This window comes from Crotalus tigris, unplaced genomic scaffold (assembly GCF_016545835.1).
Source record: "Crotalus tigris isolate CLP2741 ecotype Arizona unplaced genomic scaffold, ASM1654583v1 scf7180000018737.1251358, whole genome shotgun sequence".
NCBI lineage: Eukaryota > Metazoa > Chordata > Lepidosauria > Squamata > Viperidae > Crotalus > Crotalus tigris.
Genome location: NW_024097176.1, coordinates 322574 through 394662, shown reverse-complemented (window position 1 = coordinate 394662; position 72089 = coordinate 322574). Strand labels below are relative to the sequence as shown.

Genomic DNA, 72089 nt, shown 5'->3' with positions numbered 1-72089 from the left:
CTCTCTCTCTCTCTCTCTCTCTCTCTCTCTCTCTCTCTCTCTCTCTGAGGGGAGAAAAGCTTCTCTTCAGCTCTGAACTATGTTATCATCGTTATTAAGGAACTTTAAAAGGAGTGAGAAACAGAAGACATCGCTGGAATTGCAGGCTGATTGTGATTGATGTGTTCCTATTAGCTCCTCAGTGTTATCTCTCTGGATGGCAAGAACAGCCAGTGGCTTGTAACACAACAGATTACCTGCGTTCTCAGCCCCAGACAGATGTTTAAATAAAATATAGTCCCTTTTAGCAAGAAGCTCATTTTCTCATTGAGCCTCCCAGCCTATTTCATGTCGGCTCCGATTCGCTGTGGCTCTCCTCAGTAAACATGTCTTATCATTAATAATGCTTTACAAGCCCACTTTCAGAAAGAGACTCTCTCTCTCTTTGAGTGTTTATGTGTGTGCATACGTGTGCATCGGCTGTGTGCCTGTGGGTCCCCCGGCTGCATTTTGATACCACTTTGGGAATCCAAGGTGCTTCTGTTCAGAATTTCACCTGCCTTGCCAAAAATGATTGATTGCTCTGTGCAGGCTGGGTGTCCAGCTCTACCCAACAAATGACTTTGGCCCCTAACAGCAGGCCTTGGCCAGATAGAAATCAATATTTCACCATTAAAATCTATCAGAGAAGAGTTAAGGCACCATCTGTCCCTGCCGCCTTTCCATGGTCTGTGAACATTAAATCCGACACTTGTAGTACATGAGTAATCAATATATAGTAGTTCACAGATCATTTGTGGTCCCCTTTTAGCAGTGATGGATGCTTGGAATAGTAGTGATTCATTTTGTCACACCATTAAACAAGATTCTGTCTAGTTCCTTCCTGATTTCATTTAGAGGATCATTCTTCACAGTTCATATGAGAGGAACGGTTTTACCAATCTGCCTCTATTTCAATAAGTCACTTTATAGAGATTTTGTGTCCCACAGACTGTAAAAATTCTGGAGAGATAGTACAAACATACCTCTAAAACTATTCACTGCATGACATATGCATAAAGTGTGAAACATTGAATGTAAATATGTTTACCTCTTTATCTACAAATATTGGTTTTAACTCTCTTGGCTCTGAGAGAGGCTGAAGAAATACATGGAACAGAACAAGGGGGATATTTCAAAGTTGGAAATAGCAAGGTGATTAAAATAATGATTAAGGTAATTGTCAGCTCAATTACATGGATTTATGGATGGCCTTTTCTAAATCACTGGAAGCACTTCAAATTCGTTTGTGTGTGTGTTGTTTTGTGCTTTTCCGAAATAAATATTAATGGGTTTTCATGGAGTATTTGGTCTGAGCAATCACACATACATAAAATCACATTTATTTATATATGAAACTGTTTCGGCCTTCCTAGCCATAGGGCTGGAGGCAAAATGTATTATGAAAAGTACCCTTAACAGGAGTGAACGATCAGATGAAACAAAATGGATATTACAGCTTTACCTGGCTGGTCTTTAAATCCAGAGATCTGGAGAAATCTTCTTTTCAATGCTTAGGAAAAAGGAAAGCAGAGATAAACAGTAACATGCAAATCTGTTCTCTAGATTTGATCAAACATAAATAATTAGCATGGAACAGTCCTAGTGTAACTACTACATCAATTCATGTGCATATAAGAACGGCATTTTTAAAACTGCTCACCATTTGATGATCAAAGATACTTATGATTATGGGATGAATGGATTAATGGATGGATAGAAAGATACAATTATTATCAATTTTTAATTATTAAATTCATTTGCCACCCATCTCATGATTCAAGGTGACTCTGAGAATGATAATCACACTGAATGCAATGGAGATTTTACACCAGCAAAAGTCATTTAAAAACAGCCATCAAAGCTGACAAGCAGCCAGAGCATAGAACAAGTCAAAGGAGTAGAGCAAGATCAGAAGATGTGGAGAGACCTGGCCCATAGAATCCCCAAGAGTTGGACAGGACTGAATGGATAACATCATCATCATCATCATCATCATCATCATCATCATCTTTAAACTATATTGATTGCAGAGTTATTTATCTAGCTTAAGTAAGGCTTTTGTGATGGCATTTAAAGACTTTGGAAGGCATGTATCCATTTCATCAATTTTATGTACCAAGTTCCAGACCAGCATGAACGCCTCCCTCTCTCTCTGTCTCATAGAACAACCCACAGTGAAAATCTGCCCGCGCAACAGCATGCACACTTGGATTAGCTTACTCTGTGGATATAAGTAGGTATAGGATATAATTCTTTCTCTTTGTCCAGTAATAGAACAAGTTACAGCAAAGGAGTATCTCATAAACAAGTGACATAATTATCTTCCAGATTGTTATTTCCAAGCTAATGTCACATATAAAAGATTCTGACTTTGTCACAATGCACTAACTAAAACAGTGGTTCTCAACCTGTGGGTCGGGACCCCATTTGGGGTCGAACGATCATTTCACAGGGGTTGCCAAACAACGCAGTCCGCCATTTTTTTCCCCTTTTCCTTAGCTGTGCTACTCCCTTTTATTCTATTGGCTTTCAAAAGCCAATAGGAATTGTCCAGGCTGTCTCTGCCCTGCTGAGCCCGCCAAAAGTCCCATTCTGCAAACGGTGCTGCACCAGTTGAGTAGTCCTCGACTTATGACCGGTTGGGGGTCGCGGCATTAAAAAGGTTGAGAACCACTGAACTAAACCATAATGTTTACTTTTAACATAGTACATTATATGAACTTTGTCTGATTTATTTAATAAACTGTGTAGCTTAGCATGTATGAACCCCACGTACCGGTTCTACATCTGGCAATCTTTTTTCCATGTATTCTGAAGAAATGAGTCATACACAGCCTTGATTCCATGGTAAGGTCATTTTAAGCATTCTTCCCTGTTTGCAGTAGAGATACGACTCCATGTCTGTATAGTGTTGATGAAAATGCAGCTGCATTTTGAAATGTTTCCATTTGTTGTTTACATGTGCTTTTAAAAAAAATGATTCAAGCCCTATTTATAACAAATTTGCCATATATATGTAGGGCAGGGAGCTGAAGGCTGCATTAGGCCATGGGACAGACATTATGAAAAATAAGCAGAGACATAGTCAAAAAGCAGCCAGCGATTTCCTTTCTTTAAATGTCTCTTCAAATGCATTTGAATATAATTGCTACAACTGTTTGCTTCTTTCGCAAGGGTATGATGCATGAAACCTTGAAGTCTCTGTTGCACATACTTGATATATGACATATGGTGCCTGCTAGGGGCCATGTCCTATTCTTTTAGGAAGGTGCTTATTTCTAGTACATGTCCACATGCAGAAAGAACATGCAGATAGTCCTTAACTTACAACCACAATTGAGCCCAAAACGTATGTTGCTAAGCAAAACGTTTAAGTGAGTTTTGCCCTATTTTACCACCTTTCTTGCCACAGTTGTTAAGTGAATCTGGCTTCCCCGTTGACTTTGCTTATCAGAAGTCACAAAAGAGGATCACATGACCCCGGGACGCTGCAACCATCATAAATACAAGTCAGTTGTTAAGTGACTGAATTTGGGTCACACGTACCAGGGGATGCTGCAATGGTCATAAATATGAAAAATGGTCATGTCATTTTTTTTCAGTGCAGTCATTTTTTTCAGTGCTGTTGTAACTTTGAACTAAAGTTACACTAAATAAACGGCCTGCCTGTAGTTTTAACCAGGTAGTTAAACTTAACAGAAACGACAATTGTCCTCCTAAATATGATAATTGTGGAGACTGTGGAGACAGTGTTCCTTCTAGCCCAGAGGTCGGCAACCTTGGCTCTTTTATGACTCGTGGACTATGCTGACTCAGGAATTCTGGGAGTTGAAGTCCATGAGTCATAAAAGAGCCAAGGTTGCCTACCCCTGTTCTAGCCTATGAAGTTACACCCAAACAAATACATTCAAGAAGGTATCTATGGAGATTCTCAATCATCCAGATCATGGTTGTCCCAAAGTTGCTTTTCCAAAAGGCAACTGGACTTTCTTGGGTTGTTTTCCCCTTTGAAAATGTTTTGCTTCTCATCCAAGAAGCTTCTTCAGAACTGAAGAAGCAAAACGTTTTCAAAGGAAAAAACAACAAGAGAAAGTCCAGTTACCTTTTGGCAAAGCAACTTTGGGACATTCAACAAGATGAAGGGTCCCTGGAGGAATGAGGCATATAAAGTAAATAATTACTTCCAAACATCCTTAGAGCTCTTAGATGAGACATTCTACCTGATTTTGGCCTAATAATTTTCTATAGATATTTATTCTCGGTTATTTCCTGAGAGAAAGATGATGTATCTATATATGGTTGTTCTTGGGTAGCTTTTTTTTTTCTGCATTCTATTATACTGGCCCCCAGTTTCCTGATTTCTGCACTCCTTGTCAGTTTTTCAACTCGATCTGTCAGCACACTCAAGTGCTTCTTGTTGCATTATCCACTTGCTTTATACTCATCTGCTGCCTTTCTTCAAATCATCCGGTACTGTTTCTCCTTGATGGGATTATATAGGTCATATTTCATACATTCAGCTGAAGTCCTTCTTTCCCAGCCCTTCATGCATTTGGTAAAACATACGTTTTATATCTCTTTCTTATTTGCCAAGAAGAGAAAAAGCCTGACATGAGTGTTTAACAAATATATCGCTGGGAAATGGGATTTCTGGGAAATGCTTTAGATGTACCACAATGCTTACTGGAGTTATTTCTGGAGAGAGTTAATATATTTATGTTAAGAACACACTTGATATCTTGTTTAATCTATACTTTCCTCTGCCTGGTTCTGTCCAAATGATACAGACCACAAATTTCATCACACAGGCAGTCTAATATCACCAGGAGGATTCAAATTGCATCTTCCAAGTTACAGTGAAAAAGGTTAGTCTACTTAGAAAAAGTATTATGGGCTACTTGAATAAGAAACAGACTATTTCTTAAGCCACTCTTTTATTATGTCAACTATTTTTTTTATTGCAAAGGAAAGGAACAAAACACCATTCTGTTTTAGGCAAAACATTCCTTTAACTCTCAGAGTTTAAAATACAATTAGTTTATTCTTTTTATCATTCAAATTGTTATATCCTGCTTTACTACACAAAAGCATTCAAAGCAGCTTTACAGGATTTTGTTCTAATACAAGATTGATCTGACATTATCAAATTATCATGATTAAAAAGATAGTCTATGTGTGTCTAAAACATAATATCAATTATATGCAATTGGTATATAGCAAATTGAAAAGTGAGAGTGGAAGGAGGTAATAGATAGATGGGACAACAAAAATGAAAAGAAAGCAAAAATATTTTAAGATAAAAATGGGACTGGATATATAGTCCACTAGCCATTCTTATTCAGATAGTTTTCTGATGAGCTCTGAATAATACGCTAATTAACCAAACCATTACAGAATATTAATTATAGTCTGCCTTCTTTCTTTAACTTCTTTTAAAAAATATTGTTCCACCAATATCCAGATGTTTAGGAACAAGTACTTGAGAAAGAAATGATATTTCCCTGCTTTTTACACAAAAGCTTGGGTGATGCCAACATTCTTTTCCATCACATTAAGATTTTTCTTGGGCATTTAAAGATACATATGATAATCTATCATTTTAACTCTAGTAATTTATCTTGTCTCTTGCATATTATTTTGTTGTTGTTTTTTCTGATTTTAAAATTTTCTTTCTATTGTTTTGTTTGTATATTGATAACTGGACAAAGTCTAGGAAAGATATTTTCTGGACATCTCATTCATACAAATGATAATGAAGATACTCAAGAATGTTTGTCCTAGTCTTCAAATCCAAGGGAAATTGTGACCCTCTGGCCTGGTGGCATAACTTCTTGGTTACCAGGAGTGATGTATAAATCTTTTAGTATTGTGGGATGTCTCTCTCTCACACACACACACCCCCGAGAAGGAAATATTTTGGGGAATATTAAAAAGGCAGAATATTATATTTCCCCAAAGGATCTTAAAGGTATAAAAGCAGGCCCAGTTTTTCTTAATAGCCCCAAGCAGGCCAGCTCTGTAGAAATGCAGATTTGATAATCCCATTCAGAAAGACTGAGGCCCCGTTCATGAGGAAATACTAGCAGGAAGGAGCCCATTCAAGACAAAATATTTTGAAATCCCTTGCAGCAAAACTGATAACTAACAACAGCAGAGTGATAGATTTAGAACCAGCAACCCCTCACCCCAAAATCCAACACAGAATATAGCCATTAGCCGCAGCCCCGGAGAAGCAAAAAATGACCTTTAGGACATAATAGGATTAACCCACCACCATCAAAATGCTAAAAGGACACATTCAAAAGCTCAGGTCAAAGTTCATGTCACAGGAACAGGAACAATTCCAAACACCAAAGCCCAGGAAGGTATAAAAACCCACCACTCCCAGATCCATGTGATCAGCTGCCCCAGAACCACATTTCTGTCTGGTTCTGCAACTAAATAAACAAGAACCTTCTTTCTAAAGTAGCTTCCGTTTTGTTTATTCCTGGCTTGGGCTGAGCCCTGGTGAAGATTTTTCTTCCAACAATATATACATTTATCAGGAACACAAACCAGCTGGCTGAGAACTGCAATGTTACTAAAGAGATTGCAAAATATGTCATTTCCCCCTTCCTGCTAAATGAGGATATTATTTGTAACTTTAATATACATCATTGAAATTTGATTTAGAATTGTTTCAGCAAGATGTCATTTCTGGACTGCATGCATCCCCAATGCAACATACATTTCAACATTTTTATTTCCTCACTACATTCAGGAAGCCTGGTTACATTTTCTTTCCCTCACTTCCAGCAAGATTATTCTTTGCTTGTCTCTTTCTCCTTCTTTTCCCTCCCTCCCTCCCTCCCTCCCTTCCTCCTCCTCCTCCCCCTTGAAAGACTGCCCACTGTGACCTTGTCTCCCAGCTTCTAGCTAGCATTTTACTCCATTCAACTTGAGGAACAGACCTCAAATGCAATTCTTTTCAGTTCCTTTACTTTTTTCTGGTATCTAGTTAACTCCAAGGAAACCATTCTGCCATTATCTTATCACACATTATCACTTTCCTGCAGTTAATTTCCAGCTCAGTTGTAGCTCAGGAGAAATCAATAAAAAAAATGTTTCACACTGTTTTGACGGGAAAAGTGGGTTACCGTTGGCAGGAATTTTTTTTTTAACCTCATTGTATCTCTCAGCTCCTTGGATCCCTCCATGATCAAGAGGAGGTCCTTCACCTCCTTTCCACCATTTATTTAAAATATGCAGAAAGGTAGTTTTGCAACTTCCCCCTACCAAGTGGAAAGACACATTGTCCAAATTAGGGGGAAAATACTTTCTGGACAAGCAAAAGAATAAGGATAAGAAGTGAGATAGGGCATTAACTGATTGGCAGATGTTGTGTACCATTATTAGCATTGGCAGCAATTGGGACAGTGGAAACTTGATTCTGAGACTTTGGAGATGAAAACAGTGGCCATATAGAAGTTCTTTCAGGACCTTAAGCAATTACTGAGTACAAAAGGCCATCTCCAATGCAGCTGAATTTGCAGAGAATACAAAATAACAGTTGGAAGGGACCTTGGAGGTCTTCTAATTCAATCTCCTGCCCAAGCAGGTGGCCCTATGCCATTCCAGACAAATGGCTTTTCAATGTCTTCTTAAAAACCTCTAGTGCTGGAGTACCTACAATTTCTGAAGGCAAGCCGTTCCACTGATTAATTGTTCTCACTATAAGGAAATTTCTCCTTAGTTCTAGGTTGGATCGCTCTTTGATAAGTTTCCATCCATTACTTCTTGTCCTGCCCTCAGATGCTTTGGAGAATAAGTTGTCCTCCTCTTCTTAAATATAGAAAAACTGCTATCATATCATCCCTAGTCCTTCTCTTCATAAAACTAGACATACCCAGTTCCTGCAACCATTCATTATATGTTTTAGCCTCTGAGACTCTCATATAACTGGGCAGTTTGTCTTCAGCTTACAAGATTCCCAATTATATGAGAAAGCATGCATCTTGACTTGTCCATGTATAAGGTTTCCTAGTCCAGGTATCACTGTGAACATGTGGATATTTAATATGAAGAGTGTACCTATTTTTAATACATGATACAACTGTAGGGGATGACCAGGCTGAGTCTGAGGGAGGGGTCAAATGCATCATAAGTCATGAGTCCCTGTGCATTCACAAAAGATCTAAGTCCAGCCCACCTTGAATTCCTCTGTTATCTTCCATTCATTTCTTTTGACCTTTAGTTGGCCAGATTCTTGTAGAAAGCTTAAGCTTGCAATAAATCTTTATACTTATTTGAACTGCCAGAATCTCCTGATTTCCCCAGCGCTTGACAACAAACTTCTGAGTTTAACCTTTCTTCAGAAGTCTAATGTTTAATCTGTGAAGAGAATTATCTGAGAAGATTGTCAGAGAGGGAGATGAGCATATTTCAATTGCTTGGTTTATTAACATTTATAGCTCTTAAAACATAGTCCCCAAATGCATTGGGAATGACATAATATATTCTTTCTCTACATAACCATCCTACAGATTCTGGTTTGAAAATGGAAGAGTACTAGAAAGGCCTTCTGAATCAGGCCGAGACCCAATTAAATTAGTTTTCTTTTTCCAATGGTGACTATCGTGATATTTCCAAAAATCAGAGCAGCATTAAAAGTGAGCCACATAACTTTTCAAAAATGTCTCCAGCTATGAATATTTAGAGATGGAGGCTCCATCCATCATACCTAATAACTATCAATATATCAGGGCTTTTAGAGTATTAGAGGGTCTTTTTCCCCACTTTAAAAGTTGCAGGTAAAACTCCAAAGAAAGTGCAAAATGAGGAGACAAATGGTACAGTCAAGGGTTCTTTTAGTAAAAGTAAAATCCATAGATGTAAAAAAACAAAAAAACAAAAAAACTCAGAAAAGATGTTGGAGAAGATATGCAGAGACCACCAGCTCAGTCTGGGAAAACAAGAAAACAACATAAAACTCTCTTGACTGTCTTTGATAGAAGAGGGAGGGAAGAAGAAACACACCAGGCCTTAAAGATACTATTATAATAGAGCCTGATATTGACAGCCTGAATCAATAATATTTTAAATTTTAATTATTTTATCCTTGTATTTAATTGTTTTTTTATAAGGCTTTTATATTTTTATGTGTTTTTGTATATTACCCTGCATCCCTCTATCAGGGACATAGGCAGTTCCGAAATGAAATGGAAATGAAATGAAATAAAGTAAAATAAACAAATACATCTAAATAGACTTCTACCATTTCTTTTAGTTCTTTTGCCTGACCTGGATTACTTCAAAGGGCTGTGAGTAGTCTACAAGTAGTTTACAATACTTCATTTCGTGACCGTTCAAAGTTATAACGGCCCTGAAAAAAGTGACTTATGAGCATTTTTTAATTTAAGATCATTGCAGCATCCCCATGGTCACGATCCAAATTCAGACACATGGCAACTGAGTAGTATTTATGACAGTTGCCCTGTCCTGGTGTCGTGTGATCACTTTCTGTGACCTTCTGACAAGCAAAGTCAATGGGGAAGCCAGATTCACTTAACAACCATGTTACTAATGTAACAACTGCAGGGATTCCCTTAACAACTGTGTCAAGAAGGGTTGTAAAATGGAGCAAAACTCACTTAACAACTGTCTCACTTAGCAACAGAAATTTTGGGCTCAATTGTACTTAAAAAAATGTGTACTTAAAAAAATGTGCTCAATAGAGGGAAAAAGTGTCTTCGGCATTTGCTGATGTGAGTTTCTTGTTATGAAATGACTAGTATATACCAAGTATACAAAAATGAAAAGTTAGGGTTGTAATTTCATTACTTTTATTCTACTATGCTAAAAACGAGTTGAAAGTTAACACTTTTTCTTTCCACAAACTTTTCTTTTCTCCATTTTCCCTTCCCCATTTGCCTATTACCTTTATTTCCATTTGTATTTTATATCCTGATGATTTTTAATAAAAATTACTCTCAGCCCTTTCTCAAATACAGTATATATATTTGAAAAATGGCTGAGAGTAAGATTGGGCTCTCAATAGTAAAAGACAGTGTATTATCAATCCCACTCCTTTCTTCTTTTTTAATAGCTTGACAAGGAATCTCACATTCAGACAATCTATGAATCCTGGGGGGAAAAAAAGGTAGCAAAGAAGTCCACAAAACTGTAATTTGTGGCTACCATCTAGTGGTCATTCAGATTTTTGCAGCATACTTATGATCCTCCACTCATTTAGCTTCAGGCACTTTGCAATTTATTTTTCGGGTATTCCTAGCAGCTGTGTTTGGCTCCCAAACAGTATCGCCTGCCAGCAACTCCCTTGTTGTAAATCTTATTCCAAACACAAAGCTCTGTGGATGATGTTTGGGGGGGGGAGAGTTATAAGGGAACAAGACTAATCAGGATTTCACCATGAATGCAAATACATCCAATTAACAGCTATTAAAGAAGAGTTTTATGGCACCATGCACAATGAAGGCCATTATATCTACTGGAAATTAATCTTAATTATTTGTACCTGTGTACATACATGCAGAGGGAAGCAACTCACATTAATCCATATTAAACGTAATACATTGTTGGTGTATTATCTATTCAGAGGCTGAATTGACTGCTGGGCCTTGCATATGTATTGACAACACTAAGCCAAGTAATTGAAGTGCAGCATGTTCCAAAGACAATTTGTTCTGGGCGTAATAAATCAACAGTTAGAATCTTTTACATAATTAAAAACAAAAGCAAAAAAGAAAGAGAGAGCAAGCAGCAATCTCTTTTCAGAAAGCTGAGAGGAGAAACAGATGTTATAGAAGTTCATGTTACAGTTTTTAAGGAGGTTCACTGCGTGCATAATTCTGTGCTTCTCAATGGTTTTTAATTGCAGTAATTAGGACGCCTAAAACATTGCAGTGCTGTACCATGTGGCTAATATTGGCTGTTTGGGATAGCCTGGATTATAGGATTATCACTCAGCAGTTGCAGAGATTTAGTTATGTTGTCTGCTGGCTAAAAAACTGTGGTGTGCACACAAGCACAAAGACACACGCTTACTTTAGAGGCTCATCCAAGGATCAAGCACATGTGCTGATAGATGCTCAGGATTTAAAAACTGGGATGAATCAGAGGAAATTATTCCAACTGCTCCATACTTCTGTTGTACCAGTCAGGGACGTTCATACCAGGCAGCAAATGTGGTGCTTAGATAAGGTGACCAACCATCCTTCTTTAGGGAGGACAGTCCTCCTTTTTTAAGTTCTGCCTCCCTCGAAAAGTGTCCTCCTACATGTCCTCCTTTTTGATATTTGAAGACTAACCTGCAGGGCTTTTTTTCTCATAGAACGCTCAGAACGCCATTCCAGCACCTTTTTTTATGGTTTTTTTCTATTTTTGCATGAGCTGTGCTACTCCCTTTATTGGCTTTCGAAAGCCAATAGGAATTGCTGCTGAGCTCATCAAAACACCCAGTCGGCAAACTTTGCACATGTAAGTTGTCTGCAGCGAAGGCAAATTGGCAGGAACTTTGCACCCCTCCCTGCTATCCAACTACACCATCTCCTAGTTAGTCCCGAAGATACCTGGAGGAGACTGGAGCGGCAACGCCACGGTAACTTTCTCTTGATCTTCAGCCCTGCTAGGGCAATAATGGCTGCGGGTGCAAGAGGCAGAGGCAGCGGGGCTGCTGCAGGTGGGGGTGTGAGGAGTGGCGGTGGCCGGCTGACCCCCTTGCTGTGGGAGCCATGGGGCCTGCTCTACATAGGGCTGTGCAAGGTGGGCAGTGGTGCTGGCGGGGCGACTGCAGGTGGGCTGCCCCCTGGGGCCGGAGCCGGCACAGCTGGTGCTTTGGGAGCCGCGGGGCCCGCTCTACGTGGCTGGGCCGCAGTGCTGACGGGGCGGCTGCAGGCGGGGGTGTGGCATGTAAGCAGAATTACAATATAAAATGTTATTGTTACAAATGTTTTTATTATGCATTTATCATATTATAGTGTATTCTGTATTATTGTTGCAATGAATAAAATGTTTCTTTTATTTACGATATTTTTTTCTTCAATTTATTTGTGTCCTCCTTTTCATTGTAAAAAAGTTGGTCACCTTAGCTTAGAGCTACCAGCTCTGAGTTGCAAAAATCTACTAGTAGGTGAACACTACTAGAGTGATCTGTCTCCTACCATCTAGTGTTAATCTCAATTTTTGCAATCCAGATCTGATCAATCTTATGAATGTCAATTTTTTTAGGCCTTATTGTTTTTATAAATAACTCAAGGTGGCAAACATATCTAATATTACTTTCTCCACCTATTTTTTCCACAGCAACAATCCTGTGAGGAGGTTTGTGTCGAGAGAAAGTGACTGCCTCCAAATCAGCCACCCAGTCTGCTTGCCCTTACAAGAGTATTCAGTCTAATTTTAAAGGTAAAGTGTAGCGATTGTAGCTAATAGCCATTGATAGATCCATTCCTCAATTGTTTCACTGCTTACGAAAAGCGATCTAAACTATTGCAGGCCATGTTGTGCAGTGAAGAATTACATTCATTAGTGAATGGCTTGAACAATGAAGGCAGAGCACTGGACTGCCACAGGGTTCTAGGGCCGTCCATTGGAATGGCTCATCTCCAATGTCCTCCTTTTGACTAAGCCTCATTTCTGTGCGCTTTTCCAACAGGAGACATTAAAAAAAAACAGCAGCACAATTATTTGTATTTCTTTATTACTAGAGGATGGCAAATACGTCTGTTCATGCAAAAATAAGCAATTGAGCAAGCTGCTTTACTTTGCTGTAGAAACAGTTATGGTTGTGTGAGCAGGGGAGAATAACCCTCAGCTGGATTCAGCAGAAAATATCTCAATCTGGTTAGATTAGTTTCGACAGAAATACTACTGCAAGCAGCTTTGTGTACTTCAACCATTCCGCTTCTTCTGTTTGTGCTCTCTTTATTTTTGTCCTATAATGTCTGCAGCAAGAACTTACAAAACAATATTTTAATTAAACGTCAAGAGCAGTAATATCTAGTATTTCAAGAGAGGAGGGGTTTTATTGTTGTTCTTCTTTACTTGAAATATTTAAAATGTTTTATCATAATGGACCTAAATATTAGGATTGTCTATCACAGCAATAGCACCTAGATTTACTGTCTTATCTAAGTGGTTTACAGAGTCAGCATATTGTCCCCAACAATGTGGGTCCTCATTTTACCAAGCTTGGAAGGATGGAAGGCTGAGTCAACCTTGAGCTGTTGAGAATCGAACTGCTGGCAGTTGGCAGAATTAGCCTGCAATACTGCATTGTAACCACTGTGCCACCACAGCTCTCACGCACAATATTTAGTTAAGGCCAGACTGAATAATTTAGGAAATATTTCATTTCAGTTTCAACAAAATCAGACACTGTCCACCATGATTCAGGCTTGACTCTGAAGCAGCAGAAACTAGAAAACTGAGCATCCTATCCTGAGCATTTATTATTATAGTCACCCAAAATTAACTATAGGCGCCTTTGTATTTTAAATTTGTGTTAGCCCTTCTTCTGAGGGCATGAAACTTGTTAAATTTCAAGTGATATGGAGAGAGAGACCTTTAGAATCTGTTTGTGGGAGAAAAAGCCTGTCAGTTTTTAGACAGCTTTGTCACGGAGATGTGTGCAAATTCATATATGTTTGTCCATTTCTCCTTATTGTTTGGTGGTCAAAACTGGGAAGATAAGAGATGTTTTAATTACAACATTAGGATCTCTTAAATAGTAATAGGTTTATTAAGTATTTTAAGTAATAATATTTAAATTTTATTTGAATTTAAATAATAATCAAATAATTATTAATAATTAGCATTAGTATCTATTATTAATAGTAATAATAATTCCCTACACATGTAAATTGAAGAATTAGTTGAAACCCCTGAAGTGGTTCAGTTTGTAGTAGTTTTTAACTTTGTTGTTTTTACTTTATGCTGGTATTATATTGTGTTTTTAAATGCTAGCTACCAAGACCACCAGGGTGTGATGGGCAGCTAAATAGTTGAATAAGCATGATTAGGCTCTTACAGACTGCATACTATGAATTGCTCTCAGAATCAGCCAGATGTTCAGACTGGATTTGGCCTTTTTACCCACCTACCCAGTTCTTTCCCAGGACCTGGGAAAGGCAGATGTGTATGTCTGACAATGTTAAAGATATAGTAGCAGGAGTTAAGATGTTTCGAATAAAGCTGCTTTTTGCAACTGGCTGATTATGGCTTTCTCAATGCCAACATTGTTCGAATGATGCTCCAGTTGTTGGGACTGCACCCCAGGCACCTATGAGTATTGGTACTTCCTTTGCTTTCTTTTGCCACAATTGTTTTATTTTCATTTGCTGGTCTTTACACTTTGTGATTTTTCTCTCCAGTTCTCTCTCTTCTCTTTTGCTGTCTCCAGATCTCTTCTCTTCTGCTGATTCCAGGCACTTATTGCAGTTATAATAGCAACAACGCTACTACAACACCCGTATTTTAGACAGATGACTTTGGTGATTAATTCTTCAAGGTCAAGATTCAGATCCTAACTAAATGACTTTTTTTTAATTAAATGAAATTAGAACAATGAGAATCCACCGAATAATCCTTTCGGCCTCATCCTTTGCATACCATTAGCCATATAGATCAGTTACCATCCTAAGCAAATATTATTTTAGGAATGAGTCTCATTGACTCAATAGAAATACTAAGGACACATTTGTCTAAAAGTTCCATACATTTTTCTCAGGGTATGGGATGCCCTGAGCATTCGCAGCCTTCAAGCACTTTCTATACTGAATATCTGGGGTTTCTTCTAAAAAAAAAAAAATGTAAGAAATGATAAGATAAGAAGCTGAAGGATGAGCAATGAGCCAGCACTAGTCCTACTTTGGCTCAACATAATCCCCATCCTAATCCTCACCCAGTTCATTATGATTTAAACTACTTCTGGCCAGGTTTTCTATTAGCAGATCCTCCAAGTAGGTTTAAGATTAGATATGCTTTGAGCCTAGAGACATGCATTCAGGCTAGACTTTTGTGAAGATGGTAGGTAGCAGACAAGAAGAAGTTGATCTGTATGGAATAGGAGTGAGAAGTGAATTTTGCTGCTGGAAACGATGCCGATCATGGCAAGGCAGTGATTTTTGCTCCTCATTCTTGAATGAAAAGAAAAATACAAATAGAAGAAAATACAATCTTGTATCACTTTCAAGCTGCTTCTGAGTATATGGGGAGGAAAGGAAAAGATTACAGTGGAAAGGAACCCTGGGGAAACAATGCCTACAGTCCAAGCTTAGCCTAATCTTTGGGCTAAATGAAAACCAAATTTTTGTCAAATAAGGTTTCTCTGTCCTAATCAGGCTGCGCAAAGCATCTGGAAGGCTTTTTTTTTTTTCAAAGGTAATCCTCGACTTGCAAATATTCATTTGGTGACCGTTCAAACGTCAATGGCACTGAAAAAAGTGACCATTTTTCACACTTATGACCATTGCAGCATCTCCATGATCACAGGATCAAAGTTCAGATGCTGGCAAGTGGTTCATCTTTCTGACAATGGTGACAGTGTCCCAGGGTTACGTGAACACCTTTGCAAACTTCTGACAAGCAAAGTCAATAGGGCAGCTAGATTCAGTTACTAACTTAACAACTGCAGTGATTCACTTAACAACCGCGGCAAGAAAGATTGTAAAATGAGGCAGAACTCACTTAGCAGCTATCTCACCTAGCAACAGAAATTTAGGGCTCAATTGTGGATGTAAGTCAAGAACTCCTTATAGAAGAGGTAAAAAAAATCACTCCTTGAAACATTGATCCAGTACAAAAACCTCAAGATGACTGCTTCAAGGATTTTCCCAGTTCTCTGTATAGTGTGTTTGCACAAACAACACATCGTCTAGGACAGGGGTGTCAAACTGCCGGCCCGCGGGCCAGATGCATCATAGCGAAACCATGCCACTCCCGTTGCCGGCAATGGTAAAAAAGCCGCGATACGTCGTGACACATCACGTGACGTTGCGAGTTTCAGATCCCTGGTGTAGGACTACTGGCAAAGCAAAACAGCTCTCTGTTCACATCTGTGTCTGAGGAAGGATACTCTATTTTTGGGATTTGTAATTGCATTATATTTAATAACAAAAAAATGAGCCACCTCCATCCATATCTTGACTTGGTTGATGTCCAATCCTTTTTTAAAGCCAAATTGGCCAAAAGGATTTTATATAAATGTAACCTATTTAAACATAGGATAATGCACTCAGTGTTTTCAAGTCATTTGCTATCTTGACTAAAATGTTCATGTGGATATGTATCCTGACAACAGATGCAGTCAATTTCTCCTGACTGTTTAGTCCACAGAAGCTTCACTTTTACAAACTGCAGGAACTTGTCACTACAAACCAATCACCAGACCTCGAAAGTTACTGACACCGAGTGTCAAAAGTCTTTGTAATTCATTGTATTCCAGAGTTGTTGAAATTTGGCTGGAAAGCTTTAAAGTGCTGATAGCCAGAGTTAAAGTCCTTCATAATTCATTTTATTATCCAGAGTGTAGTAGGAAGGCCGTTTTTCATTTTAAAGCCATGTAATACCTTGAGAACTTCCACAAATACAAAAGAAAAGAAAAAAGAAAATCTCCAACAAAGGAAGTTTATGTAAAGAGGCAGGACTGAATTGTGCAGGGTGGCATATACTAATGTAGACATGCATTAGCCCAAGCGTCTGGAGGCTTTCTGGGTCTGGATGGAGAGGAACAGGAGGGGGAGGGGGGTGATATGCCTATTTGGCCCCGTGGATCAAGGCCTTTTTCACTGTTATTCTTTGATGAATTGCACTTCCCTATTTGATACTTGTATGCAACAGGTGGGTTCAGCTATGTGCAAGTGTCAGCTGTGGCCAGAAGAGCTTTTGCATCTTGTGTCATTTGAATCTTATGTCATTTGAATCTTTCCTCAACTGGGAGGCCCTTCAAAATGATTGTCCACAAGGTACCTTGCAGCTGGACTACTGTAATCCGCTTCATGTAGCGCTGCCAAACATGTTTGTAAAAATTATTTGACTCTAATTCATAACTGAATGCTTTTGGGGGGGGGGCTAGTAGGAAGAAGAAGCAGAAACATATAGGAGGCCCAGCCTCTGGACATACTTTGGAAGGATGGCAGAGGAGTATCTATGGAGATTCTCACTCATCCAGGTCATAGTTATCCCAAAGATGCTTTTTCACAAGGCAACTGGATTTCCTTATTTTTCTTTGAAGACGTTTCGCTTCTCATCCAAGAAGCTTCTTCAGCTCTGACTGGATGCTGGGGAATGAAAGATTTAGAGTCCTGCAGTCAGTTGTTCATTTGCATTTCTTTTAGAGAATTGTCAAAGCTACCTGGAGGCTTATCTGTGTCTCCAGGGTCACCTGAGTAGTGCAAATGGGTGTGGAGTCTTCTTGGAACTGTTGAAAGGACTGTTTTGCAGACTGGAGATAGATGATGTTGGATCCTTCCCCTTCTGTTGAGAGAGGGCTGTTCAATTTTGACATAGATGGCCTTTTTGACCTCTCTTTCAAACCACCAGTCCTCTCTGTCCAAAATGTGGACTTTGCTATCTTCAAAAGAGTGGCCTTGTCTTTTAAATGCAGATGGACTGCTGAATATTGTCCTGATGGGTTTATGAAGTTGTTGTTTTGTTTCCCCAATGTATAGATCTGCACATGGCTCACTGCATTGTACTGCATATACCACATTGCTCAGTTTGTATCTGGGTGTTTTATCCTTGACAAGCTTCTGCCTTAATGTATTCTTAGATTTGAAGTGTGCATGTATGTTGTGTTGGTTGAAGGTTCTCCTGAGCTTTTCCAATATTCCTGCAATGTATAGAATGAGAACAAACCCATCAGGACAAGAGTCAGCAGTTCATCTGCATTTGAAAGATAAAGGCCACTCTTTCAAAGACAGCAAAGTCCACATTTTGGACAGAGAGGACCACTGGTTTAAAGAGGGGTCAAAGAGGCCATCTATGTAAAAATTGAACAGCCCTCTCTCAACAGAGGGGGAGGGATCTGACACCATCTATCTCCAGTCTACAACCCAGTCCTTTCAACAGTTCCAAGAAGGCTCCACACCTATTTGCACTACTCAGGTGATCCTGGAGACACAGACAGGCCTCCAGGTAGCTTTAATGACTCGCTAAAAGAATGCAACTGAACAGTTGTCTGCAGGAGTATAAATCTTTCCATCCCCCCACCATCCCGTCAGAGCTGAAGAAGCTTCTTGGATGAAAAGTGAACCGTCTTCAAAGAAAAACAAGAAAGTCCGGTTGCCTCATGAAAAAGCATCTCTGGGATGGCAGAGGAGAGCACCCATGGAGACAAACAAGAAGTAAATACACAGATCTACACCTATCCAACCCACTTTGACCATCTCAATTCCTGCAAGCACTTTATCAATGCCTTTCTACTCCCACTCTCCAGGTGTACAGATTCAAGAAGGGTTTTGAACAGAATAGAATAGGATAACAGAGCTGGAAAAAACCTTGGAGGTCATCTAATCCAACCCTCTGCTTAAGCAGGAGACCCTATCCTATGTCAGGCAAATGGCTGTCCAATCTCTTCTTTAAAATCTTCAATGATGGAGCACTTACAATTTCTCGAAGCTTTGTAGTATTATGCCAATATTGCAACTCCTTTTATTTATTTATTTTTAAATTGCAAAACAAAAGGGAAATAAAGCTATTGCAATACTGGATGTATTGGAGAAGAGAGCAAGGAGAGCATGCTTCAGCCCGGGCAGAGACTGAAGAATCATCCACTGGGAGTTGTAAGGATTGAGTACACTAATAAGCTCCTAGAGGAGACAAACTCAGAGCAAGGAAGTTTCAATGACTTAATGGATCAACAAGATAATTTTAAAAATTGCAGCTGCAGTCCATCTGAGAACACCAGAGCCCAGAATTATAGGGTTCCGTATACGGCAGCAACTAGCTGCTGGAGGAATAGGGACAGACCAAGTGCTATAGACAGTTGGAGCTTGGGCAGTCCCTAGATCAGAACAAAAGGAATGAGAGCATACATTGTGAAGGGCTTCAGTGTCCTCAGTTTGAAAGAAAAAAATCTCATGTTGGAAAACACCTGAAATGCAGCTGGAAAATATATTCACAGGATGCATTTGTGATGGGCTGGGAATGGGTAGAAGATGACATCCCTTCCATCACACTGGGAGTAGCGATGGGGCAAAAAGGATGACACTGAGTGGCATGCTTCTGGCACCTGGCAGTAGTCAGGGTTGAGAAGCTAAGCAGGGTTGAGTCTGATCAAAACCTGAATGGGAGATCTCCAGAGAGTACTAGGGCCGTACACTAGAACAGGAAATGGAAGAAAAGCTCCAGAAGAAGGCTCTCTTGCCTGTCCATAAGTCACCATCACGAATCCTGACTTGGAGGAGACATTTTTTTTTTTATGACAGTCCTTGGAGAAGCAAATCACTCTTGAAACTCATTCCCACTGATAACTTTACCCTGGTATGAATACATCTTATCTCCTTTTAACACTATCTAAATTTATGGCTGTCCTTTTCTTATGGCAGCAAATTCCACTGGGCAAAGACTTCCTTTTCTCCATTCTGCAACTGTTGCCAATCTGTTTTATTGGGTGATTCCAAATTCTACATTATAAAAGACAGATAAAAGGTTCCTGCCTTTTCTCCTTCCCTCACATCTTCCTTCCTCCCTAGTTATTGACAGAATTGCACTGTGAAGTTGCCCAAAAAAATAATGGATCACACCGATTTACAGAAGAATTGGCAAATTGAAACTCATGCCACTTACAAAGTTAACAGGACAAATGCATATATAAGGAAAATTAATATTCTCTAAAGATGCCATATGTAGAACTTAGGAGATAAGAGATGACACCTAAAAAAGCAAGTCAGACAACAGAAATACTATATACAAGTACCAGTAGTATTTACAGGTTTTGTTGTCCAAAAATAGATCTTTCAAATCTAACAAATCTCCAGAATGATACATACTATGATTTATTTAATTAATTAATTTATATGCCGCCCTTCTCACTATCAGGCCACTCTGGGCAGCTTCCAATACCATAAATAACTAAATAAAACAATCACAAGATTGCAACATTAAAACATAGGGCATCGAAAGTTAAAACATTAAAATTAATATTAAAATAAAATGAGCCAGTGTGCACATGGGGTTGGAGGTGGTAGATCTTGCACTAATATACTACAGGTAGTCCTCAACTTACAACAGTTCATTTAGTGACCATTTGAAGTTACAATGGCCCTGAAAAAAGTGACTTATGACCATTTTTCACACTTACGGCCTTTGCAGCATCCCCATGGTCACATGATCAAAATTCAGACCCTTGGCAACCGCCTCATATTTATGATGGTTGAAGTGTCCCAGGGTCATGTGATCACCTTTTATGACTTTCTGACAAAGTCAATGGAGAAGTCAGATTCACTTAACAACCATGTTACTAACTTAACAACTATGGTGAAAAAGGTCATAAAATGGGGCAAAATTCTCTTAACAACTGTCTTGCTTAGCAACAGAAATTCTGGGCTCCATTATCTTGCCATATTTCCGCCATCTTTGCTATTTCTGAGGATTTAGCTACTATCACTATATGACTTCCGTAGAATCATAAAGTAGAGCTGATCTTTGTTCCCACAGTGTACTGACAAATGTTCACAGTGATAGATGATGCGGTGAACAAAGTGTGCAGAGAAACGCCACCTTCCTGTTGCAGACAAATGATTTTCTGGCTTCCATAAGCTGCCTGCTTATTATTTATTTCCCTCTCTTTTGTCCCCTTGCAATCTGAATTGGGATGAAATGTTACATAATAAGCGATTAAAGATCAGTGTTGACTAAGAAGGTAAGTGATCAGATATTTCACCGGATAGACTTGTCCACATCATTCATCTCACTTTTCTCAGGAAAGCATTGATTGTAAATTCCTCAGCTATGTCTCTATGGCAATTGCAACTTCAGGCCCAATTAGTGATTTCTCCTCAATTTAAAATTTCATCAGAGGTCCTTTACAGAGCAGGATTTGCAAATTGTTAGCCCAGAATATATTTGCAATTCTAAAGATTGCAAGGATGCATAGACAGCTTCGAACGGAGAATTTAGGAATACATTGCAATAAATATTCCATTTGTTTATATTGCATGATTACATTTTCTCATTTGAAGAAGTAAATGTGAAATTGGTTGGAAAATATTAGTGATTTTGTTAGCTTCAAGCTTTAGGGTTGAAAAGATTGCCACTTTAAAGTTTCTTTAATAATATATATCATCTTTAGTTTTATTCACTTCCTATTAAACTAGAGGTAGTTCTTGGTTAACTATGACAATTTGGACAGGAATTGCTGTCGCTAAGCAATACATTCCTAAAGCATGACATAATATGACACATCACTTAGTGACAGAAATTTTGACGCTCCCATTTGCAGTGGTTAAGCAAATAACTGTGGGTAGTTAAGAGAGGACCTCATGTGGTCACCATTTGTGACCATCTACTGATTTCCCCATTGACTATGCTTGTCCTAAGCCAGCAAAGACGATTGCAAATAGTGATCACATGACCATGGGATCTGTAATGTCATAATCAATAGCCAGACTTCAAGCACCGGGATCATGATCACCTGACAGAGTGATGCTACAATGGCTGAAACTCCAAGAACAGTCACAAGTTCTTATGCTGAATGAATGGACTACCTTCATACTTTTTTGTCACTTGCTTATCTGCTATAATTAACCATATATTGTGTAAAAGAACCAGTTTGATGCAGTGACGAACATGCTGGCCCAGAAACCAGGAGATGGTGAGTTCTAGTCCCTCCTACAACATGAAAGCTGGTTGTGGGATTTTGGGTCAATCATTCTCTTGGTTGAACCCACCTTGCAGATTTGTTGTTGTGGAGAAAATAAAAAGAGGAAGGAGTGCTGGGCATATTTGCTGCCTTGATATAAATAAAAGACAGGATTTAAAAAATCTAATAATAATTCGCTTGACCTGAGCTGCCAACATGTATCACAGCCAACTTTGTATTTTACTCCCTGGCAAGCATGAGAAAATTGATCTCAGCAATGATGAGTTAGAGTTCATTTTCATAAGTTTTATTAGTTTATAGTGTATAATACAATGAAAAAACAAAACTAAATAGCAGGAAAGATGGGGAAGGGAAAAGGGGATAAAAAAGTGAAGGAAGGGAGAAAAAAAGAAAAAAGGCAGTTAGAGTTGAGTTTGGTGGGATCATTTTCTCCCCTCCTCTTCAACCCTGTTACACCTGACCTGCTAAACCATCAAAGAGGGAGTCCTCAAGTTACCCACAACAGAATCTCATTTCTATTACTGAAAATCACACTTTGCTTCTGAGTCAGTTTTGAAACATGAGAGTGAATAAAAAGCTGCCAAACTATGGAAGACTTCACAAACTATTTCCATGCATGAGCGGGCATTTTAGAGCATTATACAAAAACCATTTGAGGAAGAACTGGTCATGCTTTGTTTTCGATCTACAGCTATTGCAACATCCTGCAAGCTATTGAACTCCTAAGACTCCTAAGCAAGCTATCAGAAATTATTCCCAAGACAGAATGTCTATTTTGGGATGTCCTGATTAGGCAGAAGTTCTTGTGTAGATCAGATCTTGAAAACAAAAATATTTGGGAATGGCAACAGAGGTCAATAATACTCTCTCTCTCTCTCTCTCTCTCTCTCTCTCTCTCTCTCTCTCTCTCTCTCTCTCTCTCTCTCTCTCTCTCTCTCTCTCTCTCTCATATAAGGAGAGCCACACTGAACCTGTTTTGCCTTTTTTGTTGACTAGTGACTAGTTTTTAGTTTACCTTTAAAGAATCTTGGATGTATTTAACCCTTGATCCACATGTGCATCAATCTCTCAGGTGAGGCTCTAATTCAGGAAGTGGTCATAATCAAATATTTATAGAAACCTTGAAAACCTAACCAACAAAACAGAACAAGAAGCAACGGATGAAAATTAATCGAAGGGAGAAGCAACTACAACTAAGGAGAAATTTCCTGACAGAACAATTAATCAGTGGAACAACCTGCCTCCAGAAGTTGTAAATGCTCTAACACTTGAAGTTTTTAAGAAGAGATTGGACAACCATTTGTCTGAAATGGTATAGGTTCTCCTGCTTGAGCAGAGGGCTGGACTAGAAGACCTCCAAGATCCCTTCCAATTCTATTCTATTCTATTCTATTCTATTCTATTCTATTCTATTCTATTCTATTCCATTCCATTCCATTCCATTCCATTCCATTCCATTCTATTCTATTCTATTCTATTGTGCCAAAAGAGAACCTAGTGCAGTTGGAAGCTTTCATACATTCAGATCTCTGCAAATGTACATAGAGGCAACAGCAATTAACAACTGCAGTTGAAAAAAATAGTTTGGGGCTTAGAATCCTAAAACTGGGGAGTTGGAAGGACAACCCCCCACCCGTGGTCACAACCATATTTTATGATGATTTTTGTCAAAAACCATCACTTCTGATTTTTGGTTAAACTGTACTCACAGCAAACAACTATTTTTTTTCTTAACTGGGGTAGCTGCTTTATGAATGTTGTGTTTGTTCAGGTTGTAAAAATTGCATCCATCACATGATCAACCCATTTTACAACCATCGTGACCTAAGATGATGATGGTCAGGCTCCATTATGCTCATAAGCTGAGATCTACCAGAAATGTCTCTTTTTCACAATTCCCACCACTGCCCAGATTTAGGAAACTCTTGTTTCTTTCCTGGACTGCTTCCCTGTCTTTTCCTCTATGTTTCCAAAGTGTGCCAAGTGCTCCATCATATTATGGTTCACTGCATAATTTTAGATTATTCATTATGGGAAGTTTTTTCCTAATTAGGAGAAGCTGGTTAGGAGAGGATCTTAGCTCAGAGCTAGAATGTATTCCTTTCTGCGCAGAATAATCCAGGTTCAGTCTTCAGTTACAGAATCAGGTCACCAGGGAATATGAAGACTTTTGACGGAGATTCCAGCAGAAATCTTTCTTGGAGTTAAACAGGATATAATATTCAGATGTCTAAGTTAATAGTTCTGGGGCTTCACTCCGTAGGACCCAAGTCAGCAGAGGAGAATCTTTAAGCAGCAAATATGTGGTATTTTTGGAGGCCTTTTTTGGTAGTGGCTTAATCAAGAAATATAAAGAATTGGACACAACACATGAGTCAGGCCCCATGCATTTGCAATCTAAGAAATGCCATTTCTTTACAGATTAGCAAATAAGTGTTTTCCAGTAGATTAATAAGTACTTCCTTTTATGAGAGAAGATAAAACGAAAGCAATTTAACTGAGAAGCATATAATTTGATGCCCTGCATTAGGGAGGGAAGAAAAGTTAATACAAGATCCATTAATATTGAGCACATTATTTAAATAACTATCAAACCCCAAATGAGGGCCACATCTGGTTCCTTTCAGCTCCCATATTCATTGTTTCCAGCTGTTAACACCTGCTGCTCTGTCAGATACAATAATGAAAGTTCAGGTGCTAAATAATAACATGAAAACATTATTAATTTTTCATGTGTAGAAGTCCTCAGGGAAAATAATATTTCAGTAGAAAATATAGCTGAGAATATGTTTTTCCAGGGATGTATTAGAATAACACATACTTTTCCTCTGAGCCTCTGACACTGAATGCTGCAAATCAAATTTTACAGAGATGATCTGAGGTACTGCAGTAGTCTGAGGCAATATTCAAATATGTGAAGCATATGGAAAATGGCTGCTACTGCTTGTTTGGATAGCTTTTAATTTCATTATTGACATATATCCAGGAGACTTTAAATACAATCTTGATATCACTATGTTTTGTTTGACGTTCACACATTCAAGCTAGTAGCCTATATACCCAGTTGGAGTGGCTAGGATAGATCAGTACACCATTTGAAGATATTTGGAAGGTATTAAGGAGAATCCTGCTGCTTCAGAAGAGAGTGCTTTTCTGGAAAAATAAAATTATTTGTGGTCCTGCCATATCCTCACAATCATTCTTGAGACCATTCTTAATGATTTTGAATTCTTCAGGCATGACTTGATGTTCCTTTTGACAGCACAATCCAGGGTAATCCACAGAAAACAAGACAATAATTCAACACCACAGTTCTTTCACCAATAGGTTGCATCTGTTTGCCAAGATTGGCAGATGATGTCTCATTTCCTCCTCTTCCACATCCCTCTGCCCTATCCCACTTCTTAACATTGAACAGGAATAGATGGAACTGGTTCATTTGCTTCCAGTTCTCCAGAAAGCAAACAAAGCTTGTCACAATTCCACATCTGGGTAAATTGTGCTTTACTTGCTCCCAAGTTTCTCTTCTGATGCAAAATGCTTACAAAGTAGCAACATTCCTCTAAACATGTGTGTAAATCAGAATTTACGAGGAGTGATGCTTTGGAGCCAAATACAGAAACTTTTGCAAATGAATGCAATCTGTGTGGTTTCTACTGTTTGGTTAATGTCCACGACAAAGTCTTGCTCATAAAGGGAAGATATTTTCCATGACAGATGGCTCTGGGCTATTAATATGGTGCACAAAAGTGCAATTATCTTTGATACTGTGGCAATAAAATTGTTTTTTTATCATAAACAGATTTATTAAGATTCTTATTTACAAAATGAACTGAGGCTTATGAAGGCTAAAAACTGCTCAATATCTTTAAAATGGCAGCTGCCAATTACCTTCTGCAATTTGTGCTGGACCCACTTTAAAATTTCATTTAGAGTAACTGGAGTGTCTAACTTTTAACATGGTTACTTTTTTCAAAAAAACACTTTTAACAATGCTGCTATTTTACAGACTCTGCATCAACAGCAACATGATATGTTTTTAAAAAAGAAACTGATGCATTCCCATTATGTAATTCTCCAGGGTTAGGATACCCATGCCTCTTGCAATCTTTTAATCAAGCAATGACAACTGCCTAGAGAATTAGACAGTCTACTCCACCACTTCTATGGACAGCTGGTTAATAATGTATGGCTTAGACTCTATGGTATATCCCTGTCCTTCCACTGAGGAGAAGGACCAGAGACTGGCCTAAAATGTTCTTAATCCAGCCCTGTGGTATCTTTTGTCTCAGTGTAAATAATTACTGAGTCCTGAAAATATGTCCCTTGATGATGATCTTATCCACTCAGTTGTGTCTGACTCTTGGTGATCCTATGGGCCAGGTCTCTCCACATCTTCCAATCTTTCACTACTTCTTTGAGTTTTTCTGTATTCTGCTGGTATCAGCTTTGATGGTGTCTAGCCACTGTGTTCTTCGATGGCCTGGTTTCCATTTACCACTTACTCTTCCAAGCACAATTGCTTTCTTCAGTAACTGTCACTTAAATCACTTAAATATTTTTTTTAATTATTTCCAGTGTTGTAAGTTGTGATATTCAAGTCTGATCAGGCTATTTTATATATTTATATTGGATGAATATAGGCAGTATAAGGTGAAATTAATCTGAGCAAATAAAAGAATGTTAAATATCAAGAATGAAATTTTGTCCTGAGCTGCCTGAAGAACGGTAGGCAGATCTTGTTTCCAGCAGAATATTGACTGGCACTGGAGTAAGACTGATAACTGTAGGACCTGGAATTTGAAACCAATATAAGCAGAAGGGACTTTTTTTTTTTTTAATTTTTGCCTCTCTGAAGCTGTAGTTTGAGTTTTGAGGGAAATTCTGTTTGCTTCTCCAAAGCTCCTAGCAAATAGCTGTTGCTGCCAATGATCACTTCTTCTGGAGAAGCTTCAGAAAAAAAAAAATCTTTCTATTTCATCTCTCCATCTAAACTCCAAGGCTATTTGCTCTTCTTAACTGCTTCTAACATTAATCATCATCATCATCACCATCTCCACCACTACCATCATCCTGCAGTTAAATTGCTTTAATTTAACTCTCCAATGGGCCTGAATCAGAAAAAGAGGTTAAGGCTTTTCTTTTGGGTTGATGACTTTTTCTGAGTAACAATATGTTTATAATCTAATGGGTGTTTTGATTCTGATTTACTCCCTGGCTCAACTCTAGGAGCTGCCTAAAATTTGGTCTTGACACACTTATTTCTCAAATTTAACATAATTATGTTATCAGCAATTCCTGGTATTGGAGGTCCTCCATAAACTGGACTGGAGAGCTTATCTGCATAATATGTCAACTTCCTTCAAAAACCTCTAATTCATACTCCAACTCTGCCAACTTTGTTAGACATGTATATTTTAGTTAATGATCATCACTGGCTTATCTGGAAAATTCCTTTTTATTATTATAGATGCTCTATTAAAATTTCACTTATCTTTTTCCAAGTTAATTTTTAGTAGCATCAGTAATACATGGAGAACTGGAGAACTTTTTACTTAGAATATGTCTATTGAAAACGTTTTGGGGCATAAGGGTACTTTTCGACTAGAGCTTAATACAGGCAGTTAAAACTGCCTGGTTTAATTTAGATCCTACAAGACAATTGTTGCAGTTGTACTAACATTGGCACAGCAACAATTTAGAAGTTATTGGAAAACAGTGACATGCCATTTAGAGAGCAGCAATTTAATATTTCATAAACTAATGGTAACCAACCATTCCAGATGGGCCACAAGGACATTTCTTCACTAAGTTTTCAGTGGAACATGATGAACAACATGCTCAGAAGGGTGATGTGGCAGTGGGACAGTCCTGCCCAAAAGGTTTGATGATGCTATCCCACTAACGTGAGAATTAAGCTGAGAAAGTCAGGTATGAGGTCTGGCAACTCTCATGTGGGAAGCCTTCTCTAAGCATATTGGTCCTGCAGGCCTTGCATCCTAATGAGCATCTCATTATGGCCTCAAGAGTTCTTAGAATTGTCCAATTTAAATAAACCCTTCTGAATTAGTAAATCTGTGACAACGGTCCTGATTCAGTTCAATTTGCTGATTCTAAGGAGTTATAAATCTGAAACCACTGTTCAAGGTTCAAGGACAAACTGATTTAATTTAAATGGCATCAAAATTTGATTTCAAGACAGATTTATCCACAGACTATAATGAGAAAATATTAAAATATGCGGCTCTTTCTTTTTTTTTCTTTTTTCTTTGGGCAGAACAGGATGAAAATAACAGGGATGTCAGAGTCTTTAGAAAAGATTACTCTATCCCATTTAATTTCAGCTGGAAAACATTAGCTTTCATTATAACACATTTTCAAAACATTCACCCTGCATTTCTTTTAAGGCACATCTAGCAGCAGAGATGATCAAAGTTCAACCCAGCAGCTTCTAAACTGTCCATCAAAGAACCAAAGCTGTGCAGAACCAATGCAAAAAGGACATTACTCTGACTTAAGAATGGTTAGAACTTTTTAAAGGTCAGCTGTAGCTTTCCAAGTGCTTTTCAGGAATGGTGTGATAGTGAAGAATCTCTCTCTCTCTCTCTCTCTCTCTCTCTCTCTCTCTCTCTCTCTCTCTCTCTCTCTCTCTCTCTCTAGTATTTGAGAGATACTGTAGCTTTGCTACTTTTGATCTTTGGGTTTTCTGTGATGCCAAGAGGGTCGACTCAGTTGATTAGTAATCTTGGTCCCTCAGGGAACCCTCTTGTATTAGTTGAACTCAGATGTGTCAGAGATGTGACTTGTTAATATTCTGTGTTAGTTAATTAGCAGTTGAAGCAGATTGGCACAGGGAATAGATTACAGTAGAAAGAAAATGTGTGGGACAGAACAAGAGGGATTTATGTCTTGTGTCAAGTTTCAAATCCTTATTCTCACACAGTTAGTAGACGAGAATAGCAATTTACTCAAGGCCAAATAGAAAAAGCTGGGCAAGGAAAGGAATGTAAATCCAGAGTTTCTGGGAAAGAAAGCTTGCCTGATTAAGTTTCACTTTCAACAGGAACACACAAGTCAAAATCCAGTCTAAAGGCCAGAGTTTCAGGGGCTTTACAGGAACAGAATTCACAAAAAATGACACAGCAGGAGATCAATCAGCTAGTTGATCTTGAGAAGCATGGATCAAGACTGCCTCTTCAATCAGGCTGCAGCCAGCTTTCTTTAATTAAAAGAGTTACTCCCTTGCTTGGCAAGAAGCCTCATTGAGTGTCTTAGCTTGCTCTGCTTACAAGACTGAGGGCATCTGGCTGTTCCAGCTGTTCCTATGGTGCCTCTTTTTGATCAGCCTCAGGTGATTCCTGGCTTGGCGTCTCCTAAAGCTGACATTCCACGGACCAATTGTGCAGGGTTGCAGGGGCCCCCTTTGCCACACAAGTGTTGTATAGATTGTTGTTCAGCCCATGTTCATAATAGAGGCAGGCCAAATTGCCGTGCACAACTGCATGGTTTGGACTCAGGCTCAGAGCTGCAACAGCTCTGTCAAATATCTGGGCTTCCTTCAAGACATCCCCAAGATTGATGTAAGCATCCAAGAAGTTTGGGTCAAGAGTCATCACAGCCTTTTCAAAATGATGAATGGCAAGCCAGATTTCTCCTTGAGTACTAAACAGGCAGCCAAGGTTACTCCATGCAACTGTCAAATTCATGGATCATGACAACTTGTAGGCTTACCACCTCCTATTCTTTAGAACAGGATGTAGTCCTGTGGTTGTGTTAGCCTAATGGTCAAGAAATGTAACCTGTCCCTTGGATTTCAGAATGCAAAGTTGAGGTTGGATTGAAGAGTGCAACCTGGACTTGTCAGCCTTGAATGCATCTTCTGAGTATTGAGAGTTGAACTGAACACTACAGAGTAGAATGTTCTATTAGCTCAAGAGAGTGAGAGCACATTAAGGTGGAGAGGTGAAAAAGCAAATAACGAACAAAGTAGCGTTCACCTAGCCTTCCCAAGGATTCTGATAGGCCAGGGGTGTCAAACTCAATTTCATTGAAGGCCGCATCAGCATTGCGGTTGCCCTTGGGGGGCCGGGTGGGTGTGGCCAGGGTGGGTGAAGCCTACTGGGTGGGCGTGGCCAGCTCTACATTGTTCACATCAATGGTGCCTGTGGGGGCCTGGGCAGGAGTGGGACAGATCTGAGGGTCTTTGGCAAAAGAGGGTGGGACCAGGACAAGTGCCAAGGCATGGTCCACTGGAGGAGCCTCACTGTTCCTCTCAGGCCAGGGGGGGCTGGATGGTGGTGCAGACTGCCTGGAGCCCTGGGCAGCAGAGGTCAAATTCCCAGCCTGGCCCTCGAGCACTTGTGGCACCAAGCCCAGCACCACTTCCCCAAGGGGGCCCAGCTGAACTTACCTCCTCCTCCACCTGCACTTACCTCCTCCAAGAGGCTGAGCCAGGTGGCACGAATCCGAAAATAAGCGCAATGCCACCCAGCCCTCAGCCTGCCCGGTCTCGGCAGGCAACGGGGCGCTCTCCTCACAGTGCCGAGAGGTTGAGCCTTGCTGCCTGCTGAAACTGGGCAGGCTGGGGGCTAGGCAGAATTGCACTTCTCATCAGATTCATGCCACCTGGCTCAGCCTCTTGGTGCTGTGAGGAGAGCGCCCGCTGCCTGCTGAAACCCCTCCCCCGGAGCCCATCAAGCCGGATATGTGAAGTAGGCCAGGGCCATTTGTTGGCCACTTCCAGGCGACGGTGCATTTCTTCATTCCTCACAAAGGGTGTCACCTCCTCAGCATGCACCCTGGGGCAGGGGCTGGTTCCTCGCTGTTTCCAGATGGCCTTGTGGAGCTGACTGAATCCGTTTCAGCAGATGGCCACCACAAAATTGTACATTGGCTCCCTCTCGGCCAGCCTGGGCCAGGCCAAGGCAGTGGGGGCGGTTCCCTGTTTTCAGGATGGCTTCATGGGCCACATGAAACCATTTCGTGGGCCACATCCGGCCCCCAGGCCTTGTGTTTGACATGTCTGTGATAGGCAAAAGGTTTAATGTGATAATAAAGCTCATTGTCTATTCTTATCAGTATCAAAGAACCCATCACCCCACCACCACCACTCTTACCACTGTTCCCTATACTGAGAAGTGAGGTTGCAATACTATATATTGTGTATAGCAATCACAGTATCAAAAAACAAAAAAGTCACTGAAACTGTAAAGCAGTATGAAACACTTCCAAGCCACTCAATTCTATTCAGCAAAGGTTCTCACTGGATGAAGCTCCTTCAGAATGATTCATTCCCAGTTTTGTCAAATCAAAGCCCTACTTCAAAACTTTGGGTAGCCCTATAATTGAATTTAATTTGTTTTATACTGTTTTGAATTTTTCAAAGATCCATGAAAACTGTATTTCCCCCCTCCCACCCGGAAGCCTGGACTCATGGGTTTTTAAAAAATCCTGTAGAGGAATTCAAGCTGGAAAGGACCAATGTTCCCCACTATCATCAAAATAGAACAGAAAAATCCAGAAATAATTCCAGATTTAGGGGGGAGGAGCCTAAAATTATGGAGTGGAAGTTCACTTGCATGATTGTTATAAATATCATATATCTTTTCATTGAAAAAATATTAGGAGCAGATCTTCAATAATAACTGACTAGATCAGTGGTTCTCAACCTGTGGGTCGGGACCCCATTTGGGGTTGAACGACCATTTCACGGGGGTCGCCAAACAACGCAGTCCGCCATTTTCCCCCCCTTTTCCTTAGCTGTGCTACTCCCTTTTATTCTATTGGCTTTTGAAAGCCAATAGAATAGACTCTCTTGAATAGAGTCTAATTCTATTGGCTTTCAAAAGCCAATAGGAATTGTCCAGGCTGTCTCTGCCCTGCTGAGCCCGACAAAAGTCCCATTCTGCAAACGATGCTGCACCAGTTGAGTAGTCCTCGACTTACGACCGACTGGGGGTCGCGGCATTAAAAAGGTTGAGAACCACTGGACTAGATCCTTTTTTTATTCTCACCATTCGTTCCTCAAAATTCCTTCCCCTCCCAAGTGTATTTTCTGTTAATGAAATAAACAGAGCTTTTTTTCTGCAAAATAAAAAATACATCAGGATTTGATGACTTGTCTGATTTGGTTTTAAGAAAATTTAGAAAAAATAGATAAGAAACTGACTTATAATTTTGTCCAGTGGCCAGCATAGTTCCAGAAGGGAGGTAAATATTGCTACAAGCCAGAGTTACAAGTATTTTTTTAATTGTTGTAATCCTAGCTTGTCCTTGCATAAACCTGTCAGAAACATTGTATTGCCAGACTATAAAATAACTGAATTAGTCTGCCATTCCAGGGAACATGGAGTCAACCCCAAATCTTGGGCCCTAAACCTGGTTACAATGGTTGCCAGCCAACCAAACTGTACGTATAAATTTTAAAAAAATCTAATGTTCAATATGAGGTCAGAAGGAAATTATTAAAGTCGGGTGCAGAGTGTATTTATTAAATAATTGTTTGGCTGGTCACACAGTCAGCCAGATGTCCAGACCAAATTTGGCATTTTTATCCACTTATCAAATCCTTCTCAAGGACCTGGGATAGGCAGATATTGCTATTTGATGGGGTTAAAGGTACTGTTACAGGATGTAAGCTGTTCCAAGTAAAGCTGCCTTTTGCGACTGACTGATGATTATTTATTATTTTATTATTACAGTATTCAATCTGGTAAGCTGCCTGACTCCCAGTGACTTTGGCAGCTGTCAACAATCAAACAAAGTACAGTCAAGTTAATAAACATAAAATGTGTTTTTTGTTCCATCTCCTCATCCACTTTTTAACCATTCCCCGGTTTGTGGACCAAGGACTAGTCCACTTTACAGTTCTTTGGGGACATACTTTGGGCATGTTTTCACTTGCTTTAAATTCCCAACTGTTTACAATAAATTTTCAAGTCAGTTCAACACACAAAGTATTTTCATAAATTTTATAATTCCTTCTGTGGTGTGAACAACAAAGGAGTGAAACATTTTAATTATTACTCTTTATTTTTAGACAGCTGTCCTTAACATTTTCCCCCAGTAGCATCATAAAAAAATACCACAGAAAGAGAATGTGCCTCAAGGCACAGTAATGCTAAGAAATATTTCTTTGCCGATACAGGCCAGATTCTTGGATCCCAAGAGATGATTCTTCTTCCTTGACCATAATTTATTACACACTGTCTCAAACTCAGTAGAAGTTTCATGAGGAAAACTTTTTACCATGAACAGCTTCTACCCCCGAGAATTCATGACTTTACAGTAATATTAGGTATCCTTGTCACCAGAATATACTGCTGCACAGGAACACAATTTAAATATGGCCATATGCCATTCATGACCTATGGAATCCTTCTGGATCCTTAATGAGTCTATTCCCATGACCCCTTTCCACCATGACCCCCTTATAGTATGATACTTCAAGGTAATCAGAACTTGTATTTCAGAATCTGTAATCATGATTATAGGGCTTTTTTTCTTCTTCTGTGATCATTTATTTAATAACCTGATTGGTGGAAGCAACTGTGAATATGTGTTGAGAATAGGAACTAGTAAAATTAGATGATACAGCTATCTTATAAAACTTATTAATAAAATCAGATGGCAGTATGTTGTATTATAGATGTTGGATGTTATATTTATGTTAGTGTTACTTTTATGTGTCTATAAATATATCGTGACATATATTGAGTTTATGGTTTATGGTATGGTATTTCCACTAATGTTTTAGCTTAACTGAGAATGTTAATTGTCGATAAATCATATCCCAAGATATTGTAATAGTGTGGAGAAGCAGGAAGGTTTATGCAACAAGGCTTCAGTGTCTTTATTTCAGATATAACATTTCAGCAATTCTTTTTTCTCTCAAAGCCAGAACAGCTAACTGCACTTTAAAAAAAAAAAAAACACTATCAGAGACAATTCTCATGCTGCCTTTTAGAAAGAAAGAACTTTCCATTCCAGTGTTCTAACCAGAACTGGAAGATTTGCATCTAAAAGCCCAAATCAATCTGCAATTATACTGACTTCATGTAATTGTTGATTTGTGTTTTCTAATAGCTGGGAATTATATGCTAATTTTCTAGTTGTTCTGTAATTATTATCCTGGCTCAACAGCCAGCATTCTAATATCTGAAAGAGAATCACCACCATACAATTATGAATTATTGCTTCTTAGTAAATGAAAAAGAAATTAAGTTTTCAAGACTGTAATTTTATTTAATACATATTTTGCTTTTAACAGCAGCCTGAAGTAAACATTAACAACTTGTTCACAACTAGTGAAGAGTTTATAGTGCTTACAAAGTTGTATCTAAAATATACCTTATTCATCCTCTATACAGCATTTTGAAGACAATGTATTATTATAGTGACACATCATATAGCAGTTGCTTTTCTCCCACCACTGTAATTAAGGCATTCTCATCACAAACCTCTCCTCTCATAATTCAGTACCGGCTGATGGTAATACAGAGAAACAATGTAAATTTTGCTCAATAGAAATATTTAAGAGATAATAGCGGCCTATCAAAGTGACTTTGAAAAGATGAGTAATTTGCTCCATATCAGAAGTGCTGGTCAAAAAAATTTCAAGTGGGTGCATATTCACTGAAGAGCAACTATGATGATTACTGAATAAGCTAATATGCAAATGGTGGTATCTGTCTTCAGGACAATATGCAATGAGATACGACTTCATGTTTTAAGGTTTACGAAAACCTGTGAACTATTCTGGACTTCTTAGCAAGATAATGAAGAACTATTACGATTAAGTCCAATATCTTCTGCAGAAAAGTCATCATTGGCAATCAGTCATTACACCCATAAATTGAACCAAATAACACTATTACCTGCAATTAGACTTAGTAAACCTTGTGAAAGCCATTATTCCCTTTCACTTTAAGGTAGCTTAATCCCGTAAAATCTGCCCACAAAACTACAAAGTAACAGATCTTATTTTAAAAACATGTATACCACCCATGTGTTAGGAGGCCAGATAACTACAAAATTATGATGCAGCTCCATTCAAAGCCACACAAGTTGTATTTTGTTACAGCAACACTCCAATTCAATAATTAGACTATCTGGTAAGAGCTAGGTTATCATAGTTAAACCTTCAAAGGACTCCTATCATTTTAATAAGCTCTGCTGACAACTCTGAAGAACTGGATTCAGCAGAACCAAATAAACTCAATAAGGACCAGATCTCTCAATCTTAAGCCACTCAGAGACATTACGCTGTTAGAGATGTCTTAAAATTAAGCCTTATGAATTGTTTTGCGGTATATTTCATATGGGGAAAGGCATATAGGGAGGTGCACTAACACTTTAAGTGTTTTCTAATATTCAATCTGATAACATTACAACTATATTAAAGACCTTGTAGTGCAATAGTGTGAATTTGCAACAGCTAGTCGAAAATTAAAGCTACTGCTATTTTGCATACTGTTTGCTATTTTTCTAAGACTTATTGATTGCACATTTTCCTTTCCAAAGCTTGGTTTATTTTCCCCCCAGGCTCTCATTGCATATTCTTCATGTATTAGTGTGCAAGTCTTTAAAAATCTTAGTTTTCCAATTCTACATTTTTATGAATATATTAAAAGAAAAATAAAATTATATATATATAATTTATACACGCACATATTTTTCTTTGGACCAATAACAGCCTCTTTGAGTGGCTGCATTTTTTAAAACTTGCACTGAGTATAATTTTTTTTAAAAAACACCAGCAGCTTTTCACTTTATACACAGATTATAGTAGCAATTAAATTGAATGATTTAAAATGGTATTATAAAGAAGTTTCTTTTTCCTTTCTCCTTTTTACCAAACTCAAGGATCAGCTCTACTGATGCAGTACCATAATATTGTCTTCAGCTGTGCCTCTCTTTTGTTAGAATTTACCTTGTCATATGACATTTCTCTAACAGCAATAACAATCTCAGTAAAGGAACATTTATAGTTCCTATGATCAGAATGCAAGCAGCTACCCATGTTTTACTATACAAAGTGAGAGAGGTACTTTCAATTACTACACTGAAGTTCATCTTACCAAACTTAAAAAGAAAGTTGGATTTTCATATTTCCAGAACTAAACTACCAACTGTAAATGTCTTATTTATGGAGAGCCTTAATATTACCATTTAGCGTGAATCACAGCTCAATAAACAGCTATATTGCTGCTGCTGCTATGGGATGAAGGGTCCTACAACAGGGTGTATTTATTTACAGAGTGGTCCCACACTCAACACACTACAGGCATAGACATGGAGAGTGCAGTAGCAGTACTACTCATTTGTATTGCAAATCGTGCATTTGCATCCAACTATGCCATCAACTCTTGATACAAAACAGAATATCCATGTTCACATTATGTGCAGCTATTCTGTAAATTTATTTACCTTTTTACCAAGAGAAGTCACAGCACTGATTATACTTTTGATGCTGATTCCATCAGTGTCCTTGGGGACCCTTTATCCCTCTGACCTGAGGTACAATAAAACAGCAACACTCTTAAGAATACCACCTCTCTCAAAATTGGCCAAAGTAAGTAAAAAGTAATGCAGCCAGGAGAGGAGGGGGTGATACTTTGTTTTGTTGTAAGCTTGGTTTGGCACAAGAACCTTACAGTGTGTGTGTGTGTGTGTGTGTGTGTGTGTGTGTAGGGACACTACATGGCAAGCCTAGCCTAGTTCAGGATCCTACTCAGAAGCCAATACTTTCTCCAGCATATTGCACTGAAGCACTGTTTCGCACAGATCACGTTCCTAAAATGCCAGGATTTTTAAGTGACCCAGAGGTTCAGCAATCACAGATTGCAGTAAATAGTGCCTTTGCGAGTGGACCAGGCCAGAGACACAACCAGGGACAAGACCAGAAGAAACAAGAGAGGGAGATTGCTTTTTTTTTTTTTTTTGGCAATTATATAATCGAGTTCTCTCTATTGTGTGCTCTTCTCAGTCTGCTCATCCTCCTCCTGTGAGAAAAGTATTTTTTGCTCTTGTCAGTCTTGATGAGACTTTTCCGTAATAACTTTACATTCATACTGTAAGACAAACAGGAGTTAGGCATAAGTAGCTGATCTGTGAAAACAAATAAAAATGTACAGCTGAGAAAAGAGCAGAGCAAAGCAAATGGGTAGGTTCAACAAAGGAGTTTTCTTCTTCCCCAGGGACCCATTTTACCCCACTAATCCCCAGAACTGCAGTCTGAACATACAGTAGGCAAACCATGTGAATTTGGATTACAGGAATGGGCAGGGGTAGACAGGGATCGACCATTAGATTAGGAAAGAGATCAGAAAGGATTTCAGACCTTATCATGTCTAAAAATGTAGAAAATAGTGAGTGATAGAAATAAAACTTTGCAAAGAAAACCATAAATGAAAAAGAGGAGATGAAAGGAGAGATGAATGGACGGGGATCAGCCCCGGGAAATTTAAAATCAAAACGAAACAGCCTCTCTAGAAAGTAAAATTGATTTTAAAAAACCAGGATTTTTTTTAAAAAATGCAGAGACAACATGCATTTCAAAATTTAACATCAATTCCTGCTGTAAGATTGTTTAAAAGAATTAACCCATCCATTTTGAAACTGCTTTTATAATGATGGAAAATCTATTTATAACCAATAAATTAGATAATTTTAAAATAAAAAAGTTTATGTTTGTATGAACAAAGAAAAATAAGACTAGGTATTTCTAGAAAGGTTATTTATACTTAATAAACTAAACATGTAAGGCTGGATTCTCTTGCAACTACTTTTTCAATTTATTAGAAAGTTTTTATAATATTTTTGACCCACAAGAATGCTCATTTTTAATAAATAGTTAATACATTAAAATCATAAAACAAGCAAGAACCAAAAATAAATAATTATTTAAAACAAAATCATATTGAAATTCATTATAAGCCTTCAATATTTCGATAGGCCACTGCAGCTTTTATACCGCATCCAAAATGCAACTAGGAAGGAAGCACAAAAAAGTGGCCAGTCTCTTTTTGTAGTTTGATGTGTAATGAATACGCAACTCTGGAATCCAGAACATAGACAGATTATATTACACACACATATACACACACACACACACAGAGAGAGAGAGAGAGAGAGAGAGAGAGAGAGAGAGAGAGAGAGAGAGAGAGAGAGAGAGAAGGAGAAACACACACACACACACACAAGATTTAGATTCTTTCCTCCCTTCCCATCAATTGATGCAACCTAAACAGGAATCTCTAATTTACTGGTAATATTAATTACAAAGCCAAGGGATTGAAATGTTTAAGACAGGGGTCTTCAAACTTGAGCCTTTTATGACTTGTAGACTTCAACTCCCAGAATTCAACAGTCAGCATGCCTGGCTGAGGAATTCTAGGAGTTGAAGTCCACAAGTCATAAAAGGGTCAAGTTTGAAGACCCCTGATTTAGGACAAGGTCATGGCAACTGAAAAGAAATCATACTTCTCTCTTCAGGTGCAAGCCAGCCTAGTCTTCCCACATACTTCCCATCCTACTCAGAAATCAGGCTTTAAAACATGCTTCCTGTGGCATCAGTGAGCATCTTTTCATCAGAGAGGGTGGCCAGGTGATGAGCCTCAAGAATTAGCCTCATTAGTTGAGTTTCATCTTTCTCTTTAAAATAGACTATGTTCACATGTTAAACGCTCTGAACACTTCCCTATAATTGCATAACTGTATATAGAATTGTAATTATGTACTGTTAAAATGATATATTATACGTTTTTCTGTTTTATTTTTTTTCACTTTCAAAAAATGCATTGACGTATTCAAATATTGAAGGCTTATAATGGATTGTATGGGGTTTTTTTCCTTTGTCTTTGCCTATATGTTTTTTTGTACTTTTTTCCCTGTTTTGTCACTTTTTTAAAAAAGCAATAAAAGATTGAATAATTTTTTAAAAGAAGCTACGAATGCTTCTAAGGTTTATTTCTGAAGTGTTCAAAAGTTTAACTTTGGGGGATATTTCTGAGAATCAAGACTGTGCTTTGAAATAATGCTTGGGTGGAAACAGATAAGAGGTTATTCAAGCTCTATTTGTTTTATTTTCATTCGTGGAAATTCTGACTTCTAAAATTGAAAAATATTCCAAAGAATTCTTTGGAGTGTTTAATGCCATTCCCATGTCTAATTCAAGAGAACTGGCTAGTGAGTGCTGAGTTTCCTTAATGTTGTCAAAATTATTTGGATATCCTAAGGCCGGGGTAGGCAACCTTGGCTCTTTTATGACTCGTGGACTTCAACTCCCAGAATTCCTGAGCCAGCCATGCTGAGGGGAAAGGGAGAGTTTCCAAGCTGAGCCATGCTGGCTCAGGAATTCTGGGAGTTGAAGTCCATGAGTCATAAAAGAGCCAAGTTGCCTACCCTTGTCCTAAGGGGAGGAAAATCAAGGTCAAAGAGGTTAAACTACTTACAAGTATACTGCAAAAACACAGAACATTGAATTGCTAGCTTACCATTGCTAGCTGCCTGCCAATGTTTCCCATAGTTATTCCACCAGCAAAGAATATACAGGGCAACCAGGAACGGACATAAAGGAAGTCAGGAGATGTGTATCTGGAGAAAAAGAAGGGTTTTTTTTTTCTTTAATTAGTTGGCATCACAATGGCACCTTGCCTGAAGTATGATTTTGATTTTGAAAAAGACAGTAAAAAGCCTGAAGACTGCTGGGGCAAAGAGTGTTATGGATGATAGCTAGCTGTCTTTGTTACTGATTAAATTAAAAAAGAATTTTAAAAAGCAGAACTCTTCCGTGCATGTGCTTTCCTAACTACACCTTGGTCAGAAATTCTAAAATGGGAATTTAAAAGGCCAATTCAGAATATCTTGGGAAAACGGGGACAGTCCATATAAAAGCAGAGCGTTAAATGGATTTATTTCTGTTTCAGCTGTGATGTATTTGAAGCTACAGTAAAATTGCTTTAAAAGTGTGGCTCTATGTAGTATGTGGACAATTCTCTTCCCCATGGGCTTGACCTGAGCTCTTTAGCATCAAACCTTTTAATAGGAAGAGACAGCTTAATTGCTTTTCAGAGTCCCCCCCTCTCCAATTGGCTTGGAATTTATTTATTTAATGTATCACCAGATAAACATGAAGCAGGAATATGAATGAGGCTAAATGGATATAAACCAGGGGTGTCAAACTGCCGGCCCACGGGCCGGATGCGGCATGGCAAAACTGCACCCACCCCATTTGCTGGTAATGGAAAAAAAGTTGCAATACGTCATGACACATCATGCGATGTTGCAAGTTTGACACCCCTGATGTAAACCATTCATTTAATTAACCTTTTGCATTTTTTTTAGCACAGTGCCAATAGCATCCTTGCCAAGGGGAGGTGGAGAGTGATCCACAATTTTTTTTCCTTATTCTTAGCACAATGAAACTGGAAGATTGAAAGTATATTGCAAATAATCTTCACATTGCTGATTAGGAAGGAGAAACAGAGGCAGTGTGAATGGGCCTGCTTATAGTTTTTCAAGGCAAACCTGAGCTTTACTTTCAACCTGGGAAGCATAATTATTAGCATTTAATTGCACAAGTAATTTCATCCCCAAACATCAAGGCATGCAGTTGCAAAGGCAATAAACAATACAATCAACTTCTCCCTGCCATAAATATAACATGCCACTTAGGTCACATTTGTTCCAATTAATTTTGTTATGTTATTCCTGTAATAAGGCATGGCATTTTTAAATTTATAACCTTGTCAGATGCTGTCTTTAAAATCCAAATTAAATTAATAAAAATTTTATATGCATAAAAATACTTACTGATAAACTCCATTGTAGACCAAAAGCTGAGTCACCAAAGTGGCTAAAAATGCAATTCCTATTCCAAGTCCAAAACCACTTCGAGATCTATCAAAAGTCCACCAGAGCCCCACTGAAAGTGCAGCAAGCGTGAGAGACAACTGAAAGTTGTTGGCAAAATCCACTTTCTGTTTGTTCTGTTTAAGGAGTGTTTTGAGAAGACTGGCAGCAAACCAATTGCGTTGTTTCTTTTAACCTTAAAGAGACAGGCTGAAAGAGACCCAAAGCGAGGCTAAATATTACCCCCATCCAGACCAATCTTCACAGCATTTTCAAGACTGGTCCAATGATGTCCCCCCCAAAATTTTTTTCCCCCGTTTAAGTGAGCATGCAAGTTTAGTGCTCTTTTTGTAAACTGAGTTCCTCTGGATACCAACCTTATATATATATTTTTGGGGTATAAATTCATGCTTCTTCACAATTCTAAATCTTACATTTTAGTGTTCCTGGTTATTTTATAATCAATGTATCTCAGCCTGTGTTGTATTTTTACTATATTGATTCAGGATGTTTAAGGAAAATTCTCTGAAAATGGCACAGGGATTTCAGAAAAGTGATTTCCTAACATAATACATAATGATAGGTAACCAGCTTGGGAAGGACTTAAAAGGAAAAGTGTATCAATAGCTTTTAGGCAAAGTGAACCATTATTTTTATTATCAGAGACAGCAGCAATTTAACATCAGTTAATAATAGAAAGGCAATGGCTGTACTTACCCAAAACGAAAACAATTCTGATTTTAAACAAACTTTCCTCATTTCTAAAACCTTGGTTTGCCAATTCTAGTTAAAAGCAATTCTTGAAATTCCTTCCCTACAAATGTGTGCACACAGTACATCTGTGTATGTATTTGAATGTTCACTTTCTGTGCATACATAGATGCATATTTTAACTATGACTAACCTTGAAAGGCAAACCTAGTTTTCAGCAACAATGTATGCACTTCTATCCCACTCATTTGTGGCCAACCGTATCTTCCTAAATTCCCAAGCTGGGGATAAATGGTCTTACTCTTATGTAAATAGAGTGATAAATTTATTGCCATAGGGGGAAATGTCCTTGCATTCAACCTTAATGAAATTAAGAGGGCTGTTTGGTTTTATTTTCTGATCCACCTGAAGTTTGCCAACTTTCATTACGGTACAAAAGGATACAGCACTGGCATGATTTATGCCAACAAAGACTGCTACGCATCTCATCACGCTGGACCACTCTCTCTTCAATTTATGAGGTTCTCCCAGATGTCTATCCATGCATGGGTACAATAATCCAATTACAGCTGTAAAATACAAACACAGCTAACAAGGAGTATCAACAGTATAATCGCTCTTCTGACACCTGATGGGTTTAAGTCCTTTTCAAGTGAACCTGTGAGGTAAATTTCACCGAGTTCAGCGAGAATAAATGACCCAGGCAAGTCACTTGGCACAACAGCCTCATTCAGAAAGCTTTTTAAAAAAGCTTTTTAAGGGCTGAAGGGTAGGAATATGGAGAACCTACCATTCCATTTCTCCTTCAAACCACTCAGATTATTGCCATTTCTAAATGATTTGATGACTTTCCAGAAGTTACTTGTTTGAATGAGAAGTAGCAATTTAGAATATGACAAACTACTTCCACCTGAGACTAATTTCTAGAATGCTATGCTTGGAATGGCAACAGAGGAGAAACTTCTACTGTTTTTCTGGAACAGTGTATTTTGAAAAACCTAATGAAGAACTACTGATGACAATGATAATATACACACAATTCAGAGTCTTTGTTTTAGAATTATAAAAGTTAGGAGAAATATTAAAAATTAATCCTATCAGTATAGCATATTCAAAAATCTTGGATTCACTCCAGGAAAAAGGAACTAAAAAAACCGGAATTGAGGTACTTTAGAGATCCAAATCCCTAATTACAATTTTTTTCCAAGTCTACAAATGTAAAAAATGATTCAGCCAGATTTCACAGACAATTCCTTTCAAGTTACTCTTTAAACTCTATGGTGCATTAACTTCATGAAAAGGAAGCAAATAAAGCATTTGACACCAAATACTTCCTTTGAAAAATACTTTTAGTAAAGAAAAAAAAATCACCAGTTTGATAAATAAACAATTGGTAAATTCATTTCAGGCAAATATTCTTAATTTTTGAGTGGTTTGCTATCAGTAGAATCTTCTATTAATCACTTTTGCTGATTAAAACATCTTACATAACAAATTCATCAAAGTATCAAATGTGGCTTTCTTTTCTTTTTTTGAGAGGGAATAAGAAGGAGAATGTTTTTTTTTTATCCAGACTTTTTACTGAATGACAAGGACATATAATGCTATCAATAAATGGCATTGCACAATTCCATCTTTTCCTCTTTAGCTGATATTGACTGCTAAGAAAAAAAGATGGAATTAGTGGGAAGTACAGAAGCCTCATACTTCCCTTAATCTGGCACAAAGCATACATAATTTTAAGGCGGAGCGGGAGACAGAGAATATAGATTCTGACCACAGGCCTGAAGTTTTTGATGGCCTGGATTAAGCTGACATTTTTCTTAATGTCTTTTAGCATCATTATTCTGACATACCTGATGCTGTGCCGCATCCAAGGGGTACCCACCAAGCTGAAGAAAAGATGCTTGTAATCACATCCGGTGGAAATAAGGTGACATTTCTTTGTATCTGAAGCAAGTTTAATATTAATGCAAGAAGGACTCCAATTAAGAACAGGACTATCCCACGAAGGACCAGGTTCAAGCTGTGGCTGGTGATGGAAGAAATGTATGGACCACACCTTTTGGGTATGGATGTTTGAACATCAACATCTGCCATGGCCTCATGTGTTTCCAACAATATTTAGAACAGAGACTTGAAGCTAGAGAAGGACAAAGAAAAACTGAAATAATCCTGTTTCTTTTCATTCAGGATATATCCCAAGGCCTTGGGATATATATAAAAAAAAAACCAGGAAAATTACAGGACAATATTTTTATTCACATGTTTACATAAATAAACATCATGGACTACATACAAAAAATAAGAGTTTGGAAATTCTCAGAAGTCATAATCCATTGGTTGCTTTATTTATATGCCTTTAAACACTACTTATTTTACAGAACGAACCTACTCAGACAGGTCAATACTGCTGGCTACTTTGTAACCATTGCTCTATTCGTACTTTGATCAGACTTCATAAGATTCTAGAATCGTGACTATTGTATGCTACCTAGAATAACTTCTTATTAGATAGGCAGCTCTATAAATTTGATAAATAAATAAAATTTAGGATGATTTTAGTAAGTTAAAGATAAGTATATATTTGTTGTATATGATATGCTCCAGCCATTAATATTCTTTAAATTATTCTGGCAATGGAAGGAAGCATACATCTTAATGGCAGTGTGGACATAAAACTTCAGAACTGCTAGTCGCAGTGGTTATAGGTACACTGGGTGCCACACCCTAAAATTTTGAGTCAGTACTTAGAAAATCTGTGCACTGACAAAACTTCCATCTGTCAATTATGAAAGGCCACACAGCTTGGATTTGCTCATACACATACAATGCCAATACATTATGATATCATAGAACCTGATGTATATGAAGGCCAACACCAGCTAAAGAACTGGCAGCTGTGATTTCATATTTTTATGTGCAAGTAGTCCTACATTCAAGTGACTGATCAAAGTTACAAAAGCACTGAAAAAAAGAGACTTATGAGAGTTTTTCACATTTATAACCGATGGATGCAGCATTCCCACGGTCACATGACTAAAATTTGGACGCTTGGCAACTGGTTTGTATTTATGAGGGCTGCAGCGTTCCAAGGGTCATGTGATCAATTGACCCCAGAGATTTGCTCATTGAGAGATCTGTCACTATGGTCACCAAATGTTATCAGTGAGTTGGAAACAGAATGGAAAAGAAGCATATAAGGAACTTCCAAGGAGGTAGTAAAGATTTGAACATGGTTCTTTCTGCAAAGCCAATGAACGTGATCGAAATAGGAGCTGGTGAATGAATTGGCTCCTCTTTCTGGATTAAGGAGGAGACAAGGATTGCCCATGTTTGGCTCCATACAGAAATCTCTCCATACAAAGAGATTGCAAAACAGTTTTCTCCAGTAGGACTAATAAGTATTTACCTTGACTAACATGCGGTTAGGCACCTTACAAAGTGATGACTGGGTTTGCCTACTTCCTCTCTTAACTACTTTAGAAAGCCGCTTATTACTGATTGGTTTGGAGTTAAGAATCTTCCAAAGGGCAAGCTGTATTATGTTACTGGGAAAATGTTCTACCCTGGATGAAAGAAGCTCCAATATAAGCTTAAGGATTAAAAAAAAAAGCTTGACTTTTTTGGAAATCAAAAAAAAAGGGGGGGGGGACTAAAATGTGGATCTCGGAAAATTAAGAAGATAGACTTTTAGAATATTTCCTGTGAGATGTTTAAACATTTATAAGGGAATAAATTAAGTTTAAAGGAATTAATTGTAAGAACTTCTCCCATGAGAGTTTTGTTGATTGGAAAATAAACAAATAATAAGAGGTGCCTAAAGGCGTTCGCCTTTAGGCACTTTATTATTTGTTTAATTTCCAATCAACAAAATTAAGGCACATTAATACAATGGAGCAATATTGTTTGATTATAGAAGAAATTAAGGCTCTTTGGGGAACAACATATTTAGAAATTACTTACAAGATTGTTTGATATTATAGCAGAGGATAGAGAAGAAGAACAGATTTTACTGAATTAAACATACTGGTTTGAATATAGATTTGAGTTCTAAAAAATGCTGATTACAAAAGTGATATGAAAAAGAATGCTGTGCAACTGAAAATGGATTTAAAAATGCCAGAGTGGAAGAGTGATATAGAAAACAATGCCAAAATGGATTTACAAATGAAACCTGTTTATATCTTGGTAATTAAGAAAGACACATAAATAATGAATCAGAAGAGTGACTTGGAAAGCCTTCTTATATTGGATTTGCAAAAGGAATGTGTGAAACCATGGAAACTCTTTCCAGCAGGAGATAAAAAGAAACTTCTAAAACTGTTCTGGAAAAGAGACAAAGAGAAAATGATAAGGAATCAACTTGTGGAACACTATTCCATGGGACTAAAGATCAAGCTTCTCAAAAACAAAAAGGCTTATAAAGTGAATCTGTTTGATCAGAGTTAAAATATATGTGCTGTGGTTTCTGGTAGCTATTAATGGGATTTCTTTTTGACCAGGAATTGAATAATGAGGCTTTAAAAATTTATTTATAAGTGGAGAGAGGTTTCCTTTGCTTTACTTTTTACAGAATGTGATAAATTTAGATTATACTATTGATTTTTTTTTATTAAGATTAAAATATATATGTTAATATTTTTGGTAGCTATTAATAGATTTTTGCTGATTAGGACTGAATGATGTGCTTTTGCAATTTGATGATGGATAAGGGGTAAGATATGGAAAAAAGAATTTTTTTAAAAAATTGAAATACTAGAGAAGGATTATCTATTATTTATATTTGTCTGTTGGGATGGTGTGAGTCTGCTTTGATATATTTCCTTTTCTTTTTTCTCTTTCACCTTTTTCAGTTTTTCTTTAGTTTGTATTCAATTTTTATCTCTATATTTGCAAACTTTTAGGAAAATTATTGTAAAAAAAGAAAAGCAGCAGATAGGAAAAGAAATAGTCAGTCACTCATCCTCCAAATCAGAAACATTGTATTAACTCTGGCACAGAAGTAAGTTTTGAGGACATCAAAATAAGCTCAAATATGCTCAATGTCAATGTTGCTAACATCGGATGTTCTTGCTTGACAATATATGAAGATGCAGACATTGCATCGCCTGCAAAGGTCTCCCATCTGCCCAACGACTGACCAAATTGTTCCCGGAACATATCTACCGGCTGCATGGCGCCCCTACGGGAATAATTTCGGATGGTGAAGTTTTGGAAGAGCTTTCTTAAATTAATTGGATCATCTCAAGGCTTATCATGTGCTTTTCATCCAACTACCAATGGGGCTGCAGAATCCGCTAACAAAATGATGGAGCAATAGCTCAGATGCTACGTCTCCTACCAACAGACAAACTGGACTGACCTGCCTTTTGCCAAAGTGGCTTACAATAATTCTGTGCACAGCAGCACCGGTTACACACCTTTCAGAGGAGCCACAGGAAAAGAGTTCAGCCCAATACCTGAATGCCCTCAGGTGCCCTCCGCTTCCCGACTCTTGACCAGTGGGTGAGGGGGTGGGAAGAAGTTTGGAGAAACACGAAAACTGCTTTAAAAAAGACTTTTGAAACCTATAAAAAGCAGGCTGATAAAAAGAGGGCTCCCCAAAGAATATTCCAAGTTGGAGAAAAGGTTTATCTGTCAACTAAATATTTACACCTCAAATTGCCCAGCATGAAATTGGGACCAAAATCCTTGGGACCTTTCCCCATCGTAAGGATCATCAACCCCGTCATAGTAGAATTGAAACTCCCTAGGCTTTTAGGGAGGATTCACCCTGTCTTCCATTGCAGTTTGTTAAAACCTTGTCGAGGCTCCACCTTAAGACTTCCCCCTAAGGAGGCCCCCAGGCCCCTCATAGTTGTGGGACAGACCCACTATGAAGTGAAACGTATTCTTGACTCTAGAATTTTTAAAGGGAAATTGCAGTACCTAGTACAATGGAAGAGATACCCGTTGTCTAAAGCCACCTGGGTAAAATCCAGTGAGGTGAAAGCTGACAGACTCGTCAAAAGGTTTCATGCGAAACATCCCAACAAACCAAGGAATAATCCCTGACATATGCTTTTGCTCACATTCAGGACCTATCCTTTTTGTAAGAGGGGCCGGATGTCAACACTGTTAATATTGGATATTATTGCTTTGACAAGATATGCAGAACTGTCTGGTATTTTTAGAGTTAATTCAGATGATGGTGGGGGGAGAAAGATAAGGACTGTGGGGGAAGGGAACGGAAGTGAATCTTTGCCCTCCAGGTTGATTGGAAAATGTGAATGATGACTGCAAAAAGAGGAGGGGAATAGCCTGGAATGTTATGTGCAAAGGAATGGAAATTCAGATCTTGGCATCCATCCATGTAGTACCGACACTCTGTTACACTGTAATAAAGGCTTTCTAGAATAAACAATGCCTAGAAGTTCTTTGAAGTCTTTCATTAGTTGGAGCCTTGACAACATGCCAAGATCATGCAGATCCTGATGACCCTGGGGTAAAGAAAATAAAAAAAGAGCTCCTCACCGATCAATGGTTCAAAGATAATCAAACCTCCCTTACATGCAGGGATGGCTTGGCTTACAAAGGGAGGACACTATATTTGCCTGAAGCTCTCCGTCTTAAGGCTCTCAAATACAGCCATGAAGTAAAACAGGCTGGATACTTTGGATATTTAAAAACTCTACACTTCATCCGCCAGCAATTTTGGTGGCCTGGGCTGAAACAGGATGTGAAAAACTATATAAAGAGTTGTACTGTATGTGCCACAAGGAAAAGAATCCCAGGGAAAACCCCTGGGTTACTGCAGCCGATGGCAGACCCTTCTCAACCCTGGGAAGAAATAGCTATGGACTTTGTAGTAGACCTACCTGAAAATAGAGGAAATACTGTCATCTGGACTGTGATAAACCTGTTCTCGAAGCAGGCTCATTTCATCACCTAAACTTCTTAGAGGTGTAAGCACAGGGTTGCAGAACCCCACTTTTGTTCTTTTGCAGTAATACAGCTACAACTGCCACACTCAAAACCTAATGACTGGCAGATGGCTACTTGGGAGCAAGACTTCTCCGCTGTAGCTCACCTGAATGGAATTCCCTGCACAAATATGTTGTCCCATACACCATCTGGTCAACAATGGTAAAGAGTCTTTTTGTTCCCTTAAGTAAGGGATAGGCAACCTTGGTTCTTTTATGACTCATGGACTTCAACTCCCAGAATTCCTGAGCCAGCAAGTTGAAGTCCACAAGTCATAAAAGAGCCAAGGTTGCCTACCCCTGCCTTAGGTCTTCTTTATTTTCCATTTTGGGATCATCTAACTAGTTTTTTGGATGGGGAGGGAACTCCTGGATTTTAGGCCAGATCCACATGTGTTGTTAAGCCAAACTATAATTTCTCTGAACCCAACAACTGCTCTTATTTTTATAACTGCATGAGTCCAATCAACAAACAATACTTTAAGAAAGCATTTCCAGTGAGATGTGTGAATGCAGCCTGGCTCTCTACCACTTTTAGCTGATATTTTGAGTTTACGATTTTTCTACATTATGTACTAATTTTTGATGTATTGTTATTATATATTACACAGAGAGCATTTATGACATAGCAAGGGTGGGCAATTAATTTTAAAACCAGACCAGCACCAGTTCCCTTCTGCACATGGGGGAAGAGGGGACATCAGTGCTGCACTGAAAAAGATTTGATAAAGATTTGAACTTTTCTCCATCCCAGCACTGGAGTTCTTCTCCCCTCCATGCACAGAAAAGTCTATCCCAAAATCCATGGAGCATTTACAGCCACCCTCCCAGAATCACGAGGGAATTCTCTCGTTTGTTGCAACACTCTGTGCCAAAATCTGGTTTTTCAGCCAGCCCCTAGGAACCAGAGGGGGAAGCCAGCAGGAAATATTGCAGATGGAGATCATATGATCACAGGGCACTTGGCAACATCCAGATTGTAATCACATGGCCGTGGGGACACTGCAACGCCATAACCTTGGCCACTGTCATTTTGAATGGTCATTAAATGAAGATTACCTGTATTCAAATATAAAAAAGAAATGGTATCCAAACAAACAATAACTTCCTGGAACTGAATGGCAAAATTCTCTTCCTAGACACTTCTTTTTCCAATTTGTCATTCAATATGCTTGTTCTACATAGACTCAGTATCTGGCAGTTCAGTCATCAGGAATGTTAAAAGAAAAAAAAACTATACTGTTTTATACATTCAGAATCTGCCTACCGTTTGCATTTTAATATTCTTATTCTTGAGCAAACAGAATAGACGTTGCAGCAACAGCTTGTAAATTTCCCTTATACAGTATTATTTTCCATTCCACAAATGTTCACAATACGTTGAAGTATATGCAGATATTGAACATTACTACTAACTCAAGGTTCTGTATCTTATTTACCAGAGAACTAAAGTAAGCGTCTGCAAGCTGCATTTTTTTTTACTTTTTACATATCTAATAATTCTTATCCAGCTACATGGAAAATACTGCTGCAAAAATTTTGGAGCTTTTGGACAGTTAGGAATGCTACAGGAGATACAGGCAGGAAAAAAAAGGCTGCAGAAATACAAGAAAATGTTTTAAAAAGTGCAAAATGCAGATTAAAAAAAATCAGTTTTGAAATCTTGGGAGTTCAAAATAAAAGTGGATATTATATGTTCAAGGCTGAATATTACAAAGCAGAAATGAAACAGATATACAACTGTAGTTTAAAATCTGTTTTAAAATTTTCAAGCAAGTTTTGGCTGTTTAAGATCTAATCTACTGGTCCGATTTAAGAATGAATGCTTGGGGTGGGGAAGTGGAAGAAATATATATACATATATAACCTGTATAATTTTAATTAGTTTTTCAGTCTGATTGGAGGGTATATTATTTATTTGAAGGACTTATCATGAAATAAATGTGTGCATCTGTAAGGCAGAGATAGAATTGAAAAGAAGGAACCTGAAATCCTGAATGACAATAGACTGCTGTAGCTTTCTTTTCAGAACATTGTCTTATAGGTGAGCTCCAAGATAAGGATCTGCTGCAGCTGTATATTATTTCAGTTTCTATTCTTCAGTTAGAAAGAAAAAAGGAAAGCTCTGGAAAAGACACAACTGTAATTTTAGCCCAACAGCATTTTACAATGAGAAAAAATAAAATAAAATACCATGAAATCTGAATTATACTAGATCTGTATAATGTATCACAAGATACAGGGTGTAGAAATCCTTATGTTGTAATGTTTTTAATCCATAATGAACCCTGAAAAAATGCCATTTTAATCAAAAACATATTCCTAGGCATTTCCCAGAATTAAACAAAGCATTTCTTTTCAGTCCAATGAAGGAAAGACAATGCTTAGTTTTGCTTTAATTTGTCAAGGTTACACTCTATGCTGCAAGCATTAAAATGTACTGAAAGAGTAAAGGAGCTTAATCAACACCTTCCTGTAATTGCTAGAGTTACTTTCTTTGGTTTACATAGCACAAATCCATGAAAAGAAAGACATTTGCTATTAACTTCAAAACATACTGGAATTTTAGAACCTATTGTTAAAGCTGCTTTGGGCTAAAGAAAAAGGGGGGGAAGTTCAGAAACTTTTTACTATAGCAATTGATAATTTTAAATGATTTTCACTGTGGTTTTGGCCCAATAAAATACATATGGTGTCCTCTAGATTTATTAAATTTAAAACTTATTAGTTTTAAAATGTATTAAAATTATTTATTAGTCTCCAAATTTCTAGCTGTGGCTTGGGTTTTTGTAAAATAAAATCCAAAACAAAGAAAACACCAGACTGAGGAAAGCATTTATTTTGTGGGTTTGTATGTGTGTCTTTGATTCAATATGGACTCCTTCCGTGGGAAGTTTTTCAAAACTGGTTTGCCCTTGCCTTCTTCTTAAGGCTGTCAGAAAATGACTGGCGGAACAAGAACTCAGTCTCCTAGTGTCAGTCCTATAGGTTAGACCAGGGATAGGCAACCTTGGCTCTTTTATGACTCGTGGACTTCAACTCCCAGAATTCCTGAGCCAGCCATGCTGAGGGGAAAAGGAGAGGTTTCCAAGCTGAGCCACGCTGGCTCAGGAATTCTGGGAATTGAAGTCCACAAGTCATTAAAGAACCAAGGTTTCCTACCCCTGGGTTAGACCATACCAAGAAATAGGCCCCACGCCAAACTACAAATTCTTTTATTAGAATGGATATATTAACAAAATCTAAATATAGTATGCTTCCCCAACTCCCTCTTTTATCTTCCTGGGAATTGGGAGGGAGGAGGGCAGTTGCCTATCTGAGATGTTTTCATATATTTCACTCTTATGGCCTTAAGCCACATTTAACTGTTTGTTGCATTGATTTTTCTTTAAGTCTGGTGCCTTAACCACTACAACAAACTGGCTCTTGGGATTACATTTATTAATAGAAATTTAAGATTATCGTAACCAAAGTTTATATTTTGCTTGCTACTTTATAAAAGAGTGCCATTTGAGGAAGATGGGGGAGGGGATATGAATATGATTAATAAATAAAATGAATAAAAGCAACTTAGAGATCAACAATGGTATTTTAAACTTTTACATTTAATAATCAACAGTTGAATGCTATTACACAATTTATTCAATCTTTTCTTCATTATGAAAGCAAATTCTGAGGTTATTTATTGCTTGTCTATAGGAATAGATAAGCAAATAAAAGTATCTTTTGAAGCAAGCTGGATTCCTGATGATATCCATGTCTTTCTCTCTTTCTCTCTCTCTCTCTCTCTCTCTCTTTTTTTTTTTTTTTTTTTTGCATTACAGAAGTATCTGCTTCTAGAATTTCTAGGTTTTTTTTCTATTCCCCAATACTTAAAGCCCAGACTTCCTGTTAAAATACCAATAAGATTCAACTATGCTTAGGGTTTGTTTGTTTGTTTTAAATCAGCCAATGTTGACCAGGTACTATTACCACAGTGACAATAAGGAAAGCCAAATTCTTTCCATAGTATCAGCCAATTGCATCACTTGTACCTTTTTTGTTTGATTAATAGGGTTAGAGCAGGAGTAGGCAACCTTGGCTCTTTTATGACTCGTGGACTTCAACTCCCAGAATTCCTGAGCCAACTGGGAGTTGAAGTCTGGGAGTTGAAGTCTAGGAGTCATAAAAGAGTCAAGGTTGCCTACCCCTGGGTTAGAATAACTGGAAGGAAGAATCATAAATATGTATGTCAGAGTTTATGGTAGTATAGTGCCAAGAATTGATTACCTACTAATCAATCAAAGCATTATTCCATGTTAACTCTAACCAGGCAGTCTTTGTTTCCTTGGTACCAAGATATGCACAGCACTATCAAGTTAAGACCATTCTAATGACTTCATGTCACACTGCTGGGCATAGTTGTTGAGTTCTGGGATTTGTGCTTTTTAAAACATTCATGTATATCCATACACTTACTCCACTGTGTATGCTCTAAAATACAAGTCTTATATTTCTCTGAGCATCCTTGACACCAGTGTCCCAGACAGGAACAGGCCTCTGGATATGGTTTCAGACAGTATCTCTGCTTCTCATCTTCAAACCTTCAAACTAATTTACCAGGCTTTAAACAGTAATGTTTAAAATATTTAACCCCATTTAAATTCAGCATCTTCTTTCTCAGTTAACATTTAAATTACTAATGTGCTCCTTCCAGACAGCGGAATACAAAAGAAAATGTGAAATATGATCACTACGGACCATCTAACAATTGACACAGAAGTTAATACTCCTAAGGAATTACTGAGGCAACTAAAAATAGATTGTTGAGAAAACAGACAATGCTTTATGTATGTTACTAAGGCTGGAATCTGAACTTCACAAACCTAAATGAGTTGTCATCAAGAGACCATCCCAGTCACTTGCCCTGACTGATTCCATTCCTACCACTTTTAGCATTTCAAACAGAAAGCATCCTGATCAGCAAAATTCCCCTAGTTACTTACCATTTGTTCAATTTAGTTGCATATTTGGAAATGTTCTGCTTGCTAAAAACAGGTATTGTCACTTTCAATTTTCACATGCAGAAGCAGGTACCCTTTATATGAACTGGCTTTTATATACTTTCTGTGTTGTAATTATTATGTTAATATCATTATTCAGAATTGTTGCATTTATACATCTGATTACATCTTTAGTTAAAAAAAAACATGGGTTGTAAAATCAACTGAACTTGAAGATCCAATGTGGGAACAGGCAACCTTCAAATCTGGGTGTAACATTATTTTTTTGCTTATATTATAATAGGTACTCCTTTTGTAATCAGCTTGCAATACCAGTAGTTATGGGCTTATAAAATAATTCATACAAAAACAAAACAAAGTACCAGACTTCAAATTCCAGGTGTTCACTATGTGATAAATTCAACTGTGACTCGCTTCCATATAAAGAATTATCCTAGCTGATTATTAGGACACAACTGAGTTATTCAAATGTATTAGATGCCATTTTGATATTTTTGACACTGCCAAAAATTTATTAGCTAATACATATAAGCATTAATTTGCTATTCTTATGCAATGCACTAATGTTGCACTAAGTTTGGTTGACTGCACAAAGATAAAGAAGAATTCTACTGTGCTGATAGAATTACTTAAAGCTCTCTTGTGAAAATATTTATGTAACGAATGGACTAAAAAAGTTTAAATGGTTTAGAACAGTGGTTCTTAACCTGGGTGATATCGCCCCCCAGGGGGCGATTTCGTTTTTCAGGGGGGCAATGGAACAAAAAGGGGCAACATGGGGGCGAAGGAACAAAAAGGGGGCGTTATGGGGGCGATGGAGCGAGAAGTTTTGGGGACACTTTTCATACTTTTTCGTACAGTGAATCGCTGTATATCTGTTGTACGAAAAAAACATCAGATTGCTCACTATTAGTGGATTAAATTGTGTTTTCAAATGTTCCTCCAGCTAGCTTCAGTACAGAATGCCAGACATATGTGAATACGCATCGCTTATCTTCATGCACGTTGCACAGCAGCCTCTACCCTTTTTATATTTCTTTTTGCGTCTTAAATTTCACTTGTAATTCAATCATTAAATGTTATTGTTTTTCTTTTTGGGCATTTCACTTTCTTGCAATTGAATTTTGTTTTCAGTGGTCATTACATTTAAGTATCTTGAATAAATAAGATAATAATGAAATACATGTATCACAAAGTTTGGGAATAAAGTGACGGGTGGCATCAAAATTTTTCACACAGTTGAGATATGGGAAAAAGACTGGAAATAAATTATTTGCATCGATATGTCCTGATGACAATTTTAAAGAAAACAAAACAAGTGTTTGCATAAATTGAAGAATTATTTCCTATGTTGTGATTGAGAGGTTATGTTGGGGGAGGGGGGCGATGACATCTTTCTCATTGGCTCAAGGGGGCGATTCATTCAAAAAGGTTAAGAACCACTGGTTTAGAATAAAGGTTTACTTTGCAATGCTGAACATTACATGCTCAAATATAGCATGAGTTGCAATCATATCACAAATGGTAAAAAAAACCTAATTTCTTAGCACAAAAACAAAACCCCAGGTGAATAGATATGCCAGATATCCTTGGCTAAATTCATACATGACACTAAACCATAATGTTTTATTTCACTGTTATTAAGCATGAAGTTACTGATTCAGTTTTGCACTCTATATTATTTCAATGTGTAGCAGAGCAAACAGCTCACTTTCTTGCAACCCCTTCCTCGCCAATCTCTCTTTTCTACAAGGGGGTGAAGAAAATCACAGATTAGGCACAGGGGCATGCATAGTGACAATGGCAATCACGTGACTGAAGGTGTGCTTTGAAGGTCATAAATAGTCAAAAAATGGCCTAAAGTTTTTTTTGTTAGCACTGTTGAAATTTTGAATGGTAACTGAATGAATGGTCGATAAGTGAGGACTATTTGTAAGTAAGACCTATCTGTAAAAGGAGAAGGCAGAGCAGACTTATTATATTTAATGACAGCCAAGTCATTAAATTATCATGTTCGTAATATGACAAAATAGAATGCCAGTGCAAAATCCACCTCAGGTCTAGGAAATACAGATAATTTATCCTAAGGCAGTTTCAACTAGTATCTGGCTGTAGTTCTAACACTACATGGTATTTAATAGTGCATGCTTTTAAAGTGCTACTAGTCGAAAAGTTAGTTTTTTGCTTCTCAATCATTTTATCCGTTAAATAAAAAGGCCAAATAATTGGTGATAAAACATTAGATGGTTACAGTTGAAAGATGATTATCTGAAGCACAATAAACAGAGTTTAAAGGGTCATTTTGTTTTATGTCTTTGACAAGGCATCAGACATTTCTATAAAATGAAGCACCACCATGCTTAAGCCCTGCAGTAAAGCTATTTTAAAGGCTTTGACAGCCTTTTTATTCATGTTTGCACATGCCCAGAAGACATTTCCATTGAAGTGAAGTGCCTGGGCAAAGAAACACAATCCATCTGAGATTTCTGGCAGAAGCCTAATATGTATGAAAAAAAGTACTTTTTAAAAAAATGTAGGGTAGGAAAAAACTCATTTTGGAAAGTTTTTTTTTTTTACTTCAAAAACCAATAAAAATAATTTTAGAAACAAACAAAACTTCTGAACAATTAAAGAAATCAAAAACTATAATGCAAAAAGCAGCCTTCTAGCTTCTAGCTTTCTAGCACGTAGGTCAACATGGAAGCAGTCTAGTATCAATGGCACGACATCCACATGGAGAGAAGTAAGCAGTGGGGTACCACAAGGCTCCGTCTTAGGCCCAGTACTCTTCAATATATTCATTAATGACTTAGATGAGGGAACAGAAGAGGAACTCATCAAATTTGCAGATGACACTAAACTGGCAAGAATAGCCAACACCCCAGAAGATAAGCTCAGGATCCAAAAAGATCTTGACAAACTGGAACAATGGGCCCTATCCAACAAAATGAGTTTTAATGTGGAGAAAAGCAAAGTTCTACATTTATGCAGGAAAAAATCAAAGGTTTAAGTACAGATTAGGTGAGGCCTAGCTCAAAAACAGCAACTGTGAGATGGACCTTGGAGCCCTTGTGGACGATCACTTGACCATGAGCCTGCAGTGTGCAACAGCAGCCAAAAAAGCTAATACAATCCTGGGTTATATAAATAGAGGTATAGAATCAAGATCACGTGAAGTATTAGTATCGCTTTATAAAACTTTAGTAAGACCACACCTGGAATATTGCAACCAATTTTGGTCACCATACTACAAAAAAAGATGTTGTAAAAAGTTCAGAGAAGAGCAACTAAAATGATCAAAGGCCTGGAGACTAAAACATATGAAGAATGGCTGCATGACTTGGGTTTGGCTAGTCTAAAGAAAAGAAGAAACAGGGGTGACATGATAGCAGTATTCCGGTATTTGAGGGGCTGCCACAAAGAAGAGGGCATCAAACTATTCTCTAAAGCACCAGAGGGCAAGACAAAAAACAATGGTTGGAAACTGACCAAAGAGAGAAGCAACCTGGAATTAAGAAGAAACTTCCTAACAGTGAGGTCAATTAACCAGTGGAACAGCTTGCCTTCAGAAATCATGGGTGTTCCAACACTGGAGAATTTTAAGAAGAGACTAGACAGTCACTTGTCTGGGATGGTATAGGTTCTCCTGCTTGAGCAGGGGGCTGGACTAGAAGGCCTCTAAGGTCCCTTCCAGCTCTATTCTATTCTATTCTAAATCACAAATGAAATCCTTATAGCTGCCTCTTTCCTTTCCCTTGCACTCCTATCCCAACTCTCCAGGACCTAAAGCAATGTATAAGGTTTTGTAAAGCAATTAGAACTCCTCAGATTAAAAGTGAAATACAAACACAAGAAATCATTCTATCTTGTTACAGGGAACATAAGTCAACCCTAAGGTTTAACGGAGACTGATCCTAACATTTACCAGATTTTTTCTCCACCTATCCATGAACGGGTAGAAAATTATACAGGTATAGAAACGGCTATTCCTATCCTAAGCTCTTTCCTTCCTCCACGCACCGTTTCAAATCAATGCAGTCAACTGATTTGTCTCTAAGAGAATAGGTGACAAAGCCTAACAGATTTCATACACCCCAAAGGTGTCTACTGATTATTTTGGAGTAAGGAGAAAAAGACAAGGACCTGTACAGCGAAGAGCAACTTAGACTACAGGTAGTCCTTAACTTACAACTGTTCCTTTAGTGACCATTCAAAGTTACAACACGCTGAAAAAAGTGACTTATGACTATTTTTCACACTTACGACTGCTGCAGCATCCCCATGGTCACATGATCAAAATCTAGATGCTTGGCAAGTGATTTATGACGGTTGCAGTGTCTTGGGGTCAGGTGATAAGCTTTTGCAACCTTCTGACAAGCAAAGTCAATAGGGAAACCAAATTCACTTAACTACCACTTAACAATTGTGGCAAGAAAAATCGTAAAATGGGGGCAAGACTCACTTAACAAAGGTTTCGCTTGGCAACATCAATGTTGGGATCAATTGTGGTCGTAACTCGAGGACTACCTGTACTGCATTCCTGAAATAAAGTCCACCCCCCAATTTGGGGGACCCTAACCCAAAGAAATCGGGCAGATGCGTGCCTTGGTGAGATCCAAGTGGGAAAAGGCAATTAAGATCATGGTCCTCGCCTTCTTTCAAGTAAGGGGCTTCTGTCTGGAAAGGCGCCGAAGAATAAAAATAAAATAAAAATCAGGAAGACAAACGGTGTTTGAGCCCTCCCCTCCGTAACTTCCAGCGATCAGGCACCGAGAAGGGATCCGAGGGCAAAAACCTCGCCTGAATCTCCTTGGAAAACCAGTTCCGAACGACGCTGCCGACAACTTTGATGAGGCCAAGCAGTAATTTCACTCTCCGGGATGACGCTGGCCTGTCTGCCCGAGCGGGCTTAGCTCTCCCGGGCCTCCTCCTACTCCGGCGTGCCTTCCCGAGAACCAGGGCAAGCCCATCCTTCTACCCATTCCAACTGCTACCTCCCCGAGAGACACCGGGGCTGCCGGACGCTTCCCCGACTTCTGCCATGCCCTTTCTTTCCCCTACGCGCCTTTCCTGCCTCTCCTTCCCTTTTCCCATCCGCACTCATCCGCGCCACCAGCCCATCCGCGAAGCGCCGAGCTCCACTCACTTTTTCTCCGCCATCTTCGCCCTTTCTGGGCCAGTCTCCGCCTTCCGCGCCTCCTCTAACCCGGCAGCGGCTCGCTTAGATCCCTGACTCCAGGAGGAAGCCACTTCCGCCGCGCCGCGGAGGCTGCAGGGAAGGGAAAGGAGCCGAGGGCGGAGAGTGGAGGAGGGTGCAGGAGTCCGGGCGTTGCTGAGCGTTTTGTACAGGCGGGTGCAGGAGTGCGTAGGTTTATTTTGCAGTTTCATTTAGCAAAAAAAAAAAAAAAAGCAGCTTTGTTTTTTTTTCCCGGCCATAGTAATGAACTGTCTTTAAAAATGAGGCATAAAGAGGCGGAAAACAAGAAGAGGAAGCAAGAAAATGTGGATTGTATAACACGTATTATCTAGTATTATAGTACTGTAAATATAATATTCCTATACAACACTGTTTATTAAACTTAAAAATTATGGAGCTTTTGTTTGTATAGGTTATATTTATTGCTTTTAATTTTTTTGTGCCCTTGCGTCAGTGTAGACTGGTGGCACAAGTCCCTGCAGTTTTATAGTTGTTGTTTCTTCTTCTTCTTCTTCTTCTTCTTCTTCTTCTTCTTCTTCTTCTTCTTCTTCTTCTTCTTCTTCTTCTTTCTTCTTCTTCTTCTTCTTCTTCTTCTTCTTCTTCTTCTTCTTCTTCTTCTTCTTCTTCTTCTTCTTCTTCTTCTTCTTCTTCTTCTTCTTCTTCTTCTTCTTCTCCTTCTCCTTCTCCTTCTCCTTCTTCTTCTTCTTCTTCTTCTTCTTCCTTCTCTTTCTCCTCCTCCTCCCTCCTCCTCCTAGCACATTGGGTATCAAGTGGTTTTGGCATCATCCTAAAAGATATCAATAATCTTAAGATCTTCCTTAAATGTTTGGTGCCAAGCTTTACAAAGCTGGCCTTGTATTCTCTTTTCTTCTAGGAAGTATATTTGGATGCCAGTCTTTAGGCATATGTAAGATACGACCAACAAGCTGCATTCAATCTTCATTCACAGTTCTTGATAGGTGTTCTAAATCTGATCTTTGTAGTACTTTATTAGTGATGTGGTCACGATATAACGCACAAAGAATTCTTCTCAAAGAGCGTTGCTGGAAAACATTTAACCTTGCCTTCTTCCCAGATTGAAATAAGATGTCTGGCTCAAGCTTATTTAGCTGGCTTTATGCCTAAGACAGGACTACAACGCATTCATGTGATTTCCAGGTTTCTAGCCTGGTGTCTTCACCACTATATCAACCGGCACTTTTGTTGATGTTTATCATTATTTTTTAGAAAACAATTGATGCATTTGCTGCTGCTACCACTAAGACCACACTTTAGGAAACATTACTGAACTGAATTGTTTCAGTCATTTGACTTAGCCTCCTGTTTTTTTCAAAAATTTTCAGGATTTGATAATAAAATGAAGGGAAACTCCTCCTATGGACTCCACTTTCAACTCTTGGAGGATGTGTAGTATAAAAAGGTCATCATTCTGACTTCATTTATTTTTGAATAACTCCCATTGTCAAAAATGCTGATAAAAACTGGATCGCCAACATGATCGCCAACGTCCGATAACAGATATGACACAAGAAGAAGTAGTTGAGCCACTATTTATCAGAAGTTCACTTAACATTTTCAATAAAGGTAAAGGTACACAAAATTAGAGACCAATAGGACAGCAGGGAAGACATTTGTATTGTAAAGCTGCTTATTGCACCTATATCTATGTACATTTTGGTGCTTTAGCTTCAGTTTAATGTATATTTATGTATGCACATAAACATAAATTTAAATACTGAATAAAGCCTTTGATTATATAAATATTATGGAAGTACCTAAATGGGATGATCTTCCCAAAACACTTGATTCAATTAACAAAGTCAATGCATAACAGCCAAGAAGGCAGACGATTTAAGCCAGCATAAGTATAGGACAGAAACATCTTAGAAATACCAAACATATTCTTTAAGCAAATTAGTGCTTTGGTATTAGCAAACTTGGGATCAAATTACTAAAAGAATGCCTTTTCTCATATTAATTTGCTTGACACTAAATAAAAATTGCTATTACAGTTGCTACTACTGATAAATAAGATGCATAAGGCAATATCAGGGATTTCTTTTTCATTAAGCAGTTTCATATTTTTGCTCTTAAGTGTTATAGAAACCAAATTGCTTAATCTAATTAATTGTTTTCAGTAGTTAAACACTTTGGATATTTATTTTGTGTATTTGTCGATACTGATACCGAAACTTTTCCCCATTAGTTTAAGGTTTATCCTAAACATTAGGATAAATAATTTATTTCATGCTTGAAAAATGCAAAGCAGAAAAACACTTCTAAACAAGAAGATACTAGCTCAGTGTCTTACTTGTTTAGTTATAGATCTACAAAATTGTACAAACTCTTAAGCCAGAAAAGGAGACTCCAAAACACTTTACAAAATTATATTGATTTTGCAATTAAAGCCGGAGAAAATTAAAAGACCTCAAATAAACAGAGCAAGAAACAATTAAAATATAACAAAATTGGAATTGGAGAATGTGAAGAAGTGAAGAAGTCTGTCTCACCAGGAGAGAAGATAACAGAATGAACTTGTTAATGAACATGATCCAAGCATATACAAATCTTAAAATAATTTTTCTGGTTTTTTGAATACATTTGGATTAATGACAAATGTGTTAATATAGACCTACTTGTATCTTTTGGAATTTCTGAAATTAACTTATTAATTTAAAACAAATTTTTCCTTATGAAAAAACAGCAGTGATTAACTGTGAACTGTAGTGCCCTAAGGCCCACTAAACTAATTCTCATGTGTTCAGATTCTCCTTGTTGTCTGTTGTCATTGTGACCTGACTGTTAAGCTTTCTGCTTGTTAACAAATTTTATGCAGACAAAAAATGAAAATTAGCAGCAGTTCTGTATTATTTAAATGATAAAATTATTCCGTTTGATTATTTCGTTGCTTTGGTGCCAACAGAAAAACAAAACTTCTGCACTTTGTTGGATGTGAATAACAGAGATAATATAATTCAAAGATTTAGTAGATACCTTGAAGCAAATGTGATTCTAGACTATTTAAAGCCAGTTTCAGCCATTTGAATGGACTAAATTACTTTGCAATAGTAACTTGCACATTTTTCACTACTTACTTGGAATACTGTAATGTGCTCTACCTGGGACTGCCTTTGAGAACCACTTGGAAAGTGCAATTAATGTATAATGCAGTGACCTGATTATTAGTTGGCAGTCAGTAACACTGGAACAAATTTAACCATTTTTTCTAGCAGACTTGTCAATGCTCATATCCAGAAAAAGTATTGGTGGTTCCCCACTTTTGTGAAGTGAAGGGGGATAAGGCCAGGAGGCATTTCTTCTCCATAATGACTCTGAAGTTATGGAATAGTCTTGGTTGACAAGCTAAAGTTAACCCTGTGTTGATTGCTTTCCAGGTGATGATGGAGCTATTCTGGAGAACTATAGATCAGGGGTCCCCAACTCCCGGACCATGGATCAGTACTGGGCCATGGCATGCCAGCAACCAGTCCGCACTAACAAGGAAAGCCCCATCCGCGATATGCAGGCAGCACACAAAACCACGCCCCCTCCGGTCCGCAGAAAAACTTCTCTCCACGGAACCGGCCCCTTGTGCCAAAAGGTTGGGGACCTCTGCTATAGATGGTTCATTGTGTAGACACTATTTATCTTATGATTGGTCTTTGAAGGATAGCAGCTTATTTAACTGATTTTATTTAACTGATTTTAATATTAACTTCAATTATCATTACATACCGTGGATGTTTTAATTTGTGTACTGCGGATGTTTGAATTATGTATCCTTGTTATCCTGGCTAACTGCCAAGAATCCTTGCAAATTACAGCAGTAACCCAATCTGATAAATAAAAATATATCTTTAAACGATTCTTTCCTCAGTGGTTTAGGAAAGTAAAAATATATAATGCCATACTTTTTTTCTGTATTCACAGTAACCAGTAAAGAAAAATAGAGTGATTAAATATTATATTGCACAATATTCCATTTAGTAAATATTAGAGTAATATTACTCATCCTGGTTTCCTCTAAATTTTTTAAGTTTCAACTTCCAGAAATCTTAACCAGTCTGGCTAGAAGAATACTAGAATTACACTTGCAGTAGATTCTGGAAGTCCAGTACAGCTGGAGGACAGTAGAAGATGCTGCATTTCAAGGAGAAAAGGCACATAAATAGCTGTAATTATGATGATCAGAACAATTCCCTTCCTCAAGTACCATTAACTTGTTGTTGTGAGAGAGCTTGTTTATTTTATGATACTAGGGATTATGCTGATAGTAGCTTATTTACTGGTAAGTTGAATTATACTAGAGAAGCTAGGAAAAGTTCAGAATATTTCAAACAAATTCAAAAACTTCTAAATTCAAAAATAAATGGTAAGGATACAATGAAAACCATAAATACATAGGCAACATGCCATTGGTATGGTAAACTGGACATAGCTTAAAGTGAACAATTTAGATTAGAGCATGGGTGTCAAATTGCTGGCCCGCAGGCCGGATGCGTCATGGTGAAACCACGCCCACCTCATTGCCAGCAATGGCAAAAAAGTCATGATACGTCGCAACACCTCATGTGACATTGCAAGTTTGACGCCCCTGGATTAGAGGATTTAGAAGCAAATAACAGTGCATCCATGAAATTGATTGACTATATATTTATTTATTGGTTTATTGAAGGTAAAGCAGACAGTTGAAAAAAAATGCAGATCAAATTATTACATCAAGGCAAGGGAAAAGAAAATGATCATCAACTTTTGCAAAAAACAAAAACCACCCTTCCTGAAAGTAGCAGCAGAATTTTAAAAGATGATAAAAGTCAACTATTGGAAAACCAAAAAATAAACTAGAAGTAAACCACTGCATGGGAATGCAAAAAAGAAACTGAACATAAAGTGGACAAGACCAGGAATTTGGAATCATTGCCAGCCGGCACTATCAAGAAGGAAACAGAAAGATTAATTTTCTGCATTAGAAACAAATGTGATGAAATCAAGATTGAATATGTTATGAAACAACTGTAAGGGCAGATTGTGTAAAGAAAAAAAAGATGAATTGCATAATTAATAGATACAGTAAAATTGCTCAGACCGACTATAGTTATTAGTTTAGTAGGCAGAATAACAAATAGGTAAACTTTTAAAAGAACTGAAGATTTTGCTGTATCAACTATGGAATATTTTGAAAAAACACTTTGTGAACACCTGTTATATCTTCATTCATTATTCATTACCTACATAAATTTCAAGGAATTTATTTATTTATTTGCACAATTTGGAAGCTTCTTGACTCCTGGCAATTCATAGTTTACAGCGACGGTGGTTTACAGGTAAAGTATAAAAAGCAGTAGAAGTATAAAAAGCAGTAAAAAAAAATCATGAAAAATCAAGAACAAAGTTTTAAACCCAAAACGTCCTTACTAAAGGGATCCATGTATCACCCTGCCCTGCCTGGGAAATAGCCGGGTATTTATAGCTGCATGTCATCCAGGTGGGAGCTCTCCTGATCTCTAGGGGGCATTGTTTCACAGGGCTTGTACCACAGAGAAGGCATGTTTCCTAGGTCTCACAAGATTACACTGCTTCATCTATGGCAGTGGTTCTCAACCTGTGGGTCGGGACCCCATTTGGGGTCGAACGACCATTTCACTGGGGTCGCCAAGCAATGCAGTCCGCCATTTTTTCCCCCTTTTCCTTAGCTGTGCTACTCCCTTTTATTCTATTGGCTTTTGAAAGCCAACTCCTGCTGGAGCTGCTGGAACGTGCTATATTGCATCAGCTGCTGCTAGATCTGTAAGTTTTGGGAGAATCCACCAGGAAAGTAGCTAGGCCCTGATTGGATCTCCATTATATTTATAGTGTATTATATTGTATTTAAACTCCATTTCAACTCCTGCCGGAACTGCTGGAACATGCTATATTGCATCAGCTGCTGCTAGATCTGTAAGTTTTGGGAGAATCCACCAGGAAAGTAGCTAGGCACTGATTGGATCTCCATTATATTTATAGTGTATTATATTGTATTTAAACTCCATTTCAACTCTTGCCGGAGCTGCTGGAACGTGCTATATTGCATCAGCTGCTGCTAGATCTGTAAGTTTTGGGAGAATCCACCAGGAAAGTAGCGGCCTGCGTGCCTAACGGTGCACGAATTATATAACTAAAAATCACAAACAGCAGCAGTACATTCAGGGCAGGTGTATCTGAGATCCCCTGTATCTAAGAATGTCTGGCTTAGTTCAGTGCAACACTTGCTTTGCAGCTGTCTTTCGCAGTACCCTTTTCAAACTTGGAAACTGTCCTATCTGTAAACAAATCACTAGCCTACAAGGACAGATCATTTACCTAAGGTCTGTAATCCGTGCTCTTCGGGCAGAAATTAGGTGTCCAGTTCAGCCCCTCTACTCTAGTAAGCCTCTGTGCTATCAGCCCCCTTTACCACAAAGATCCTGCAGACGAAGGGCAGTGTGGACAACCGTGAGTTCTGGCAGGGTGAGAGCTGTGAACCATAAACACCAAGCTTTCGCTATGTCCCTGCACAACAGTTACAGTGCCCTTGCTGACCTTAATAGGGACATTAAGGAGACAGGTAAAGGTATTTGTGAAGATAACTCAAATAAGCAGGGGATTGTGGTCCGAGATGAAGAACTAGATTTCGACAGGGAGAAGTGGGAATCAGGTATTGCACATCAGTCATGCAAGAACAGAAAGGCACCCAAAAAGAGAAGCTACCTTCTGGTAGGTGATTCAATTATAAGGGATGTAAATTTAGGAAAGGACACAGAGGCTTCGAAAGAGGTCAGGTGTCTTCCAGGTGCTACTGCCAGTAGGGACAAGAAGCGTATTTCTAAAATAATCAAGAATGGCAGCAAGGACTGTGATGTGGAGGCTATTGTACATCTTGGCACTAATGATCTGTCCCAAAAAGATGTACTCTCTGTGCAGAACGATTTCCAGAGCTTGGGGAAGGAACTTAGCAGAATAGGCTGTAGGCTTACTTTCTCAGAGGTTTTACCAGTGTATAAGGAGCAAAACGGAAAAGGCCAGCGCATAGCACAATTCAATATGTGGCTAAAGGAGTGGTGTAAAGGGGAAGGCTTTGGATATATTAGTCACAATGTCAGTAGCTGGTCCAATCAAAAGATGTACAAAAGTGATGGTTTGCATCCATCAAAAAAAGGGACTGAGTTACTCGGCTATAAATTCACAGATTTTTTGGAGGGAAATTTAAACTAAACGGGGACAGGGAGTTAATTGATACGGAACAACCCAATTTAGAAATTATAGGGCTATCAGTGTATATAGCATAGATGTGTGTGTGGACAAGAATACCAACCTTGCTATCAAGCAAAATGAAGTCTCTAATAGCGAGTGCCACACAAAGTGCACTAACCAAATAGGTGGTAAAACAATATGGGAACTCAGGCACCACACAGGTTATGTAGAAAGGAAACACAGGGCCACTCACAAAGGACTCAAATGTTTATACACCAATCCACAGAGTATGAACAGCAAACGGAGAATTAGAAATTCAGGTTAATGAGGGCAGATATGATATTGTTGCCATTACGGAAACGTGGGATGAAACCCACACATGGAACACACAGCTAGAGGGATTTAAATTATTTAAAAGAAACAGATCAAATAAAAGAGGAGGTGGAGTTGCTCTCTATATAAGAAATAACAACATCTCTACAGAAATAGAACACAACAATGATAAAAACTGTCTTGAATGCATTTTGGGTCAATATAAAAGGGGGGGGGAAATGACATTGCCATAGGTGTATACTACAGACCACCCAACCAAACAGAGGAAATAGATGAACTTTTTGCTAGTCAGCTAACTAAGGTATGTAGGAAGCACATCACAATAGTAATGGGGGACTTTAACTACCCTGACATCAACTGGGAGACAAACTCCGCACCAAGTGGAAGATCAAACAGGTTCCTGGCAAACCTAGCAGACAACTTTGTCTCCCAAAAAGTAGAGAAGGGAACTAGGGGATTAGCCATCTAATTCTCACTAACAGAGATGAAATGATAGAAGGTGTTGAAGCCATAGGAACCCTGGGAGGAAGTGATCATGCAATATTAGAATTCAACATTATAGAAGCACAACCAATAGAACACAGTCAAACTAGAGTCTTGGACTTCAAGAGAGCTAATTTCAATAAACTTAGGGCTTGGGAAGGATTCCATGGATGAGAATCCTCAAGGGGAAAACAACTCAAGAAGCTTGGGAAATTTTGAAAAATGAGATAATAAAAACACAGTCTAGCACAATACCAACAAAAAGGAAAAATAACAGCTCTCAAAAGAAACCAGCATGGCTGCATAAAGAACTCTCTGACAAATTGAAAGATAAAAAAGACAAGTATAGAAAGTGGAAAGAGGGGAACATAACTAAGTCAGAATATCAGCAAATAGCCCGAGTCTGCAAAGATGAAGTGAAGAAAGCCAAGGCTCAAAATGGACTAAGGCTTGCGACCAAAGTCAAAAATAACCAAAAAAAGCCTCTTTCAACATGTAAAAAACAAGAAAAAAGTGAAGGAAATGATTGGTCCATTAGTGAGTGGAAGTGGCAAGAAGGTGACAAGCAACAGGGAGAAAGCAGAACTATTTAACTCGTTTTTTGCATCTGTCTTTACACAAAGGGAAAAAACAGACCAACCTATCAAAAATAGTGCCATAAAAAACAAAATAGAAACACAAGTTAAGATAGGCAAGAAAATGGTAAGTGAGCACCTGTCCAGCCTAGATGAGTTCAAATCGCCAGGACCAGATGGATTACACCCCAGAGTTCTCAAGGAACTGGCAGATGTGATATCGGAACCACTGAACTATATTTTTCAAAGATCCTGGAACACAGGGGAACTACCAGAGGACTGGAAAAGAGCTGATGTAGTTCCCATCCTCCAAAAAGGAAAAAAAAAAGGATCCAGGAAATTACAGACCTTTCAGCCTGACCTCAATACCTGGGAAGATCCTGGAAAAGATAATCAAACAACGAATCAACGAACACCTAGAGGCAAACAAAGTCATTACTAAAAGCCAACATGGGTTTGTCAAAAATAGATCATGCCAGACAAATCTTATTGCATTCTTTGACCAAGTGACAAAATTAGTGGATCAGAGGAATGCTGTGGACATAATTTACTTGGACTTCAGTAAGGCATTTGATAAAGTAGATCACAACCTACTACTTGATAAGATAGAAAAATGTGGGGTAGACAGAACCACCACCAGATGGATCCGTAGCTGGCTGACCGGCCGTACTCAGCGAGTGGTCCTCAATGGAACTGCATCTATATGGAGGGAAGTGTGTAGTGGGGTGCCCCAGGGCTCTGTTCTGGCCCAGTGCTCTTCAACATCTTTCAACGATTTGGATGAAGGGATAGATGGGGAACTCATCAAATTTGCAGACGACACCAAGCTGGCAGGAATAGCCAACACTCCAGAAGACAGGCTTAAGATACAGAAGGATCTGGACAGACTTGAACACTGGGCACTAACTAACAAAATGAAATTCAATGGTGAAAAAAGCAAGGTTCTACATTTAGGCAAGAAAAACCAAATGCACAAGTACAGCATAGGTGGCACCATGCTCAATAGTAGTAACTGTGAGAGGGACCTCGGAGTCCTAGTAGACAATCACCTAAATATGAGCCAGCAGTGTGCTGCAGCTGCCAAAAAGGCCAACACAGTGCTAGGCTGCATTAACAGAGGGATAGAATCAAGATCACGTGAAGTATTAATACCACTCTTCAATGCCTTGGTAAGGCCACACTTGGAATACTGCATCCAGTTTTGGTCACCACGATGTAAAAAAGATGTTGAGACTCTAGAAAGAGTACAAGAAGAGCAACAAAGATGATTAGGGGACTGGAGGCTAAAACATATAAGGAACGGTTGCTAGAATTGGGTATGTCTAGTTTAACGAAGAGAAGGACAAGGGGGGACATGATAGCAGTATTCCAATATCTCAGGGGCTGCCATAAAGAAGAGGGAATTAAGCTATTTTCCAAAGCACCTGAAGGCAGGACAAGAAGCAACAGGTGGAAACTAATCAAGGAGAGAAGCAACCTAGAACTAAGGAGAAACTTCCTGACAGTGAGAACAATTAATCATGGAACAGCCTGCCTCCAGAAGCAGTAAATGCTCCAACACTGGAAGTTTTTAAGAAGAGACTGGACAGCCATTTGTCCGAAATAGTGTAGGGTTTCCTGCCTGAGCAGGGGGTTGGACTAGATGACCTCCAAGGTCCCTTCCAACTTTACTACTATTACTAGACTCTCTTGAATAGAGTCTAATTCTATTGGCTTTCAAAAGCCAATAGGAATTGTCCAGGCTGTCTCTGCCCTGCTGAGCCCGCCAAAAGTCCCATTCTGCAAATGGTGCTGCATCAGTTGAGTAGTCCTTGACTTATGACCGATTGAGTAGTCCTCGACTTATGACTGGTTGGGGGTCACGGCATTAAAAAGGTTGAGAACCACTGATCTGTGGGAACTAAAGTAGAGCCACTCACTCAACAGACAAAAGCAATTGGATTGACACAGTCCCACAAATAAACAGGCCCTGTTCCATAAAGGAGTTTACAACTGTTACAACTGTGGAGATGGTTACCAGCATCGAATTCCTGGGTGTGCAGTTAATGAGTAGGCTGGCTTGGTTGCCCAACAGCAAGTGCTGGTGCTGGTGAAGTGGGCACAGCAGCGCCTGCATTTTCTGTGTCACATGAGAAAAGTACATCTTCCTTCCCCTGTCCTTACCACTTTCTATAGAGAGACAATCGAGATCATCCTGTCATACAGCATCATAGTCTGCTTTGGAAGCATCACTGCTTCAGGCAGGAAGGCGGTGCAGAGGTGGTGTGGATGGCAGAAAAGATCATTGGCAGTTCCTTCCCTCCCATCCAGGACATAGCATATAAGCATTGCTTGAGCAGGGTCCGATAGATTGTCTGGGACACAACACACCCTCTTCAAAACCTGTTTTCCTTGTTACCTTCTGGGAGGTACCTTCATGGTATCCAAAGCAGAACATTCAGGTTCAGTCATAGTTTTGTTCCATACAGTATTAACTGTTGCGTCCTTGGCGGGAAACAGACACGAGAAGCGGCTGGAGTTCTCAGGTTCTTTTATTCAGCGTTCAGCTTACAGGAAGATGGCTTCAGCTCAGCCCAAACGCCTCACAGCCTCTTATATAGGCAACTCCCGGGTAAATGGGTTACTTTTCCCGCGCCAGCACCCGCGCATGCGCACGGCGCTGGCGACAGCCTGTCTGGTCCCGGGCAGCTTTGCACCTGCCCGGGACTGCCTGCAAACGCCCGAGCCGTTTGCAAGGCTCGGGACATAACACCCCTTTCCCCCGGGCTAAAACTACTATCAACATACAACATTTATTTTACACGACAATTTGCTCCCCAGTGTTCCCACTGTTTACTGGCTTCTGTCTTGCCAACAATGTTATGTAATCTTCTAGGTACTTAGGAGATTTCTTTGCTCTCTGTGACCTTCTTAGCTCTGGGTTACTGGCATAAGTCCCCTGACTGGAGGGAGGCATGAGCCTGTTCTCTCTACTGTGCCCTGGTGTCTTCCAAGGACTGTGCCCCGATGCCTGGCCTGCTTGCTTGCCCACCGGGCTCGTCAGGCCAGGGCTTCTGTTGCTTTGTGACCTGGTTGTCCTACCTAGCTGTAGACCCTCAGGCCCCTTGAAGTGATAGCCACTGCTGGGCGTCTCTGTAGAACCCCCTAGGTCAGTCCAAGACCTGTCAGGAGGCTGTCTATTCCCTGAACCCCATTCTGTGTTTGGGCTCGTGTGGGTTTCTGTACTCTCCCAAAACTCAGGTGTCCCCTGATTTGTGCTAGGGGTGTTGTAGTCGGGACTTGGTTCCTCGACTAGCTCTGTGTATGTTTGACCCCCTGTAGGATTTGGGGTAAGGTCAGGCCAACCTTGGGCATTGTGTGCCAGCTCTCTTGCGGGGAATGATTTGTTGGGATGCCCCCGGGTATCCTCCGTTGCTGGAGTGCTGTGTGCTGTGTGTGGAAAGTGAGTATGCCCCCGGGGTAACTCCCTGGCTGGAGTAGGCGTGAGTGCCTGTTGTGTGGGTAAGCTCCAAGACTTCCTTTTCGGAGCAATTGCAGAACCTTGGGACGAGCCGTTTGTGGCTCCCTCAGTGGCGATGGGCAGTAGCTCTTGCCCTTCCCTTTGCTCCAAAGGGTCCCCCTCCCCCCCTGGAAAAGACCCAGGAGTTTCAGCAGAAAAGTCCCGCCTAGAGCGGAGTTGGTCGATGTGCCGACGCAGGACACGACCGTTGTCCAGGGCAACCTCGTAGGAGAGAGGACCTGTGATCCTGGACACAGAAGCGGGGACCCATGTATGACCAGGCCCGTAATTGCGAGCCCAAACCGGGGCACCCACAAGTAGTTGTCTAGGTGCCCTAGGATGTGAGGTAGATGAAGGCAGTCTGTCCGGATGCAACCGGTCAAGTCTCGTAGTAAGTTGGCGCCCCCAACGAAGTTCAGCTGGACTTCTCCCTGTAGAAGTGGACGGTGTGGTGCGATAAGAAAGGAGAAAGTCAGCCAACCTGTGATGCCAGTCCCCGTAGGTGAGTCTCTTCAAGGCGTCCTTTGCGATGCGCACCATGCGTTCAGCCATACCGTTGGTGGATGGGTGAAAAGGCGCAGATGTGGCATGACGAATCAGGTTTGCCTGTAAGAAAGCTTGGAATTCGGAGGAGGTGAATTGAGGGCCGTTGTCAGACACAATGACATCTGGCAGCCCGTGTGCAGCAAAAATCCCCCTCAGTACCTGAATAGTCTTTGCAGTGGTGGTGGACGAGACAGGCACAACCTCAAGCCATTTTGAATGGCTGTCAACAAGGACCAAGAAGAACTGGCCCTGAAAGGGCCCAGCGTAGTCAATGTGCACCCTAGACCATGGGGACTGTGTTTCCTCCCATTTATGCACAGGAGCTTGGGGCATCTCTGGGCGAGATCGTTGGCACATGTGGCATGCGTGTACCTTAGCCTCAATATCTTTATCTAAAGCAGGCCACCACAAGTGGCTGCGTGCAAGAGCCTTCATACGAACAATGCCAGGATGACCCTCGTGGAGGGATTCTAAGACCCTAGCCCTCATTGAGGTGGGAATGACAACTCTGTTTCCCCAAAGCAAACAACCCTGAGAAAGGGACAATTCGTTCCTTTTGGACCAGAAACTCTGAAACTCAGGACTAGGGCAGTGCTCAGGCCACCCGGACAGGACCCAGGAGCGGACACGTGAAAGTGTGTGATCTGTACCTGTTTCAGCGGTAACATCCCTGGCACTAAGAGGAAGCTCGGGTAAGGCTTGGATTGATAGAATGTTGACAGCTGGCGCGGGGTCAGCTTCTACTACTGGCAGAGGCAACCTACTGAGGCCATCAGCATGGCCCATTTCTTTCCCAGGCTTGTGGAGTAATGAAAAATCATATGCAGACAAAAAAATAGACCACCTAAGCATTCTAGGGGAAATGATGTGGGGAG

General features: G+C 38.9%; 1 protein-coding gene and 1 long non-coding RNA gene across 3 annotated transcripts; one reads left to right on the top strand and one right to left on the bottom strand.

The window, feature by feature from the left end:
* Positions 1-34058: 34058 nt before the first annotated feature.
* Positions 34059-58647, bottom strand: INSIG2 (insulin induced gene 2). 2 transcript variants are annotated; one of them, XM_039355699.1, is made up of 6 exons: positions 58519-58647; positions 43261-43547; positions 41849-41973; positions 40655-40821; positions 39337-39436; positions 34059-36912 (listed from the first exon to the last, which is right to left on the bottom strand). In XM_039355699.1, exons 2-6 carry the CDS (start codon positions 43502-43504, stop codon positions 36871-36873), a joined length of 678 nt encoding a protein of 225 aa, XP_039211633.1. In that variant the 5' UTR covers positions 43505-43547; positions 58519-58647; the 3' UTR covers positions 34059-36870. The 2 variants fall into 2 exon arrangements, with proteins under 2 accessions (XP_039211633.1, XP_039211634.1); XM_039355700.1 differs by lacking the exon at positions 58519-58647 and adding an exon at positions 49429-49875.
* LOC120313615 lies at positions 58617-62434 on the top strand. The gene is made up of 2 exons (XR_005558193.1): positions 58617-58733; positions 61965-62434. It is a non-coding gene; the product is annotated as an uncharacterized LOC120313615 (long non-coding RNA).
* The last annotated feature ends 9655 nt before the right edge of the window (positions 62435-72089 follow it).

Coding starts and splice junctions, on each gene's coding strand:
- INSIG2 (XM_039355699.1), bottom strand. CDS start 43,504: ATGGCAGATGTTGATGTTCAAACATCCATACCCAAAAGGTGTGGTCCA. Junction 40,822..41,848: donor GCATAAATCATGCCAGTGCT/GTATCCTTTTGT, acceptor CAGAACAAACAG/AAAGTGGATTTTGCCAACAA. Junction 39,437..40,654: donor GTCTACAATGGAGTTTATCA/GTAAGTATTTTT, acceptor CTTTTTCTCCAG/ATACACATCTCCTGACTTCC.